Raw genomic sequence first — 72,089 nt, 5'->3', positions numbered from 1 at the left:
CTCTTGGTGAATTATTATCACTAGAATCAACATCGGAATCTGTGAATCATAAAGACGTTCATATAACTGTTAGTTTATATACGTTGTGAGACAATTTAAATACTTATATAATATAGTTGAAATATTCATAAAATATGTTCACTGATCTTGGTGTTTATGAACCCCCCACGGAAATGAATCCACTTGTTATATTGAATACAATACATGTGCACGATTTAAATCCACATATTCTTTCTTACAAAAAGTGAAAAATGTAATCCCCACATATTAATTTAACCAAACCAATGTTTTTACAAATATAATTTTCGTATAAAGACTTGCTTACTTTTTAAAGAAAATTTATACGAACAACTAAAAAAAACAAGTATAGTAATCGAAAGTTTAAACTTAACTTCACAAAGACCCAAGATCAGAGATGTTTGCCCTTGTAAAATCAAAACAAAAATGTTCCAGTACATTCTACATAAAAAAAACTCAAATTCTATACGAATTTTTAATTCCAAAACTTCTAAACACGTAAAAAGGTAGACAAATTTTAAACATTCATAAGAAGTTTCGTCAAATACATGCTAAGTTATCAAAGGGGGAAACATAGTTGATTTTTATCAATCTAGATCACCATGCAGATAAAACGAAGTTATTACACCATAGTACTGAATTTAAAATACGTATAACAACACTTCACCCCTCGACAAGAAAAAAAAAATTCTGTAAGAACAAACTGCACCTCCGCAACCTTTTATTTTTATTTTTCAATTTGTGTTAGAAAGAGGGGCTACTGAAGACAGTTGGTGAATGCGAAAGGGTCAAATTAACTTGTCAATCGAGAATCAAAATGTTAAAAAGCAAAATCTGGTGTAAAGAAAACTAGTGTACTCCAGAGTATGGCTTTCATCATTTTGAGATTTGTATTTTAAAAAGACTTTAAATTTATAAAGCAAATTTGTCAAAAGTTCTGGAATAACAGTTTAGTTGTGACATAACATGGAGGCACGGGAAAACCACAGACCTTTGACCATTGCACCATAATGATTTACTTGATTCTGTTCCACAGCATGGCCTTAGAGCGTCATAATAGCATGACAAAATTCACTTTTTGCAAGATTTATGTTCAACTTGGCTTCAGTGAATCGATCGAAAAAGCCCTATTTTATGAAAATGGTCATTCCATGTGTTGGAGTCAATATTGTGTTGTCATCGATGTACACATGTATGTGTTATAATCGCCAATATCAGAAGTCACCATATTTACAAGCCGCTGAAATGTTGCTGGAGAATTCTTTATCGCATAATCTTGTACTGTTTGAAGCCATCAGCTTTTACAAAGGCCGATGTCTCCTTTGCTCGGTTTGTAAGGGGAGTTTGCTAGAATCCACTGAAAAGATCTTTTTTGCCACGTATTTCGCTTTCCCCAATTTGTCTATGCAATCCTTAGTTCTCGGTATGGGGAATGAGTCGTTTTGGTCACATACTTCCCTTAACGATAGAACGTGCACATTCGGAATGAACCTTTTGTTTATGGCCCAATGGAAAACTGTCTTTAGTTAGAGTTGTTTGTAACTATGTATATGGTAATTGTACGTTTATGTCTTTAGTTGAGTGTCATCTGGGCCATTGCCTTGTGCCTCTAAAAAGTGTTCATACTGAAACATTTGTCTATTGGGATTGTTATTTATGCCTAAAGCTGCAGAAACAAGCTCAGTTGCAAAAAGTTTAATCATAAACCCGGTTTAATGGCACTGGGTAAACGCCAAACACAGAAAATAAAATCAAAAACAAGAAACTCCACAAGCAGCACAGTGCATACATACCATATATATATAAAACTAGGTATCTTTATCAAGAATTGTTATGTCCCTGTGGTTTGCATTGTATTTTTTACAAACACATGCAAAAGTATCAAAGGGGAAATTCTTATTCTTATTCTAATGAATCTAGGTCACCATGCAAATACAACTAAGTTGTCAGACATTAAAATACTAAATTTAAAATATAAACACCTGTAGCAAAATGGTTCTTATATACTGATTTTTATCAAATAAGTAGCCCGGATAGGTTTTACCCGGTTGGGAAAACCTTGATATGCGAAAGAAACGTACATGCGTATTTCTTGTTCTGTTCGTATCATTTCATTAATCGGCAAATTAGCTATAGTCAGATGTAAACGAGCCGGGATAAACCTATATTTTTGTTGAGATAATTTTATTGTGAGTCATAGATAACGGACGATATTCAGTTTGTTCTTTAGATGATCTTTGTCATATATTGAAAAATGATCAAATTCAGCACTTGAATCGCTTAATTCGTAAACTTGAAACCATGGAGGTCACCGCCACTCATGGGTAAGAATGCTTTTATAATTCGAACACCGTGTTCATGTCGATAAGTTTCAATTGCTTGAAATAGTCCCGAGTTTTCACAGCATGTTTTTATATGTTTCAAAAGCACAAACTAAAGTATTTTACCTATTGTAAACCAGCAGAGTGATAGAACGTTTTCAACATACCGTTAACAACACAGTCACAAATGTCTCAACTTTAAGGCACTGATATTCGACTAATAAATATCTGTGTTAAAATGTATTAACTATTAAATCATAATACATTTTCAGGTGCTTTAAATTATAATATTCATCTTAAATAACGTTAGATGTTTAAACAGAACAAGGTACTTCAGGAAACTCAAACTAACACACACCTTAACTTTCAATTTTCGAGAGCCATTAAAAACCTTTTTGATTACCTGACTTTGCATTTATACGCCCGACTAATTGATCCATAAAGTCTTATAATTGTACATACATTAATGTCCAAATGCTTTGTCATTCGTGTCCGATCATTCGTGTCATTTACCATAGTCCTGTATTACGTTTCTATTAAACCATTGATGGAGTAATGAAATGAACGCAGCTGTTTAAATAATGTAACGACATGGATTAATACGAGGGTTGTCCGGAAAGTTTTGAGACTGTGTCTATATTTCAAAATGTTTTTAATATAAATCAACAAACAATAAACAGCTGTGTATATAGACTATTCACGAGTTTCCTTTTGAAAAATAAAAATAAATAATCTCAAATTAAGGAAGGAAATGGTTGTCAAGACAACCCATCTAACGCTTCACGGAGCACTTTGAAATTGACGTTTTCTGAAAATTGTTCACAATTCATATATACTACTCCGTCTGAATAATAGACGTCAAAATGTCACGTAAAAACATATAACGACAGTATGACGTCAGCTGCATCACTAAGCAAATTATTGACGCAATCTAACAGTAGACATGGTTGTAACGATGAGCGGAAGTAGAGAGGTATTTCGAAGATGTCGGGAAAAAAAACAACGTTAACGTCACACACGGAGCAGCGCGCTATGATCAAACACTGTGTTCGCGGCGGAATAACTCCTACAAATACCTATACGTTTCTAACACGGGATAAATCAAAGCCAACATGTTCAAGGGCTTTGGTATTTCGTTGTTATGGACGTTTCAGTGACGAGCATGGAAATGTGTGCGATTAGAAGCGGAGCGGCAGACCGTCAGTCGTGAGTGAAATTGACGTAAATTCTGTGCAGGACATGTTACAAGAAGACTGGCGGAGGACAGTGAGGGAAATTGACGAATCCGTTCAGCTAAAAAGAACACTTGTTCATAATATCATAAAAGAGTGGTACGGACAGATATTCTAGCAATGAGTTGATTTTCACCGTAAGTGTGTACGTGCAGAAGGAGCGTATTTTGAAAAACTGTAAATGACGTGATACAATGAGACAACGAAGTGCTCCGTGGCTTGTAACCTGTACTTTTTGTAATGTTTGTTGTATACGTTCACTTCGTAGTATATTGTTGAAACTTTCAGGATTTGTTTATACGAGATACAATTGACAGCTGATAAAATTTTAATTGCATCCTATGAGTGGTAAGTTTTTTATGAATGCAGTCTCAAAACTTTCCGGACAACCCTCGTACCACAGACATTGGTTTGCCCTGAACGGTATACATCCCATCACCCTTTTATTTCTGCAGCGACACCGTTTTAAGGCTAATATCGCAATGATTAAATGGTTAGGATTAACGGTAATTTCAAATGAGATTGGCGTTCAAAAGGCTTGTCAATGGTTCCTTCATTTCTTTCTTTAGTGAGACGTCCTTCCTGCTGACATCCTCTTAAAAACTAAGACCTAAGTAATAAAAATCTTCGTATGTTGCTGGCTCAATGAAGTAGACTGAAATGCGGAAGTGTTTCTTTGCAATATGTTACATATTTAAAGGAGATTACTTTTGGCAAATTATTTAGAGGCTTTTAAACGGAGTTAGTGTGCCTTCTGTCCATAATGGTTCACCTGGGTGGTGATGACCCAAGAGACATTACGAATCACGTGTGCCATAATGGGCAGAGGCTAATGCGTTTTAGACACAAAAGGGGTAATTAAATCATCTTTTTAAGAGTTTTTTTTTCTTGAGTTAGTTTAGAACTCTGCAACCAAATGAAAATATCGTGTGTTTTTTTAAAAGTAACGTTTTATTTTTGTATTAATTGGTAGAACATTTTATGTATCCCATTATTTATCTTCCTTGCTTCTGTGGGTAATGATGAGATTTTGAAACTATTACTCTTCCATATAATAATAATATGTTTTATTGTCTTAGTAAACTGTCTGGTCTGTTCCAATCCCATCAAACATGGTGTATGTCGGTACTGTATAAATTAACATCTCTACGATCTCATGTTTACATGGTGTTTAGTTGTTAACAACAAGTAAAACATTTCATCTTCATCAATGTAATATTTTGTTAAATTAGAATAACACAGGAATTCTGAATGAGCACTTTTTTCTTTCGAATTCAGAATGAGACAACTGTGAAGTGTAGATGCTACAGAAGCTATTAAATATTGAAATACATGTATTTAAATACTGTACAAAACCAACAATTTCCCCCTCCAGTCTGCCATTACACTAGTCAGAAACAGCTAAAACACCTAAAACTTCTGTTTTTTAAAGCAGGTACTCTCCTCTGTATACGCAATGGAAATATGTATTGGAAAAAAACCGCGTAATTGTGCGGCATTAGCATTAGAGAGTAACGGACAGTTAGGCTAGAAACATTCTGTCCTAATTCCAGATAATGTGCATGAATATGCTTATAATCAACTTCCGACTAAAATATTATTTTAATTCAGTTTGTTCATTTAAGATACAGATCTGAAATCTACAAATCTGCGTTCTATCGATAAAATGAACAAAGAATAAGTTAACACTGTCTTATAAAATATTATGCTTTCATCAATCACTATAAGATAATTTTTCAAATGATTAACCTTATCTGATAAGACACTGATCTTTTTTCTAATGTTGTTGAATGTTAAGTGCACAAGTCAAATGTTCATCCCATATCTTGTGTCGGTGGTTGTGAAACAGCAGAAATAAGTGTGATGATCAATGCTCTATAGAATATATCGGAATTTATTAAGTGATATATTACTTCAAAGGAAGACATAAATGGAAGAAGGTTTTCTTGATTTATCAAACCGTAAAGCCGCTTTATAGTATTAATTAAGTATAAAGAGCATCACTGAAAACAATGGAAACTGCGTACTAAAAACTATTGGAGAGAGTTAACTTCTTTGAGCTTATCTTATTGGTATCGAGTCGATTATAATCGATCATCGGAACATCACTAGTATCGACCGATTTCGTTCTGGAAGTTATCTAAATATTAATACAATTTGATAAATTAAGGTTGTAACACTAACAATACTACAAAGGCTATTTCCCCTGATGGTGTAGTTTGAATATCGGCATTTATTGTTTTATGGCTCATTGAAGTATAATTCTGGTAGAAGCACGATGTATGCCGCTGTCAGTTTTCCCAAGCTTGTTCACATTTAACAAACAGGATGAATAAAACAGAAAATACGTGTCACCATTAAGGGCTATTTTTTTTAGAATATGATTTACAGATGTCTGTTATAAAATGCAGTCATTTGAGAAATAGAAACCATTCATCTTTTAGATATTATGAAGTTCCAGGCGAGAGTTAGCCTTGAAAAAATAGCATTGCTCTTCAAATGTTTTCTTAAAACAAAATAGCTGAACGCATATTTTTTTGAGAAACACACTCTACTGTTTCAAACATTCAAAAGTGTCCTTGAAAGAAAAAGCAGACATAGTTTTATCTGTGTATGTACATGAGCATAAATGAAGAGATCATATCCGCTTTCGGGCGTCACAAAAGGTCAAACCAGCCTTAAATTTCTCAATTTCATAAACGAAGATTTGTTGTTATTTAGGCCAGTATGCCTAAACGTTGTAGTCAATAAGCAACAAATTATAATTCCGCTACGAATTGTTCTCTCCTAGACACCATCGCGTGATGCAAGCAGTAACACAGGTTAAGGTGTGCAGTCTGGTCAATAGGGATGTCGTTTCCTATTTTTTTCTGCACGCAATGGCTGTCTAAAATGAGATGAAAATATCTCATTTTCTTAAACGTCCTTCAATAAAAAAGCCCGATATGATATTGTGTTTTCGAATGAAACATTCATTCATAAATTCAGCTCTTGTAGAAGGTTACTATTGTGTTGCATGTAGAATATGTGTGTATCTAAAATTTAGACTACGATATGGTGTAGGAGATTATAAGTATCTTCCATGGCCGAGAGTGTAAGATAGGTTCATTCCGACTCGAGCGTAGGGTGTTTTGCGGAAACGAGGTTTACCGAGTTTCCGCAAAACACCCTTCGCGAGGGTCGGGATGAACCTATTTTACACGAGCGGCTATGGTAGATGCTTTTTCTCCCACCTCAGTTAAACAAAATTAAGTAAAAATGTATTTTTTGCTGGAACTCCTTTGTGCTTAGTGAAAATAATTGCGTATGGATATGCGATAGCACGTGGTTGTCATGGATATTCGCGCAGTGATTCAGAATATGTTAATAGTCAAATCGGTCTTTTTAAATAGTTCTAAAGAGAATGAAGCATTATTTCTTGAATGGTGCGTGAAAACTGTTTAATGGTAACATATGAAGTGAGAAATAATTAATTAGCGTTCTAAATATTACCATAAGACAAGATTTCCTTGATGCTACAGTCTTCAACAAGGGAGGTAATTACAATGTGGTAACCATTAAAAAGGAGTTCCATACGGGCATTTTAGCTTCGCTCGTGGGCAAGATAAGAATATCTAGCATGGTTAAATTATTGGATCTACTTATCTGAGGTGGGAGAAAATGTTTGCTGGAAGTAGTAAGAAGTCAAAAAGCACCGTATTCAATATGATTAGCACTTGTTTCATAATCATCAGACAGGATACATTAATTGATCGCTAGTTCTATTCTGTACGTTTTTAAATATCGCGAAACGTTCAATTAAAATACTTAACATTCATTCCATATGGTTCTCGATGAAGTATCTACATCATAGCATGGCATATGTGAATGATTTTCTGTGATTTATGTCTGAAACAAGATATGGATTCGCTATTTTTCTCCTCTGGAAATGAGTGATTAACAAGTGGCCGCTTCGAAAATAAACTTAATTTCACAAACAAGTTTGAAATATGCACGTTTATTGAGCAGTTAGTTTATAAGAATATTTTACAACATCTGTACCAGGAAATGGAAAACAAGCGAACGATCATCATTTTTATAGGTGACAGTGAACAACTGGAGTTTGACTGTGAGTCCCAATTTGTTTGTTTGTTGTTGTTTTTCTGATGTCATTTTTACATATGTTTTGTAATAGAAATATTTGCTTTCTTTGTTATACCATTTTTCATAAAAAAGTGCAAACTTTTTGAGTAAAGTTTCAACTTGTTGCAATACCTTTGCACTGTTGTTTGCAATCAATCGTTAATGCCTCTATTTCAAGATCATTTATTCATCCTTGTTTGAACACATAATTGATAGTTTCATGTAAAAGTATACACGCAAAATAATGAAACATACCTAAAAAGTTCACGAATATGGTAGTTCTACAGTTTACTTGGAAAATGTCCATCGTCATGGTAATCACATCGTCCTTGTTAACTTGCCTGAATACAGCAACATATTGTCTGCTTGTGACCGTTCCAAGGCGGTACCTAACAATCCTTGATAAACACACCTAGTTTGTATATAGTATATATGCACTGTGTTGTTTGTGGAATTTTGTGCCGTTGTTCCATGTTTCTTGTTAGCTACGTTTCTATGCACTCAATCGTTAGTAACTGGTCAATGACTTGAGCGGATTTTAAAATTTGCTGAGTAAGGCAGAATGTTTTTATTAAGCATGCAGGTTCTCAAGAAGACATGGGCCCGTAACGTCTATTGGGGCAATGTTTGTCTTACCTTTCGCATTCATGTTCTTTTACAGAGTAGCAAAACACAAGGTGTGACTCGTTCTGTCCGTCAATATCAAAACGTAGTGCCGACCGTTATAAACGTTATAATTTGTTCGTAGATCTATAAAATTTAACGTTCGCCAAGGACTTCAATTGGACCATAACCAATCCATTATCTTTGTTAATCAATGACAATGAAATATTCCGTGTTATGCAAAATGAGTAATAATATCGAAGTAAATCTCTATCATATGAAGCTAAGTAACATGAGGCATACCATCCTCCACATTTCAATATATTAACATTTCTCAGCAAGTTAGTTCTACGCAATATCGGAAGCGATTATTGTTTGCAAGTAATGGAGTATAGAGAATGTATCTATCAAAAGCTTATTACTCTTGAGATGGGTTTGTCCAATGACATTTATTGCCTGCAGTTTTGCAGAATTCTGAATATTTGTGTAGGCTTGTAACCAAGCGAATACCGGTACGTTGCGTGACAATGTTATATATTCAATCCGCGAGAGCCTAGACGGTTTTAGGTTTCCAAACTAAAATGACCCATCCATTTCAATAGACATTCAAATAAATGGATATTTTAGCAGCTTTTAGTGTCGCTTCTTTCGTATGGAGGTATTGTCTTCATAAAAACTCTCTGTTCGTACCTTGTTTATCTTGCCTTTGTTGTGAAATACTGAAATAATGCGTTGCGATCATCTATGTGAATTCGTTTCGAATATTTTGTTTTTTGTTGACTGATCCGATTATCATTGCTGAATTGATAGAAGATAGAAGACACTGAATAGCAGGACTAGTTGACGAATACTCGTTCAAAATGCAACAGGAGCAGAAATTTGTTTTGGGAGACTGTTGTACTATGATGCTGTTGTATTTGGAAATGTTGTTTAGCTTATTAAACTTTGGTTTGCCGAGTTAATTTACATTTTACTGACTGTTCCAAGGCCGTACCTAACAATCCTTGATGAAAAGCCCTAGTTTTTTTATTTAGTATATATGTAGTGTGCTGTTTGTGGAGTTTTGTGTTGTTGGTCTGGAGTGTGATTGTTTGTTGTTGTGTTCGTTTTCGTTCGCGTTGACCCTGTGTCATTAAACGGGGTTTATGTTTAAATTTTCGATTACTGTACTTGTTTCTGTAGTTTTTCATTTAAATATTGTATCTGTTTTAAATATGATATGGTGTTTTTTGGTGTTACATATCTGAATGTTATGTTCGTCTAGCAATGTAAACCCGCTTAGAACTTTAGCGACTTTTCCCACTTTTCTTACAGTGAAACGTGAAAAAACAGTGTTGAAAGGCATTTTACAGTTGGCTAGTCAGTTGAGCGCCACCTGGTTGAGCTCGTTATAGGCGTAATACGGCGGATCATTATCAGAAGTGTTAGTGACTATTCGCTCCACCATGCCCTATCTCCGTTCTTGTTTGCAGACATAAACCGTTCAAACATGAGCAATAGAGATAATTTACTATTCAGACTGCAAACGGGTACTCATATATAAATACAAATGAACCGAGAAATACTACATCTGCTTTTGCATAACTTTAAGCCGAGTATGCCAAACAAGTCAGAATAAGTGATTTTATATTTTGCTATAAAAGAGAACGACACCTTATATTCATGTTTGTCAACTAAACATTTCAAATTATTTTAGCATGTGTTGTTTGTATAATCTAGATAGTGAGCCACATTGAGCACGAATTACGAATTACTTCAGGAAATGCCTTCAAGCATCAATTATGGTATATAAACGTATAATTAATTAATAAAATAAAATAGCAGTTATACAGTGGAACATTTAAACACGAGCTCTTTCCTCATACATATCTGAGCACAGGACTCATTTTGCAACAGTTTTAACAGCGTCAGTGTATAAACGTAACGCGATTCGATACTATTTATAGGAAATGCAAATTACAAGAACATTTATTGAATTCAAATATTCATCATTTATTGGAACAGTGTGTGACATTGAATTAAACATGTTTTAGTGGTTTGTAAGTACAGCACCAGAATTAAGAACCATTATTGAACATATCAATATAAAAGAGTTATATGAAGAGTAAAAACAAAACTATAAAACCATTAACTTAAATGTTTACATAATTGTACCATCCCGGAAAAAATAAAAAATAATAAATAATTTCTGATTATAATACCTAAACAATACTCTTGAAAACAGATGTTAAAGATTGCTACATTCACTGGTTAAGATGATGACTGCAGAATGCTAAAGGACATTTATTATTATCATTTTAAATTCCAAATCACTGGTTGTACGTTTATGCAATCAAGAAAGGTGCATTGACGTGAAAAGGGACGGAGCAAGTGAAAGCTTTGTAAAAACGAATGCATGCAAACATTGTTTCCTTGCCGTTTCGTGCATGAAACTTGATATTGAACGTATTACTAAACATGTATATGATCACATTTTCATTGAAGACACAAAACAGAACCTACATTTGAATCAGTCAGGCAATATATCTGAAAACATTGTAATATTGATAATAACTGACATGAATCATTCTCGTGTCCGTTTCCAGGGAATAATTCCGTACTCGTGTCCTCTTCAGAAGCCACGATTATTTGTCCCTGGTGAAGCTTAAACCAACGACCAGTTAGATGTTAGATGGAAAATTGAGGTATGTGTTTAAAGAGAAATGAACAAATATGTTAAAGTTTTATCGAAGAAGATATTACAAACAGGCTATTTTGCTTGAACGATTGCAAATTATGCTATTTCCGGTCTGATTATAGTTGAAATAAAGAAAAAAAAACTAAATTCATCTACCCTTTACACGATATAGCACCGCTTATTTAGCGTTCTTATTATAAATTAACAGACAGCATCCTTTCAAATGCTGAAAACATTTATTGGGGTAACCAAGCATCACAATTTAACATTACCAGCGATGGTTCAACAAAAAGCATGCTTCTTTGTGCGTCCGTTATCTCTAATTCTCTTTATTGAAGTTCGATTTTGTGGGCCATTAAAAGTTTGTAGTATAATAATAGAAGGTTGAATAAGTGTTAAATGATAAGAATTTAAGGTTCAAAATTTATATAATTATTAAACTTTGATTTTCCGGAAACTGGTCAAATCCGCAGTGAATACCTATATCGCTCATCTTTTCAGTAGTTAACCCAACTATTGCTAAAGGAAATTAAATGTGTGTGCTCTGTTTTGTTCCAATTTATTATTTCACTCTATATTGATTGTGGATACCTTTTATTATACATATTGTGGTTCATAATGACTTCACACGTTAACAAAAACTCGACAAACTGGTAAAAATATATATTTAATGATACTATAATTAATTTATTTATTTCATTTTTTTAATGATCAACATTATATTTTTCCAATAAAAAGGCAGTATTTATTAAGTTTTCGATACATTTATTTCGGTGAATAAATTTTACTCTTTATCGGTACAATGATGAATTCGTAATAAACCTATATAAAACAGTATGTTAAACCCTGGATTTGCTAAGGCGAGCAACGTCAGACTGTTGATTTTGAATGACTGCATCATACGTTTTAAGAGTTGGCACTGTTGCTCCGACGTGATCCATTGACTTGCGTTTTACTGACCGTGCCAGAGCGGTAAACTCATCATTTAGTGATTTTGATGAATGTCTAGTTTGCTTGGGATGTTTATACGTTTGTGTATGTCGTTCAGTGTCGTTGTCGCACTTATACACAACAAAACAACCATCTCGTTGTAACGTTTAAACACCGTGACATAGTAATCATAGTCATCATTATATTGGAATGCTGATCAGTGAATACAGACAAGTTCGTAACCACAATCATATTCATTGCCATCTTCAGCACTGTGATCAGTCTATATCACCAAAGATATGTAATATACCATAAGCATGCCTACCAGTTCCGAATTAGTTCCGAAATTTTACTTATGAAACGTCAAAATTTCGCGAACTAGTAGTCTTGACTTGTAAACATTTTCAACCTCAAAACCAAATTTAGGGCCGAAATGTTTTTTCCATTTTTATAAATTTGCATGTGTACTCATGTTTGTTACTGCTCATGGCTAGTGTTATTTCTAGTTCGTGAGATGGAACTCCTTTCTCATCGGCGGAATCCGGCGATTGTGAAAAGTCCAGTAACCTTTTCGCCAAAAATAGTTATTGTATACGTGCTAAGCAATGCTGGGTTTAGCAAATTAGCACACAACGTTTGAACTGCCACAAAATTATGAGAATACGTATTGACACTAAGATTTTACAGTGGAAACAGCAGTGAAAATTGGAACATGTGTTGAAATTGCAGGGTTAAGGAATGACATTCATGAAAAACATGTAAAGGCCAACTGATGTGCAATTTATTATAAGGTAGTTGAGGATGATTTCCATCTACTTTCATACATCACCGTTTTATTCAATGCCTCTATACATGTTTTTTTTGTTACAATTTGTTCTTATGTTTACATACCATACTAACATTCTAAGACTATTTGAAACGAACTTTGAAACACATCCGATGTGAATCTGGGATTGAATATACTGCATAGGGTTTTAACACGTACCAAATGCGTAGATGGCATTGTATTAATTTGTGTTTTTATCGTTTTAGCTACAATATTTATGCAAAAAGCTACAGAAACATGCTCAGTAGCAAAACGTTTAAACATAAACCCGGTTTAGTGGCAATGGGCAAACGCCAAAGACATAGAACACAAAATCACAAACAAGAAACATAGAACAGCACAAGCTCTAGCCTTTCCCATGTTAAATGTTTAGCCAAATTTACCATTACTATGCCAGTTTCATCCTATCATTACAGTGTTTTGGGCATATCTCGAATATAGTATAGTTACCAGTTTGATCGTTGAAGTACCTCATTAGTGTTGACTTCCGAAATAAAACAACAAACAGCAAACTATCGAATTGGTACTATTTAAATCCACGTATTACTCTTATTGGTAACACTGGTTGGCATAATATCTGTCTTACATTTCATTACAAGCTTAGTGGCTTTAGTAAATATTGAGTTATGACCCTTTCTTATATAATTTTATAAAAAGGGCGTTGTTTCTTCTTTCATACATTTGCCACCTTTGACGGGTATCAGTTTGATTCATATCTCTTATCGCTCCTTTCGGGTACAGAAGTGTTAAACTCTTTACTTATCCCCCAGACCCTTCTTCGGATCATACCTTGTGCATTTACTTATCTCTGAAAATATTTTCTTATCCATTGAAACATGTCCATCTGCTTCTTAAGAAAACATTACAGAGTACCATATCCAATCGTGATTTCCAGAACTGGCAGTTCTCTGTTTATTGTTAATTATTACATTGGTATGATGTTTTATGTCCATCTGGTGTTTAGCCACAGTTTGTTGCTTGTTTCTTATGGTCTGGGAAATTGAACAGTAACAATACCTTTATTTGTTTGCGTCCTTTTGTATTCAGGGTTGTGTCAGTATTTGCATCTGCCTTTGTCTATATTAATAACGTTTGAGTATTCGAAAGGTATGGAACCAGAACAAACAAAAACATGATTAGATATACACTCTGCACGATGATGACGTTTAAACGGTCACCGTCAGGCAATAAAGTGCTTACGTTATTATCGTTGAAAATGAGCGTAGAAGTTGAAACTTTAACACAAAGCTTGGATATCATTTTTTTTGTAATTAGCTTCAACATGTAAGTAACTGTTCAATATTGATTTATGTAATTTGGTAGCCAATATGAAACATTACGTCAAATATTCGTACCTTAACATATCCTCAGATTGTGTAAAATTATGTTGTTGTTTTATCCCCGAAAACTAATTAAACATTTCTTTTCTTAGTTTATTATCCTACGGTTATTGCAAACTGTAAATAAAGTGTGTTACGTAGGTGCCGATAATGTTTCTTTTGAATGTGGATGTAACTCCATATGGGATATTAAACATAATGGGATATCGGTTTTAAAATAAACAGAATCATACATATTTGCTTACATATAAACAGCATTATTTAAATTCGGATCATTCACAATATAACTTTCGATGGGTGGGTGTCAGATTAGACCTCAGACTTAAGTCTTCTTGGATCAAGCAAAAACAGGAATTTAATTATGTGACGAGCTATGTGATATTGTTGCATTTAATAGTCTTATGGTAAAGTGTATATCATATTACAGCATCGTTTTTGACTGACCCTTACATCATTGTTTAAACGCTAAAATATACCGAATAAAGGACACGTGGGCTCGTGATAAGGATGGCTGAAACCGAATGCAGTATTTCTTTGCAAAAACATTCCGATGTGTTCTTTTAAAAGCATATTCAGGATTTTCACCAATAAAATATGATCGGAAGGCCAAACATATTTCTGTTTTAGCTATGTGTTTAAATAAGTTTAGATTCAAATACTCGTCGCTCCACGTTAAATGTGTTGCGGAGTTAAGCCGAATTTATATTAAGTACTATTTTTTCCGATATTCTTTGAAATTTGGTTTGCAAAATGGTATTTCTTCAATATGAATATTTGTTTGTGCCAAAAAGCTCAAGGCTGTTCAATCAACAATGTACTTTGGCGTTTTTCTGATATACTTTTAAATTATAATACAAGGAAAGTTCTATAGGAAGCGGCGACGTCGACGAAGCTGCTATATCAGGATTTCTTGTAAACGAACAAGTAAAGAATACTACTATAAAGAGCATTCGTGTTTCTAAGTGCACAAATACTTTAATTTAAAAGGCAACATAACATTTTATACTGTTTGAAATATGGCTGAATCAAGAGCAATTATCAGAGAAATGCAAAATTAGCGGCCTACTGGGTAAAAGCGCATTAGCAATTTGATAAAACCTAGACGATGTGTAAGGGGAAATGGCACGTTCGAACCATACTGTTGTAAGAAGGGTGTCCTTGTTTAAGAAGAATGAGCGTTAAAAAGAAGCCCAGGCCTGACAGGCCGATTTTGCCAGCCATTGTTGAAAATATTGATATTGTCTAATCCGTATTGGAGCAAGTTAGAAGCTCGTCTTACAGTGGAAGAGAAGGGGGACATATCACGATGCATTTGTTAGCGGTGTATTTTAGGAAAAGAAAACGAGTGTGCAAGGTTGGCGGACGTTTGTTACCGCAATTGTGGACCCCAGAACAGAATCTGGCATGTCTTGAACAAACGTCTGCATTGCTCTCTTAATTCAAAGACAAGAACATTCTGCGGTTTTGAGAGAGATCTTCAGGGGTGATGAAGCATGGCATTATTTCTCAGACCGCAAGCAAAGAAGATAGCAGTAGTTTCAAAGTTTCAAACTGGTCATGTAGAATCTATTTTTGATATCGACAGGATTGTAGATAGAGCACAGTATTGTAACAGGCATATTTGATAGGGATCATGCTCTATCAATTTCATACCATCGCTCTAAAATGTATATTTCGCTTTTTATCAATAGCGAAATCTCCAATTTAACAACATACAGCCAGGCATTTACCTTGTGACTTCTGGTTTAATCCTGACTACGCACATGTCTTTTTAAGAAGCGCAGTGCCATTGAAAATGCTTTATACATACCAGTGTAAAACAGTTTAACAAATGAAGTATTTTACGGCATTTAGAAAAAAATAACTTCACGCATCAAAATGTGTTCTTTGTGGAAAACTATGCGCGTTTCTGCTAAGACACCAGCTATAAATGTACGAACCGGTGTTGCCACAACGCAACGGATTGAACTTTAAATGAACACAGAATATTTTATCTAGCGGTAACGATGCTACAACGTTGTCACAAGGTCATGTGTTTGCTGTGTTTGCTGCATTTAATAGTTGCATGGGTGGGGCAAACAACACGAACATAAATATTCGATTAAGATTACAAAAATAGAGTATAAACTCCTATATTTGTTTTCTACCTAATTTGAAACTGCTTCTATCAAAATGACCAAGTCCACGCTGTCGCGGCCTAAGGACAACGTTTTTTTTGCAGTTTAAGGAAACCGCGAAGTCTTTAACACAAAGTTAGTACAACGTTAACATCACGTTTTTACATCACTTGAAATATTATCATTTTTAATAATTGCAAATCATTATCAGATGATTGCCTTGTTTATTTAATCCATTATTCGTAAATTGGAAATTACTTACAAATAAATTTAGGCACTTACGGTGTCACAACGTTGCGACAGCACTATACAATAACCGTATAATGACACAACCTTCACATAACGTTGTATGTTTACTAGGATTCTACTCCAAGTGCGCTACGTCATCCAGGAAAGTGTTCATAATACATACGCCAAAGACATAGAACACAAATTCACAAACAAGAAACATAGAACAGCACAAAACTCTACAAACAGCACAGTGAATAAATACAAGTTTAAAATGTATATAACAAAGCAAGACGGGGAATAATTGTGCGAGTATCAGTGAAACTATAACTACATTTCATATACATGTAAATGTACTTGTGGTATTTCGCTATCTCTGTAATATGATAATGCATTTATTTATTTATTACCTCTATGATGAGAATTCGATCACTCTTTAAATAATTCAAATGTGTCTGTGAAAATTACAGATACATCGAAAAATGCAAACGTACCCTCGAGTGAATGTAGGAATTTTATTACAAAAGGTAAGAAAATCAGCATTGAATCTACAAAAAAATGACAAACGGGATAGACATTTTTTATGTCAGATTTCTTTTAAAAATATTATTCAAGCATATTCAAATACCAAATGGCGCAAATTTGCATTTCGCCACAGTTTTCCATTTTCTTGACGCCATCGCGTGATACTAGCAGGTTAACGTGTGAAGTCTGGTCAATAAAGTTGTTACTTCCTAAACAAAAAATACTTATCTTGGACATTCATCAATATCACAGCCTAATATGATGCAGATATTTTTTCGAAAGGAAATACATCATTTAGTAAGATCGTTTGTGCGCATTAACTGGATGCCCTAACATATTGAATAAGTAATGGTATAATTAAGAACAAGTGTTAATACGAATATTTATTTGATGGAACATTATCGTGTACGTGATATAGTTTGTCGGAAGGAAAAATAAAAAAAGCAAAATCTACTTCAGTTTTTCTCGATATGTTGGATTAACCAGTAGCCTCTCTTCTTTCAAAATACTGTGAATATTTAATGCATTATATGATTCGTAAAATAACTTGTTCACGAAACAATTTGTCAGTTTGTTAGTATTTCGCAAAAGTATTGCCCAATATTTTGTGTGTTAAAAAGAAAAAATATCTACAACAGAGCTGATTCCAAAAATGGCAAGCAAGCGCACGATTGCATTGCAATTGATGACAGTGAACATTCGGAGTTTGCATTTGACTGTGAGTCTTAACGATTTTTATCAGTTTTCTTGTAAATTGAAATAGTTGTTCTCTTTGTTTTTATGATTCTTATTCTTCATAAAAATTGAAATACGAACGTATATAACACACGTTTTGTAATTTTGCCATACCGTTAACGTCGTAAAGCAGCAATGTTTTAAAGATACATTATAAAGGTTGATGCCAAAACAATTGATTTTAATTATAATGCATTATCAAGTTTTACTCACTTGACTATAATTATTAAAACTAAAACACAAAAAACATATGCTTTGTTGATATATAAATAATTATTAGCGTTATTTTGGCGCTTTCCAAATTGGGGAGTCAGCAACCACATAACTTTTAATTCAATTTTTTTTTATCTGCGAACAAATCGTATGTTTTGTGTTGTTTTATCATTGAAGTCAAATATGTTGAACATGATTATGCACTAAAATGGTTTGTTTGCATCAACATATAGTGTGGGTCCTTCATTCCTGCATTTCAAACACGTGCATTTCTTAAAGTATTGACACATTAAGGATTATGTAACGTAAAATTATACATTTTTTATGTTTACATTTTCGCAACATTCTGAATATTTGTCTAGGTTTTAACCCAAGCAAAAGACGGTATATTGCCTGACAATTGTATGTATTCAATCCGCGGCAGCCCAGACGGTTTTGAGTTTCAAGACTTATAAAGACAAGCCATAATAACAGACATGCATTGAAACAAATTGATGTTTGAGCAGCTTTTACTGCTTCTTATTTCGATTCAAGCAGGCTTCTTCATAACTGCACTTCCTTCAGTAATTGATTTGTATGTTTGGACAAATATTCGTTCAAAATGCAACAAAAGCAGGTATTTTTTTTGAAAGATGGTTAACTATAATACTGTTATAGCAAGTTTGGAAACATTAACTTACCCGGGCCTGTCATTGAAACGTGATATGGTATGGCTATAATATATCTGAATGCTAAAACTCACATAATCTAAAAATTGGGACCAAAGCACTCGTTTCCATCAAAGCTTTCAGCGACGAGTATATATACTGCGCTTTACTTACAGTTACAAGGCCACGTGAGACAACAGTGTGGAAAGCCCGGGCAGGCAATTTTAGAGTGTGCCAGGGAAGAGGGCGCCACCATGTTGATACTGGGAACTCGTGGAATGGGATTAATGTGGCGGACCTTCATGGGAAGCGTCAGTGACTATTGCCTCCAACACGCCTCATTTCCCGTCCTTGTCTGCAGACATAAATCATTCATAAGTGACAAATAATGCTCATAATAAATAAATGTATGTACTACCTTCATATGGATAGTCCTATATGATAAAAATGCCGCGGTAAACCGGATTTAAAATAAAAACTACATTTGTGGCGGACCTTCATGGGAAGCGTCAGTGACTATTGCCTTCACCACGCCGCATTCCCCGTCCTTGCCTGCAGACATAAACCGCTCAAAAATGACAAATAATACATATTTATAACAAAAAATATATATATTTCCTATCCAAGCTAGATATGGAAACCTCTTTGTAACAAAAGTGCCGCGGTATACGAGATTTAATACCAATAATATATTTGCTTTTTACAACCTTCAGCTGAATGGGAATACCAAGCCATAAAATTGAAGAGAATCATACAGTGTACAATAAAGAGAACGACACGTACTTGTCTAGCGCGGCTAAAATGAGTTTTATTTCAAACTCTTTATAGTATGTTGTCTTAACTGTCTCTAATGAGAGCTACGTGAAGCACACACTACACTATGGTACAAATGCACTAAAACGCCATTCGGGATTAAATAAAAAAGAAACAACGGCATCCATGAAATTAATCTACGTATAAATTGTGGAACATAATAATAATGTGAATTTTGGAAACATAGAACGGCAGCTCTCTTATTTAGCATTTTTTCATCATTCACTGATTACTAGTTCGTTCTTCATGCCAATGGCGTGGAAAGGGACAAAATAATTTATAAGTTACGACTTTCTCTGTTCGGATGAATATAAATACTTTGTTTTTGTTGCAGATCTCCATTGTTTTCTTTTCAAATTTTTGTATACAAAAGCGACAAAAAAGTCAAACAATTTGATAACATATTAATCGTGATACTTCTCCTGGGATGTCCCCGTCTGTGGGTTCGATTTTGAGAATTGAACTAAACTAACTCGAATCACTCTCAATGGTTTCCTTTTCGGGGGCAAAGAAAAAATGAATCTGGTGCAGAACGATCTGATGGGTGAAAGCCGGGCACCTAATAAAGTGTATCTTATTAGAACTACTTAATACGTTGTGATATTACAATAAAATGTTTAAACTTGATATTCTTGAAACGTTCCAATCGTCGGTTATTATCAAACATTGAGATCCGTGAAACTGGGCATATCTTTGAATATCAATGAGGATAAAATATTGTATGCAAAATGAGTATTTACTTGTCGACGCAAATTACAATTATATCAAGGTAAGTAGTAGGACGATGCATACTTTCAGCCAACAATTCATTGCATTAACATGTTTCAGAACATTAGATCTACGCATTATCGGAAGTGATCATTTGCAATTATTTAATTGAGTATAGATAATGTATTTTACTGAAGCTTTTTCACACTTGGCATGTGTTTGTCCAATGACTTTAATTGCCTTTATCAGCAGGACAGTTTCGCAACATTCTGAACATTTATGTAGGTTTTAACCAACGCAAATAACGGTACATTGCCTGACAATTGTATATATTCAACCCGAAAGAGCCCAGTCGGTTTCAAGACTAAAAAGGCAAGCCATAACAATAGACAGGCATTCAAAGAAATGGATGTTTGAGCAGATTTTACTGCATAGGTGTTTGTAACTGTGAACATGTTGATTGAACGTTTGTGTCTTTAGTAAAGTGTTTTTGGGTCATTGCCTTGAGTCTCTTAAAAGGGTTTATTTTGGTATATTTGTCTACTGGGCTTGTCTCTGTAGTTTGAATTTTATTATTGACAAATGTATACAAAATTAACAAAGGGGAAATAAAGTTTATTCTAATGAATTTAGGTCACCATGCAGATACAACTAAGTTATCAAACGATACAATACGTGTTCGTAACATTTCGTTGATCGGCAAATATGCTACAATAAGATAACCTAGAACTATGGGAACTAACCGGGATACATCTGTATATTTTTGGAGATAATTTGATTTTGATTCATAGATACACTTCGAAAGAAGAGAGTAGTCCAGGGTTACATTCAGCACTTGAATCGCTTAATTCGATAACCTTAAACCGTTTAGATCACCGCCTCTCACTATTTGTAAATGATGATTTTACAGTTAGAACACCATGTACATGTCGAGAAGTTACCATTGATTGAAAAATATTTTAAATAGGAGGTTTTATATGTTCCAAAAGCACTTCAGTATTTCATTATTGTACAACAACAGAACGGTTACAACAAACTGTTAATACCAGAGTCGCATAGGTCTCCACAATATGGCTCTATTAGAATGTATTATCAAATCAAAATACTAATATTGTCAGATGCTTTTAATTATAACATTCATATTATATAATGTTTAAACAGAAAAAACCCATTAAATATCTTTCGGTAACCTGACTTTGCGTCTGAGCGCCTGACTCCTTGATATAAAAGACTCATAGTTGTACAAATTATGTCCAAAAGCTTTGTCATTTATGTCCTACAGCTTTGCATCTAGCAATGGCTCGGACGACTCGCATTCCGTTTTTATCAAACTATTGTTAAAGTAAAATACTGGTTTAATCTGCGAAACCTCAACTCAGCGGACTTCACATTGCATTGATTGAACCAAATTTTACGGCATGGTTAAAAAACTCACATATTGGCTAGCCCTTAACCGTAGTTATTCCGACACCCTTTTTTAACTACAGTGACACCTTTTTTAGGATAAAATCGTTCAACTGGTCAAAGTTTACGGTAATTTCATTGGACGTTGGCGTTTGAAAGATTTGAAAATTGTTTTCTTCATATTTTCCTACAGGGGGACGCAATTCCTGCTACCACCCTCTAACATTCTTAGACCAAAGTAATGAAATACATTTATATTTTGCAGGCCCAATACAGTTAGCAAGTGTATAGTTTAGTATGCTTCTGGTACACTCTACCGTACTATTTCATATCGATGAAAGAGTTATTTACTTTGTCTTGTGTAACGTTGATGTAATAATGAGCATAAAAAACGTCGTTTGCTATTATGCTATCATTTCATCGAAACCTCGATTTGTCATCTAAATGTGTATTTTTATATACGCGGAAAGAATATTTGGTCATGAAATATTTTCCTTTAACCGTTCACATAACGACAGGAGAAATCACTATGCAATCATTGTTATCATTCCAGTGTTCGGTTTATATTTTCGTTAGACAAATATATATCCTAAGCGGTTTTCACCCCATTGATGAACACATTGTCATTAATTGACAAACATATGCAGTGCCGTATTTCTGTCTAAAAGAAATATATCTGAAAATGAATAGAAACGGCGCGGTAAGGTCCTTTTTCCAGAAGGCATATCTGATTCGTTATGTCCCTTGGGTCATTACCAACCAGATGTACCAATATAGATAGAGGGCACCCCAACGCCGTTTATTAACCTCTTGGGCACAATTGGGAGATACATCATTGATGACCTACGACCAGTGTCAGTTGTTGAAGGTCCTGAGTTTAAGAACATGATAAAATCCCTGGATCCCCGTTTCTCAATTGCAGGGAGAACATACTTTTCTACAACACTTATTCCAAACATATACGACGAAACTGCATCAAAAGTGAAATCAAGTTTGTCAAGTGCCCAGACTGTAGCGCTTACTACAGATGGTTGGAGAGGTCGGGCTAATGAGTCAAATGCGACTATAACATTTATTCATATCACGCAGGAATTGAGGCTACAGAACTTTGTTCTCCAAACTCGGATGATGCCCGAAAGTCACACAGGTGTGAATATTGCCGAGGTAATAAGAGAAGCTATCGCACACCCACCTTTTGTGGCGGGAAGAGAACTGTCAAGTAAACCGCACATAGGCTGCTTCGCACATACGCTGACTTTAGCTGCACAAAGAGCGCTGAAAATCAATGCCGTGTCCGGAATATAAGGTCTTGTGCGGAAGATAGTAGGGTTTTTTCACCGTAGCACTTCAGCTACAGCATTACTCAAAACAAAACAGAAGCTTCTTGGGGTAAAAATGTAAAGCATATCTGCGATGTGCCTACTCGTTGGAACTCGGCAGCAGATATGCTAGAGCGCTATTTAGAGTTACAACCCGCTATCTACGCCACACTTACATCCAACGAAGTTAATCCTGCCAAACGGTCCGAGATCAATGTCTTGAGTGAAACTGACACTAAATCAGCTCAAGTGATTATGAAATGTCTCACCCCATTGAAAACAATGACTGATGTCATTTCTTATGAAAAGATGCCAATAGTCTCTGTCATCATTCCTTTAATACAACAAGTACAGAAGGTAATGGCTTATAATGAGGATGACGGCCAAACACTTCGGTCTATTAAGGAAGCAGTATTTGGGGATACAGAAAAAAGGTATGAATTCCAATGAATTTATAAAATATAATTCAATATAAACAAAGAAATATTTAACAATCAAGTGAAAACAAAACTTACATACATGAAACAATGCAACAGGTAATATGGTGTCAAAACTTAAAATCATTTATAAATGATTTATGAAATAAATTATAAATATCACAGACCACAATTTATCACAGGTTTTCTGCTTTGAATCATTTTAAAACAAATGATTATGATTATTATTATTTAGAAATTATATTCATACATTTCAAATTTTCAATATTGCACAGGTACACCAGTGAGGAGCTGTGGCATTTCCTAGAGGAGTGTACAGTATTGGACCCCAGGTTCAAAACCACATTGGCACCAGAGACACTCGGTGAGACTTATCATAGATTGTCCGTCCTGTTGAGCTCTGGCGGTGTAGATGTCAGGGTAAAAGTGGAAGGTGAGCAAGAAACTACCCCAGTACTACAACAGGAGACACCCCAGTTGCCCCATCTTCCTCCCCTACCGGATAAGGACCAGCCAACTGAGCATCAGATATCCCTGATCTAGGTATTTTTAAAATAATATACCGGTAGGCTGTATACATTTTAAATAAGCACTTTGAAATTCATTATTGTATCAAATCCAAGTTCTATATATACATAAATTTTGAGTAGTTATGAAGTTTATTAACAAAATATACTTTTCAACAGGCAACATGCATACATTTAGGGTCATAAATTTATAACATACATTGTATTTAATAATACAAAGAAAAGTACAGAGACAAGCCCAGAAGTCAAACGTTTATCATATTCCCCTTCAAAAGGGGCGTAGCCAGACTTATAACACGACGAACAAACAATCACAACCATATATAACATATACAAAATGGCATTATCAATATCAAAACGAAGTGTTTCCATATGATTGCAGAGGTAGATACAGATACGGATTCAACCGAGAAGAAGGTTGATCTTGCAGCGATCTTCGATGACGTTGTCAAGGCAGAGAAGGGCAGCAAATCTATTTATGAGAGGGTGGATGAGGAGATTGCCAAGTACAAAATGGTCCAACCAATAAAAATTAAAATGGATCCTCTTGTTTGGTGGAAGGAGCATTGCTTCTACTATTCTTTACTTGCCAATCTAGTTAAAGCTCGGCTTTGCATCCCAGCGACGTCAGTACCATCCGAAGGCGTGTTCCGCACAGCGGGAGATACAGTTACCGCCCAGAGATCTTGCCTAGCTTCAGATCTTGTAGACATGTTATTCTTTTGTAAGAAAAACTGTCAGAAATGTGACTAAGTAACGAAGGACTTGAGACAGTCTAATTACTATGTGTGGTCTTATGTTAATTGTTTACACATTTCTAGTCAAAAGTTAAAGACTGAAATGATATAAAAGTTTTGAACTCCGTGATGGTTTTATTGTTGTGTTTGGTTCATTTGTTTTTAGTTAGATATGTTCTAGTCAACATATGATATCATCATATCTATGAATTGTTTAAGCAGTTTGCTGTTTTGAATAAAAATGTTCCAATTCGAAAGAATATTATTAATACACAAAAATATCGCGGTAGGTATCCCGATACGCTGCTCTTGCATCGCGATATACCGCGATATTGTCTTGGCTTATCGTGGCAGCACTACTGGTGGGTCCTGAAATATTTACAGTGATTAACTATCGTCTCATAAGGCGGAAATAGCATGTGTTCTGTACTTGTCTTTCGAATTAAACATGGTGTCCTTCATGAGAATCAATGTTTACGGTATTTATTTAACTTTGTCGGTAAATCAAAACAGAACTGTTTTTGTGGTACATTTTATTTAGGAGTGCCTTTTTAATACTATCATTCTGCTGAAACAAATTCTACAAGTCCACTATCGATAAACTTGTAAGGTAATTTTATAGCTGATAAATTGCTTTAGGAAATTTCCACTAAACACTATTAAACCGAAGAATAAACTTTTAATTAAGGAGCCTCCATTCCTTATATAAAATGAATCCAAGGTTTTCATTCTTTCGAATTCGAACAAATTGGATTTCATGACTTTAGCCAAAAACAAAACTATGACAATTCTACCGACTGAAAATTGAATTGAAGTGTTGCAAAGTTCATTCTATAATTAACTTATTGATAATGGTTTACAAATCTTCTTATCAGGTTTTGTTGTAAGTTTTGTGTTCTATGTCGTTTGTGTTTACCCAGTGCCATTAAACTGGGTTAATGTTTAAAATTTTGCTACTGAGCTTGTTTCTGTAGTTTTTCACATAAGTATTGTAAACTTTATTCCATTATTCTAAGTTAGTTTCATAATACATTATTTTTGCTTGATTGTGAACGAAGCTGAAAAGCTATAGACTCATGCTCTTGTCTGTTTTCTAGGTTGAACGAGAAGGTAATATGTAGAAACCTGTTATCAGATGTCCATTTGAGAGGCCATAAGAAATTACCTGAGATCGAACCTGCAACCTCTGATTGAGAGGCGGATACCCATACCACTCTTACTCTTCTCAAACTTGAATTATATAATGAATACTGAATATTAAATAACCGTATGGTGCAGTCAGATTGTTTGTAAAATTGTCGAAATGTCTACTGCGAAAAAGTTCTTATTGCCAAGTATCTTAAATCTGAAAATATGAACATGCCCTTAACTGTTTATGATGTTGAAATAAACAAACATTTCATCAACTTGTAAAAAGAAATCAATTGGTAAAGTTTGGCTGTCAAATAATGTTCATTTTTTTTTGGTCAAATTTGGCCACGAAACTGTTCCATTTGATCCGTGTTAACAAAGAAATATTTTAAAGCAAAATGAATTTCCATAATTTTTTCTTACTTTATATATCAAATAATATTTAAATTGTTTACTAATATTTGCTTAAAGAATATCAATAAACAGTGTGTGTGTTTTATTTCCTGAACATGTTTCAAACATGCAGATGGAACAGACGCAATCAGCCCTCGGTATGTTTTGTAAATAGCATTTTAATGAATGTTCACGCCGCTGTATTTAGAATGAATTAAATATAAAAAATGTATGCCATTTCACGAATTTTGTTCACAAGTACATATATATAATATATTGGTGTTAAACATTTAATAATTTACAATTCGATATGATCTTACCCAGTCTACATGATTTTTTTTTAAATTTCAAAACGATTGTCTAAGTAACGAAATAATGTTATATAAGTTGTTCTAATTATATAACCGGATAATTGACAGAAAGAGAGACGACTTTGTCAGCGAATCCGTGTATTTTAAAAGAAAAGTGTTAAGCGTTGGTGCCTTATTCTTCCATAATCAATAACGGAATTAAACATTTAAGTTTCGGTTGTATAAAACTTCTTATCGGCTATGTTAGTATGTTAGTAATGGCAATTTTGAAATCCAGATTATTCAGGATATACATAACAAGCTGTGGTCGTCAGATCTTGCCTTAGTTAACATGAGCACTTGATGCAGATTTCTTGATGATGATCCCTATTATATATGTATGATGATGTAAGATGACAATTTTAAATGATTAATCCTTGACCATAAGACCCGTTTATGATGAATTCAAGAGGCTGGTTGTGCACACAAACTGGTTTAAACTCCAAGTAAATTTATATTTTACAGACCGTTTAAAGGCGGTACCTAACAATCCTTGATGAGCATACCTATTTTTAATATAGTAAATATGCAATGTACTGTTTGTGGAGTTCTGTGCTGTTGTTCAATGTTTCTTGTTTGTGATTTTTTTTTTGTATTTTATGTTTTTGGTGTTAACTCTGTGCCATTAAACAAGGTTTATGTTTAATTCACATAAGTATTTAAAAAGGAGTTAAAAGGGCCAATGTATTTGCTGCTATGATGTAAGATAATTTTTTTAGATGATTGATACTTGTCCATAAGACGACCCGTTATGAATTTAAAGAAAGAGTTAAAATGAATATATTTTTTATTTTCTAACTGATTTAATATTTGTCAAAAATGTATGGGCTACGGACTTTTTAAAAATACTTTATTCAATCATGCGCATGCTTCTAACAAAGCGCCATATTGTTTTACGAACAGCGCTGATTATATGTTTCCTTGCGGCGATGAGTGTCTCGGTAAGTGTTTATTGGCATTTATCAATGTGCTGTTGATCTGGAGGATGGTTATAATTTAGGCTTCTTGTATTTGCCTTGTGGATTTGATTGTATCTTAAAACTTGACGGATTGAAACATTGCGTACAGAAATGTTTAACTGCTTTTGTAAAACTCAATAATGCTGACATATATTGTTTTCGAAACGTTGCGCTACTGCGGCATTGCTCGTTTCTGTAGCTTTTCGCATAAATATTATGACAGTGTGCATAAAAGGTATGATTAAAACATAATTAAAATCCATTCCATGTTATGCTATGCTGCTTTCCAATAGGCTCATAGGTTAACCCATATGTGGTCATCTTCTGAAACGCTTTTCCTCAGACAATCAGAGTCTACGTTTGGCCAAGTTCCGATAACTTTGCAGCGATGAAAATGTATCTATGGGAGTTTAAAATTGTTTCGGAGATTTATTACACTTATCATTGACATCACATTTCACCTTGAAAATGTGTCTTATCCGTGCATACATTGTTTGACTATGACAACCGAATGTCTTCCAAAACAACCATTGAAAGCAGTTTTGTTATATCATGCTCTTAGATTTGTCATTTTTAAACTAAGCAGCATGATTTTGACTCTATGCCTTTCCAAGTCTATGTTACTTGTCGCAAAGTGGATTTACTTGTAATGTCAGCACAACGAAAGAATGCATTTAAACTTCTAAACAATGATTATGCGGCTTCTCATACTTGGGTCAAAAATATTAAAAAGTTTTTTAACTAAAATATTTATATGTAAGAATTGCTCATGATGTAAATCAATCATCAGCAAAGATTATATGCATGAATTCGTCTCCGAAAGCCGAACATAATAAAACTCCACTAGATCCGCAGCGTCACTTGTCAAAAGATCTACCATAACCTTAGAAAAAGTGATTTGCACACGCTTATTAAAGAAACGGGATGACAGTTAAAAAGTGTGCAATAACTCCGGTACTTTCCACTATGTTTCAGCTACAGAGTCCAGCCTAATCGAGGATCATTTGATCCGTGGCTCTTCTATGGAGTGCCTGACTAAGACACGTTAGGTTACAGTTTTCCCATACAAATAAGTAATCAATTTTACTAGTGATACATTTTCGCTTTCAAAGTTTGATTTGAGAATGCAATTGACATGATTTAATTTAACATGATTGAGTTATGTACGGCTACTCTGAAAATATGAAGGTTCTTCTAAGGAACTACAATTTAGTGCAATTATTACATGTGCTGATTGATTGTAAAATTTAAACAGAAACCTAAATTAAGTAATTGTTAATATACAAATTACGAATATTATTAACATATGTTTGAATTTTAATTTAATAATTTATATTCCGTCATATACATGTATATGTTTTCTCTTATTTGTAAAAACGTAATTTGAATGAATTCTGGGCTGGTGGCTTAAATTTACTATGAACGATATGAAATGTTATTACAGGAAATTATTCACAGGTTCTAAGCAGATTCCTTATTTGGAAGAGCCTAGTATTATCAATCGGCCACGGGCCTTTCGATTTGAAACAATACTTAGTTCTAATCTCATTTTGGTAACATTCATCATACCTTCCAGAATCCTTTTTGTTAGGAATATGTAGCCTTTGTCATCAGCAAATTAGACGGCGGACATGTATTAACAACTCTTTGTAATTGAGATTGTTTTTCTCATTTTGCCTGCAGTAAATTAGGAAATAACATCTTGATTGAACGGTATTTAGACGTTGACTTGAATAGCTGCTTTTGACACGCGACAGTGTCTAAGAGAAAATTGACTGATTGCTTGTATAAATAATAACGGCGAACATAACATATTTTTTTTCTTCTCATAGAGGTTTACCATTGTGAGCCCAGCTTAACTTTAATGTTAATCCAAATAAACAACGGCGATGATGTATTTGGCAACTCGTTGTGTTAAGATACTCTTGGTTCTCATGTGAGCCATTACGCATGTATACGTGTTGCGAGCTCATGACTCTGGTTTAAATAATTGTCGAGTTATACCCGTCCTTTGACTGAATTAGAAAAAAAACATACGAGAGGTGGCGTTCGTTCTGCGGTGTTGTTAGTCTCCCTGGATTTTCAAAAATAAAAAACCAATAACCATTATTTACTCTACTATATTGAACGATAGTGATAAATTTCAGGGCAATTTAGGATAAGTCGTTTATCTATGCATCCAAATTGAATTAGCCATCCAAATTAAATTAGTATTAATTAAATGGAGTATGGATTTTCTCAGGTTCCTTCCCATTGTTCCTAGTTATCTGATTAAAGCTTATTAGCAAGGCTGCTTTGCACAATGGATTCAACGATACGAAGACACTCGCGAAACAAGGTTTGAGTCCAGAATGAAACATTTCATTAAGAATTCGAAACGAAGCGATGTCTGTAACAGTAATACTGCATGACTGAAAAACATTTCCAATACACGTGATCGCTAGGATTCTTAATGCGACGGGTCTCTGATTTTTTATAGCCTAAATAGATATGTTATACTATTTTACAATATATCTGTTTTGACTGGATTCAATCGCCATACTGTTCTGTTACCACATCAAAAAGAGACCGGAAATCGGCAACTTCCCAGTACAGTTAACAAAGCGCTTTGCTCCACCCAAGTATCTACCTTATACGGGCCTTAAATTAAAATATCGCAACATATTGATATATTCTCCAAAATTGCATAGAGGCTTTGAGAGTAGTTGAGTGCACGTAATGAACTTTAATTCAATTTCGTTACATCAATAATGCTAATTTTTTCAGCATCAATACATACAATTCTAAAGCTTTGACCCTTTGATTTATCTAGCAATGTTCCAATCAAAAGTTTGAATTACTTTATATATATCAAATCATTTATTTTCACCGTAAAACAGATTGAACGATATAAAAAGAAATTTAAACACCGCCAATGATACCCATGAACGAATTATTAGTTCTAATAAAATCCAAAAAGGTCATTCTTGGTAAAACGTTTGATTATACATTTGTATGTGATCGTTCTGTCTTTTGTGAAATCAAATAAATGAAAACAATAAAATCTAATCGATCATTACTTGTTCTATCATTTGTCTTTTTTAATATTTGCAGTTCTATGCCTGCAGATAAGGACGGGGCACGGGGCGTGGTGAAGGCAGTAGTCGCTCACGCTTCCAAGGAATGTTCGGCGCACCTTACCCCGCCCCCGCGTGCCAATCATCAACAATGTTGCGTTTTCTTCAATGGCCCCCTCTATGATCGCTTCTCCTGGTTTTCCACTTAGCTGCTTGATATGACCGTTCAACTGCGATTAGATAAAAAATAACCTGAATATCAATATAACGTTCCACCAGGTTAAAATATCACTTTCAGGTGGTTGGGTGAATAATCCATTTTATAGATTTTTTTGTTGGAGTAGTTCATGCCTTTAAATAATTTAAAACACAACACTATGTTTACAACTGCAATTGTTAGTGGCATCCGTTTATTGCACATATGTTTCTAATTGCAACAAAAATATTTATGCATCTGTTATTAGTCTTCAAGACTTATCCCGCAAGAAAACGTTAACAGTAAAGCTTGTCTCTTGCCTACCTTTACTGCAACCAATATATGCATACTTTACTTACATGTTTTTCCTTCATTTTGAGCGCATATTTATCCACCAGTTCGCATATTTGTTCCTCTGTGTCACGCAGCATTTCCGATATAATGTTAGGGTCCGTCAACAGTGATGCTGAAATACATGACTTTAATTTCTAAAGGGGATTATCAAAGTGGTGTAAGACTTTTGCGATATTTGTCTATGAAATATCTCAACCAAATTGTCTTTCTATATAAAATTTAAAGCTTTGTGTTCGCTTGCAGACTTTGCACAGCATATCAGGCGGCTTACAAAGTATATACATTTGCGTCAATTGCGACTAAGGCACGTCTTTAAATAAAAATTCTAATTCTAAAAAGCGGTTTATTTATCTATTTAAACACCATGCAAAATCTGAATAATCAAGTCAAGTTTTGTGCTAACTTAGTCACGAAATGCTTTTTATTGTGACACAAATTTCCAATTATATGAATCGAGACACATAAACCTCCCACTTGAGAAACATCACGCAAAATAAGTTGAGAGACAGGTTGGCCCATGGAGAAAGCCAGAGTCAACGGAGATGGTGATAATATTCGAACAAGTCGTGAATTCCTTACATCTCAAAACTTGAATAAGTATGTTAGTAGTCTTGAGATCTTATGAATGTGTCACTTTAACATAGCCAGAAGCAAACAAGTATGGTTAATTTGTGTAATGTATTTAACTTAATTTAAAAAAGATATCGTGCAAGGGAATGAATAATTAACCTTATAAACTCACCTGGTCCAACTGTTCATAAGAGCAGCATGTTTTCAAAAAAGATTATAAAAATATATTGTTTATTAGCAAGAAACAAGTTTACGTGCATCAGAACATGAAAAGAGCACTTTTGGTATCGAAAATGCGTTAGGTCTTCATTTTGCAGGTTTTTGAGATTGAGTTGTTTGTGTTATCGGAATGACCGAACATGACTAGTATCCACAACAGGATCTAACTAGATGATCTTGATTTGTTTCAAGAGGTGATTGATAAAAGCTTTAATTTATAGAAGCGGGCATTATAATCTGATTTGTTTAGATATAGAATTGTTGTACTCAGAACATTCATTTGTTATTAATTAATCAATGTAGATACAAATCGGTTATAAGATATTTACAATTTACGCAAAGATTGCTCTGAATGACATTTGATAAGTAAATGTGTATGAACATTTCGTAAACGACCACACTTCTCGTCTTCATGATGAAATAAAATGTTTCAATTTCAGTGTCTTGTTTTGTTGGTGCTATAAGTAAAATGAATGAAAGAAATATTATTATCAGACCAATTATTATGTTCGAATATAAAGGTAAATAGTATATTTAAGCCGCTGTTCTCGATAATAAAAGCATTTCCAGTAATAAAACAGCACATTAACGTAAGGTCCATCATTACCTTTCCCCACAACAAAAAATGATATATACTTATAATGCAATATTGTTTATATTTTTACTAATAATTTAAAAAAAAATCAGATTGTTTCTTTGGAACAATACTTCTACCATCCTTGGAAAAAGTTTTTAACGCCCAAACTGAAACTAATCTTATTCAAGTGTTTCAATGGTTTTGAATTATATGTTCCTCTTTTTAGTTTTCATTGCATATTCTTCGCAGTACGATTAGCCATGACTTACACGTGGATATGATGTTGGTATATTCTGGCACGTGGACAAGTACTGTGCGGTCCCCATGGCGATGTATATTGTCTACATAAACTACAAGAAGGACACAAAAGATGAACGTCACTCATTAATTAAGTGTTGTCTGGCATAGTATTTACAATATTTAGTTGTTGTTGTTTTTTTGCAATATAAACGTCTTTAGTGGCGTATGATTCGTTTATCTAATAGAAGAATGGAAATGAAATATGCTATCAAACAGTAAATGTGTTATTATACTACGTAGAACTTACAGTCAAATGCGTATTCCGAGTGATCACTATCGTCAATTCCAATAACAACTGTTCGCGTCGCTGCCATACTTCCTTTAAACTTTGCCTTTTCCCTTTAATAAGTGAAATAACACGATCTAAGCATTGTCTTGATAGTGGTTGCTCTATCCGTTTTCCTTCAACCTTATTGTCGGAGTATCGGTTTACTGGCTAACGACTGCCCAGTAATGACTTCTTGCCATTGACAAACGTTTTGCTAATGGAGCGCATTAGCCTTACAGACAAATAATGACATCTATGGAAAATACAACATGTATCATGATCATAAAAGAATTGTTCCAATCGCTTTACATGTGGCAGCAAAATGTTTGGTTTCAGATCAATATCAATTTCAGACACAGTTCTAATTCAGAGTTTAAAAGTTTAATTTTCATAACACCGAGAAGGCCATGCCATGTTTACAAATATCATATTTCATATTTAAAGGTGACAGCCAAACAAAAACAATATGAACTGTCAGTACATAGAATACACACCAAAAATAAAGCATAACACTTAAGTAATATCAAGCAATAAAGCATAAGTTTGACATGTGTGCTTACTAGACTGTATAAGTGATACTTGTAGTTGATTTTATTTATATTTGTTTTAATTCAATACAAATATTAATAAAAATCTTTTTCAATATGATTATTACCAGAAACAAATAATATTCCGATATGTCATGCTGGTAAAAATGACGTAACGAAAACATGTATTTAAGCATATTTATCATTTTTCATTTATTAACTTATTTAAACAAACGGGTAATTACCTCTTAAAACGTAGTTGTTTTGATTCAGGAAAGACACATACTACTGAAAATGTTACTATCGCTAGATAATTTTATTTTTGATAAATAAATTACTTACCAAATATTGAGTATTTTTATTTGGCCATCGTTACGAAAATAAATTCAAAGACAGCCTAAGTGAAATATAACAAAATCTTAAAAAAAATAAATTATTAATATTTTTAACCTTAAAAAGTCTAGTTTGCCATGCAATCGAAAGAATAAGTTATCAAATTATATATATTTTTCTAAATATCATTTATAAATCTATTTTAACCTGCATGACTAATTTTTAACGAGCACCATTGTTTTAGGAAGGAGTAAAACGCACACACTGATCGTCAATTAATTTTATTAAACCATCTTTGAATAATTAGTTTAAAGCGTTTGATTAAACCATCAAATAATAATTATCTAAGTATTATGGTAACACAATTATTAGCAACAGTTATATAGGTAAAAACGAATACATCATATTGTTGATATTATTACACACGTGGCATAATTATGTCTTACTTAAGATCACTCACAAAACTTATACACAAATGCAAAAAATAAACATAAAGATCATATTAAGCAGCATACGTGCATGTAAAATATCTCAAAAAGGCATTATATAGAAAGAGACTAAGCTTTCTGAACATATCTTCCTTGTAAGTTGTAATTAACTTGATAAATTCTATGATTAAAAGGTTTAGGGTTTTGTTTCGCCAATCCCATGTCATTAAATCACGGTTGAGCATGGGAAAGACTTTTGTTTCATTACCTACATCCTGGAAAAATCATGCATCATAATTTATGTCATGTATTAAGAAATCCGACCACAAAAAGCCCGGTATATGACAGATTAACTTGAATATAAAATAAGATGTCTGATTACCCCAAACAATTTGTGTATCATTTATGAGTTTTTCTCGCTTTATACTAGAAGGTGAAATAAATGACAGAAAGAACACACACAAACTAACTACAGTTTACATATTTTCTTTCATCTTTACTGAAAACGGACGATAATGACATATGTGGCAATCTTTCAAGGTCAATAAACCAGCAGATATTGTATATAATTGTTGGTTAACGTTCAAATGATACAAGAATAAATATGGTAAACCATGCATCCAAAAGTAGCATTTTTGTGAGTCGTTTTTATGAATGAAGTGTTTCCTTTTGTAGTGTTCGCGTGAATCGGAACTCTTGAGCAAGCAGATATTAACGTGACCAAAGCGTGTCAACACATTGTTTATGTTTGCAAGCACTTGGCAATTGGGCTGTATTTATATACGAATATATTACATGAACTACCGGTAAAACAATAGGAAATACAGGAACCAGAATCAAACATTTTTATTATAACCATGCAGGAGGCATAGGCATTCCGCGCCATTTGTAACATATTAAGTTATTTGTTTGACATTATTTTTAAAAGTTAAAAGAATCGTTTTTCGTGCTCATTATATTTTATTTTATCGATGTGTCTGGGGCATATATGACTTAGACCTAAGCTTTGTTATTAATATTCTTTCTGTGCAAATTGAGTAAAACATTAGCTTTGAATAATTATGTTTATTCTAAAATGATTAATAAGTAACATTCGTTGCTAATAGACGGAAGGTTTCATTTACGGTGAAACTGATTAAATTTTCCTTGAACCACTAGTTTCAAGCAAACCACTTCAAAGCTTTTTTTTGTAAATGTTTGTCTACTAGGAATTTATCTGCCATTTTTATTATTGTGAAATGGACGTCATAATGCACGTGCTCGCATTTGTCGGGCAATTATGCGATAATCACCCTCACATACCGTATAATCTCATGTATCGAAACGATACTCGTTTTTGCGGGGACGGATTTCTATAATTAAATGTTACTATATAAAGTTACATGTGTATAACTGCAAAAAAAACACAAGGATGTAAACTTCTATCCTTCATCTCAAAATTTACAACTCTGTCTTTTTGGAATGCAATAAAGTAAAACCAAACACATCAGCATTTAACAATGAACATTTAATACCTAAACCTCAGAACAGAGTCATTATAGTATCATCCAGCCAGTATTGATTCGCTCATTTTGTAATTTGGAAATCAAAGGAAACGGTACAGAAATACCTCTGAAACCATCAGAAAATGAACGTTATAAGTTCTGTTGTTTCCCACAATTCAAAAGTACTTTTGTAAAGCTGTAATTAAATACGTTTTGTTGTTGTATTTGTTTATGGTTTCTCTTTATTTGATGCGTTATGTGGTCGTAACGAGGATAAATATAGTTTTCAGTTGAAAATTTAGACAATTGTCGACGTTACTACGCACTATTGCTAAAGACGCAAATGGAGGAAGACAGATATTTTAGAGTACGCTCCCATATATATCATATACAAACAGGATACAGAAATCGCTGTGTGCTTTTGATAATCCTTTGGGGTACTTGGTTGACTTATTCAAGGAGACATATTTATTTTACAATGACGGTGAAATAAGTAAAAACAGCATTATATCATTCGCTTTTGTTGACGTCAACGATATAAGGAGAGATTGTGGCCTTGTGTTGTGAGGGAACCCCGAGTGTCAGGAGGGAACCCATTTTTCCAGCTAGGTGACCATAAACCAAACCCACATTCAAATTAAAACAAATAAAATCGATGAAAATACAAGCAATGCCTTCAAATTCCTATATTCTATTTGTCATACTTAGTACACTTGACTCGATTTTTAGAACGTTATGGTGCCACTGCATATGGCTAGGTAATGCACTGTAAGGAAAAGAAGTGATCAAAACAACGTATTTAACTGAATAAAAGGGATCTGTTTTGCTAAGTATTGTCGATATTGTAATTGAATTAAAGATATTTCTTTATAGACAATGTTGAGCCGTTTATTGCAAGCGAGACAAGAAGTTTTTTCTTTGAAAAAACCCTTGGACTTTGAACAGAAGGATTTAATGCACACTTTCTTCGCTTTTCTAGACTTTCAGTGGCAGCTGCACTATGTTATGCAAAAACCGAAACCATAGATAAAAGGCTTCAGTTATCATAAATAAATACCTGTTCGACAAAGAGTAAGTTATTTTAGGATACTCAGGAATCGGTGAAAATAAAACTTTTGAAAGTAAGAACATGAAAGGCATTTCACATGATGCGAGTTTTTTCTTACGGTGCAAATGTATTTAACGTATTTATGTTTCAATGTACACACAATTATATTGGAAAACGTTTTATTCCATGGAATTAACAACCGTACATCAGATATCATTAATTGGCCCATAAGCATTATATGATAATGAAGTGTTGTAAGTTGGCCATTCCACATTAATCTTTTTCTCTTTTTGCATAGTTCGTAAAGTGCAAAACAACTTTGATTAGGATTAAATTGTGAAAAATTAAAGGTTACAAGTTTAATTATGGACAAACACGAGTTCTCATGTATGGCTTATTTTAGTATTCTCTCTTACTAGAGCATGTCTTGTCCAATATATGTGTGCGTTTGACTACTTTTCGAAATGAACCTATCTATGTCATCCATGTATCTTTAGGCTGAACATGTTTAAGGGTAGATAACATGTATGACATTACAATTTAACCTGTTTATTCTCTGCAGAAAATGGGCAACACTTTCAATGTGACAATTATAAAATATAACGCAAATACATTTTTAGACATGCTTCTCAGTACTTAGGTTATGGAAATGTATACATGTATAGAGCAACATATTGAACTTTCACTTAACTTGGTTAACTTGACTTTATGTTCATAAAGCATGGTCGTTTCAAATATTGCGTTATGTCAAAAACATATAACGACTGCAGTAAAAACAAATCTCATCAAAATGGTATAAATACAGAACTTGGATCCGCATAATTTCTTATTAGGTTGCGCATGTACGGAGGGCCCTAACAATCCACTGTTTTACTTGAAAGAGAATGCACGTGTTAAGTGATCTACAGTATTCCTTGATGTACTTTGCTTTCATAAGGAAGTATCGGAGCTCTTATGTGTACTTTGATAGAGGTTGATGAACTGCGATTTACAGTTATCCTATATATAGGTCGCTTGCGTAAAGAGAGTACCTGCTATCCACATTATTGCTTAACATAGGTTGTTGACACAGAAGAACATATGCATAGTTAGAATATATTCATATAGATTTTTTATCCTACGCATGGTTGAATAACTATTCTGAAGATTGTCGAATTCCACTTGAAATACATTGGAGTCAACATGTTTCTTATTTGAAGATGTGCTATTAACATTTAAATTAGGCCTAACACAATCTATTATAATTTATTAACTACGTTGTGCTAACGACATGAAATAGTATGTATCCCCTTACAGTATTCCTTTCATTGCAGCACTACTGCAATGTCGTAGCTACATGAAGGCCTTGTGGGTCCGGGCCTTCAACTCTTGAAAAATGACAAAATTTAAATGGCTCACAAATACAATGAGACAGGTAGCTACTCAAACACATTTTAAAACTCAAAAGTTTTTTTTTATTCACGTGAAAATAAATCGCATATTTTGTTTACCGTAGAACAAAAAATTTCATTTAAATTTAGTATAACGTAAACTTTACGCACTAAACGCTTTATCTTTATTGCTAGGAAGTGAAACCAGTAAGTGTTTGCGAAAAACCCGCGTTTGTTTTGAAAAATTAGAGAACAAGATATCGCCCTAGTTTGTCATGACCCCGGGGAAATAGGAGTCTTCGATGACAGGTCGAAAAGAAAGCTTATGGAATCCTTATTGACTGGTGAAGGGCATTCGTTCCCAGGAACGTAAAAAAATATATTGAATATATTCAAAACAATGGCACACATGTCCCTTAACTTGATCCTAATGTCATTAAAGCATAAAATAACGTGTTTCTAAAAATTATTGTCAATGTATAACTTTAGATAGCGTTCTTAAGATTGCTGCTCTGACACTGACATATTTTAGTTTGTTCAATTGTGGCCAGTGGTTTCTTTGGTGTGGTAAGTGGCATTTCATATGCACACCAAGATAATGGTGAATCGCAGTCGACACATCTGAAAGCACATTATTGCTGTTTGATTGTATTAGGCAAACATATCATTGCCATTAGGGGGCATACTGAAGAAAGATGCAATTTTATGGGAATTCTTCAGTGCCATCGGTGATGCTGTGATAACTTGAACAACACTATGGCAACGGCCAAGTATACTTCACCAGATATCATAAAAGTGAAAAAATGACCATCTGTTCCAAGCAGCTTTTAAATCTGATTTTGGATATGTGTAGGAAAGCCGGAGTTTATGCAATGATGTCAGAAAGGTGTCAGGACTGGTCGTCAAAGCTGTTGTTGTGCATACGCTATGTAAACTAACAAGGCGGTCGGCATACACTCCGGAAATAGTGTGTTGGGTATATTACATTCAAGTCTATCAATGTCTAAGCCATTGCTGACGAGATCATTCTAGGAATGTGATCTAGATCTGAAAGCACGCGGTCAGTGTTACGATGGTGCCAATAATATTATTGTATTATTAATCAACTTTTACGTATTTGACGAGATACAGAGACAATTGCGGTATCAATACCAGACAACTGAAGACAATATATGCCAGAACTCGTTCAAAATCAACTAAACTCGGCCAATATCAACAAAACTCGGCTAATATGAGTTTCCTCCGTTTTGATTGGCTACAAATCTCGCCTAATATAGGATTTGAGAAATGGGCCATTTTCATTGGCTGTCGAAACTCGCCTAATATGAGAAATATGCTAGAAATAGATTTTAAAGGCAGCCATTTTGTTTTCCGCTTTCCGACTGTTTTGAAAATTTTGTGCTTCGTATAAACCTGTTTGGAATACTTGAACCTATTGAATGATTGAAACACTTTGTACGGTTTGATTTTACAGTTGTATTTAATCCGTTGGTGGATTTTAAGACGATTATGATTTTGTACACCGACACATTGGACGACGAAGGTGAAAAATTTGACGTTTTGGCAAACGATTTACGAAATTAAGACAAAAACACATCCTTCCTTACAATGTACAGTACTATATTCATAAGTATGTGCAATGTCATTTAAAGGATGCATGTCAAAATCAGGAAAGTCAAGTCTAGAAAAGCAGACACCATGAATGAATAAGGGTTAAATACGGCTTCAATGTGAACTAAAGGTAAGTTATAAGAATGTTTTTAACCAAACTGGTAGTAGTTGATTAATAAAATACTTATTAATTAGGTGATTTAATATTGGCCCATTTATTTGTCATCGGTCAGCTGGATTTGCAAAATAACTAGGCCAATATGAAATCACCTAACTAATAACATTATAATATGGCTGAATAAGTCAATGGCACACACACTCACTCGTATTAAACAAAGGTTTCAGCTCACTCATAGTGTACATTGCAAGTCACACAGTTTGAATTTATCGGTAGAACACAGCTCAAAATTACACTGTGCGCACAATGATGTCAACTGTACAAGACATTGCATTTGCTTTAAAGGTACGTACTCATTTTTACATATAGTTAACTCTACATTTAGGCCGTAATCAGCCCAATTTTACATAACTGCGGCCCGTAAATGTTCGTTTGCTGCATAGAGTTCTCACAGCTACCTTCCCGTATATACTATGTAGGCTATTGATTGAGAAAATATAATACTAAACAAGTTTGACGACCAAATGTCCCAATACGGCACGACTAAGTACAGTGTGGACGGACATCAGAAGTTGACAACAATTTGCGAGACTTGATGGACTGCAAGGTTGGACGCACTGAGCACTTTCAAGAACGCGTTCCCGGTGGTGGTCCAAAAATTGGCAAAAGTAAAAGTAGAAGTATGGCCACATAAACACATGATCATTGGGATAACATAACACATATACAAACACAACTATTAAGAAGTACAGTCAAAAGCACGATACAAAGAACGCATTTAAAAAAATCAACAGCACAATAATTTGACGGTCAAAATATGAATCATTTGTCCTTTATTATTACAGTATAATTAGAAACAGTATATGTTCCAGAATAGATTTTCTTAATTTGATTGCAAATTCGATAAAGTATTAAGTTATTTACTAATTGATTTGCTTAGTTATACCGATCTTAACATATTGATATAAGGCTGGAAGGTGTTGCAGTAAACTAGTGACGGAAAAACTTCTAAAACAGGGTTTCAGACATCATAAATGAAAGAAAACTTTCTCTTAATTTGTTAATGGTCATTATAATATTGTATCAAAGTACATAAGTATTCTTAAATCGCTGATTACTAATAGTATTGCTTATCCCGATTGATGTTTTAAAGAAAATTCGTAAAGTTAAAATGTTTTTAGCAGCTAGTTGGGCAGAGCGACTCAATGAATTGCTTGGATTTTATTTAAACCGTGTATATAATGACAATTCTTTAAAGTGTACTTGCCTTTTTTTGTGTTTGAAGATGAATTGCTCGAACAAAATATAAGGTTGATTGGCGTCCTTACATAACTAAACTTTCAGTGCTATGATTTTATGAGAGTCGTGTAGATTAAAGTTATCTTTAAAACCCTTTTGCCAATCTGGTGTACAGTCCCTTCGAAACAAATCAGTTAAACATAAGTATGCATTAAAATGAAAACAAATAATAGGTTTTTGCATCAACCTATTTTGTGCGCCTTTAAAGCTTCACTCTAACAGATATACCATTTTTACAACTTTTTTTTATTTTTTGTCTTGGAAAGTGGAATCATTCAGTGAATATCTGCAAACAAAAGCAGATCGTAGATTTTCATATTTCCGTTCGAAAATTAATGTTTTATGGCTTAAACCGTAACTAACAGTTTCAGAGAAATGCATAAAACATACATTTTTGAACTTAAATATAAAATTATGCGATCTAAGTTTTTGTCAGCCGTCTTATATAACTGGTTTCCATGGATTGTCGCAAAAATTGGCTTTTTCCAAGAAAAAAATTAAAGAAGATGTCGAAACGTTCAATCTGTGAGAGTTTAGCTTTAATGCCTGCATTTCAAACATGTTAATGTCTCAAATTATAGACACATTATGGGGTTATGAAACATAAAATTATACACACAAAATATGGTGATCACATCGTCCTTGTGCACGTGCCTGAATATAGCAGCATACTGTCTGCTTGTGAGTACTGCTATATTACAAACGTATCTTGATCGTAGTCGACGTAGTAAATTGAATGTGATGACGCTAGATTAAATATAAAGCTGTTTCCGCCGTTTTCATATTTTACTACAAAAACGTATATTTGTCATACCTTTAAATACTATTTATCTGAGTATATTTATTTTCTTTGGTGCATATGGACAGTCGGGCCAGGTAAGGAATTCACGTTTTATTATTTTGAATGAAAATGTTATGATAGCCTGTAACGCTTTTTAATACCGACACAGAAAATTAATTTGAATGACCATGCGGATTGTCGTGGAATAAATTATTCATTTGCTATTACTTCATTATGATAGAATACCATCATCATTTAAATACAAACAACATCTGGTTGTGATTTTGTTTTTAATAATTAAGATTGCAAATGAAACAAACTTTTGGACTGAATGTGCTTCGTAGCCAGTGTTTCAGGCGATTAGTTTGAAAACATGACAAACGTTTTGAACTGTCAAACTAGTAGTTGCATTCAAACCAGCAACTCCCCCCATCCCAACTTCTAACCAATTAATCGTGTTCTAGAGGGACATTTAACGACGATCCCGTGAAACATGTCCATGTCATTGCTCAACACCACTGGTTCATGTTTATTGTCATGTTTATGTGTTCGTTCAATGCTAACGGTAGCTCACATGAGCTTACTGTTTCGTTTTGTTTCCCTGTTGCTTCGCAACGCATTTACTGCATGCGGGCAACGTGAGGTGCAAATACTTAAAGTAAGCCTTAACTCAGGGCAGAGGTAACCTTAACCAGGGTTACAATATGCCTAGGCTTAAATGGACAAAAAACTAACATTATTTATAAAAAAAAATAGCGTTGCAGTAGTTTTCAAAATATTCGTCGATTTATTTTCACAATAGTTAAAGCAATAGTTATCATAATTATTGGTTGAACCACAAACATAAAGGTTATGCAAATTTAAGTCGGTACAATATTGTTCGTCTGATTGTGTTATATACTTTTGTTCTGGAAATTTTATCGTAGCGGAAGATCACGGATAATTTAACGAATAGGGTTTACAAATTTAAAAAAAACTTCTCTTTATCCTGAAAGCGGATTTCTATTTTCTTCTTTTCCATTGTGAACACTATTTAATTTTACTGACCATTCCGGGGCGGTACCTAACAATCCTTGATTAACATACCTAGTTTTTTATATATATAGTATGTATGCACTGTGTTGCTTGTGGAGTTCTGTGCTGTTCTTCGATGTTTCTTGTTTGTGATTTTGTGTTATATGTCTTTGGCATTTGCCCGGTGCCGTTGGGCCGGGTTTATGTTTAAACTTTTTGCTACTGAGCTTGTTTCTGTAGCTTTTCGCATAAATATTATCGTTCCTTTCGCATTAAGTTTTTTTTAGATTAGCAAAACATAAGGCTTGGTACCTTTTGTCAGAATTAAACATTAATCAGACCATTATGTAACAAAAAGCATTGCCTAAAATATTCACGATAAAGAAAGGAGGAGCGTGCAAGGTTTTCTCGGTAATTAAGATGTTAAACAATATATAATGTTCTTTATGACTAAGATAGGAACGTGTTTTCTGCAGAAACAATGTATAATGACGTGTGATATGTTGTTGTTAAACTGTCAGTCTTAACGTTAAGGCGCATTACTTGTTTGATGCCGTGTGGCAATTATGAACCTTGTATATGTTTAATACGTTATCATTTATTTGTATATCTTTAAGGGCATCAAGCTACACATATAAGACTATCTTTAAATAACAATAAAGATAAATTATTTCGTTGTATGCAAAATTAGTAGTAGCTTGTCGACGTAAATCACAATCATCAAAAGCTAAGTAGCAAGACTATGCATACTTTCATCCAGCATTTCTTGTATTAACAATTTTCAGAACATTAGATCTATGCATAATCGGAAGTGTTTATCATTTGCAATTAACTGATAATAGAAAACGTATATAGCGAGAGCTTATCACTCTGAAAATTCTGAATATTTGTGTAGGCTAAAAGCAACGCAAATGACGGTACATTGCCTGACAATTGTATCCATCCAATCCGCGAGAATCCAGACAGTTTTAGGTTTCCAGACTAAAAAGACCAATCCATTACAATAGACAGGCATTCAAACAAATGAATGTTTTAACAGCTTGTGTTCTGTTACTTGCATGTTTATCGAACTCAGGAAGCCTTCCTCTTTTGATCAAGCTAACTTCATAACCTCATTTCCTTCGTTAATTGATTTGCATGTTTGCCTATTTCGCTGTTGACGTACGATACTAACTTTAATACATTGCCAGGGTTTTTGAACTTGTAAACCGATTCTTTAGATCTTTACTTCTGTTTGTTTCAGCTTCTCTATTGACTGATCCAAACATCATTGCTGAAATGATAAAAGATAACGAAGAACGGACAAGCGAACTCGTCGACAAATACTCGTTTAAAATGCAACAAAAGCAGGTATTTTTAAAGAAGGTTTACTATAATACTGATATAGGAACATATACTAGCCCGTTGTAACATGATATGGTATTTTAATGCTTTGCTATATATGAATGTAGAACAATAAATTGTAAACAATTTGAGCATTCATTTCTCTTAAAACTTTCAATGACGAGTATTTATACTACTCTTTTCTTACAGTTACACGGCCACGTGAGACAACAGTGTGGAAAGCCCGGGGAGGCGATTTTAGAGTGTGCCAGGGAAGAGGGCGCCACCATGTTGATACTTGGAACTCGCGGAATGGGATTAATGCGGCGGACCTTCATGGGAAGCGTCAGTGATTATTGCCTCCACCACGCCTCATTTCCCGTCCTTGTCTGCAGACATAAACCGTTCAAATGACAAATAATGCTCATATCTATATAAAAGTATATACTATCCAAGCTTCATATGACTAATTCTATACAACATAAGTGCTGCGGTAAACGAATTTAACATGAATACTATATTTGCTTTTGTAAAACCATCAGCTGAACGAGTAAATCAAGCAAAAATGTTGAAGTGGAATCATACAGTGCATAATTTGAGAGCGACACGTGCTTTGCATTAGTGGCAAGGTGCTCTGACCGTTCAATGGTAGCGTCGGCGGAATAATGAGTTTTATTACAAACTATCTATAATGCATAGTCTTTCATGTCATCTAAGTGAACTACGTGAAGCACAAACTACCTTGCAAATGCTCTATACCACAATTTTGATACAAATGAAAAAACGGCATCCCTGGTATAATTACGTAGAACTTGCAAAACACAATTAACGGATGTACCTTGGAAAACTGGAACGGCAGCTCTCCTATGTTTATTTATTAATCATTTACTGAGCTCGTTTTTAATGCAAAGACGTGAAGTGAAAAGGGACAAAACAGTTATTAGTTACAACTTTGTCTGCTCGGAAGAATGTAAATACTGCATCTTTGTTGCTTCGTGTGTTTTGACAATCAAAATATATATTTCCATTGGGTTCTTTTCACATTTGTGTATAAAAAAGCGACAACACAGTCAGGCAATCTGATTACATAGTATACGTTTCTACTCTCCTGCGAATTCCCCGTCTATGGCTTCGATTTTGAGAATTGTAATAAATTGACATGAAACACCCTCGAAATTGTTTTCTGGGTGGAATTGTTTCCTTTTTGTAGCGAATATAATGTGCATCGTGTGCGGAATGACCTAATGGGTAAAAGCCGGGCACCTTTAATAAATAATTAAGTACCAATATACAGTGTTCTGCCAAGGATTGAAAAAAGATGTGGCCGAATGGCCCAGCAGTCATGAAAATTAGGGGCCATTTTAAAAGTGAAGGGCAATGACCTTTGCAAGGGGAAAAATGAAAACTTGCAAATGAAAGTGTTTTATTTACCCATTATATACATGGTGTAACATCCACATGACATCAGTATTCTCAAATATTGGAAAGAACCACAAATGAGACACAATGTTGTATGTTAATAAACTGTTTCACATGTCAATGTGTTGTTATGCTTTATAACCCTCCCCACCCAGGAACATTTTCCTCTGTTTTGCATTCCTCTAACGCATCACTTGGGCATTAAAACCCCTTTCACAGTCTGCTGTGTGAACCGTTGCAGACAGAGCTAGTTCAGCAAGGGTCAGTAGGTTTGGGAATGTATCTTTATGTTTCTTCAGAAGAAACCACAATAATTTACAATTTATTAAAAAAAAATACACTACGCCTCGCGATTGGATAGTCACACGTATATGAACGAATGAAAATCGTTGTTTTATCAAATGAACGCTGTGCTGTAAAACTTCTGAAAAAGAAATCGATTAAGTGAAAACGGCTCTTCGAAAAACGGGCGCGCCAATCGGCCCATCTAAAGGTATTTTGTTGCGCTATCCCGATTTTTTTCGCAAGGGCGCGTCCTTGGCAGAACACTGAATATACGTTGTACCATTATAATTAAATGTTGAAGTTGCTTAACCAAACATCTATTGTAAACATAATGTTGAAATGTTTGTGCTCTTGTTTATTCGTTTTACCTCGTGTGTTATCAGAAGTCAGAATCCCAATATACTTATAGGCAATCTTATCAACTGTATTAAGAGCCATCTATAATACATACTTTTAATGGTAGTACTTGCTATTGTACCTTCTGTTGTTTTTAAAATTGTGCCACTCATATTTGCATCTCAAAAAATGATGCAATTTAAACTCATCTGTTTTATTCTCTTAGTTCTTTTAGTGCTTGAAACTTTATTTTGTCCAATCGGAAGGAAGTTCTTAAGGCCCATTTATTTTAGTTAATGCATACTTGTAAGCTTTAAGCTTTTAAATTGATGCATAGTTGAAGACTGAATACTTATATAATATAGTTTAAATATTCATAAAATATGTTCACTTATCTTGGTGTTTTTGAACCTCCATGGTAATTAATCCACTTGTAATATTGAACACAATATATGTGCACTTATTAAATCCAAGTATTCTTTCTTACAAAAAGTGTAAAATGTAATCCCCACATATTAATTTAACCAAATCAATGATTTTACAAATATAATTATTGTATAAAGACTTGCTTTCTTTTAAAAAAAATATTTATACGAACAACTAGAGAAACAAGTACAGTAGTCGAAAATTTAAACTTAATTTCCCAAAGAACCCATATCAGAGAAGTTTGCCCTTGTAAAATCAAAACAAAAATGTTTCAGTACATTCTACAAAAAAAACTTAAATTTTATACGAATCCTTTTAATTCCAAAACTTCTAAACACGGAAAATGTAGACAAATTTTAAACATTCAAAAGAAGTTTCGTCAAATACATGCAAAAATATCATAAGGGGAAAACATAATTTATTTTTATCAATCTAGATCACCATGCAGATAAAATGAAGTTATTAAACCATAAAGTACTGAATTTAAAATACGTATAACACTTCACCCCTCGACAGAAAAGAAAGTTCTTTATAATAAAAAATGTTTCTGCAAGAACAAACTCCACCTCATCAACCTTTTGTTTTTATTTTTCAATTTGTATTAGAAAGAGGGGCTACTGAAGACAGTTGGTGAATGCGAAAGGATCAAATTAACTTGTCAATCGAGAATCAAAATGTTAAAGAGCAAAATCTGGAGTCAAGAAAACTTGTGTACTCGAGAGTATGGCTTCATCATTTTGAGATTTGTATGGAACATGGAGGCACGGGAAAAATAGAGAGCTCTGACCATTGCACCACTAGGATTTACTTGACTCCGTTCCACATTATGACCTTAAAACGTAACACTAGCATGACAATTCACTTTTTGCAAGATTAATGTTCATCTTGTATTCAGCGAAACGATCGGAGAAGCCCTAATTTTCTGAACTTGGTCATTCTATGTGTCGGAGTCAATTTTGTAATCATCGATGTATGTGTTACACCCACCAATATCAGAAATCAGAATATTCACAAACGTTGTTGGATAATTCTTTATCTCAAATGGCATAATCTTGTTCTGGTTGAAGCCATCAGCTTTTACAAAGCCTGATATCTCCTTAGCTCGGTTTGTAAGTGGAGTTTGCCAGCATCTGCTGATAAAGATCTTTTCTACATATTTCGCTTTCCCAAATTTGTCTATGCAATCATTAGTTCTCGGTATGGGGAATGAGTCCGTTTTGGTCACATACTTCCCTTAACGATAGTATTTGTACATTTGGAGTCTACCTTAAGTTTTAAGCCCAATGCAAAACTGTCTTAAGTTTGAGGTGTTTGTAACTGTGTATTTGGTGATTGTACTTTTATGTCTTTAGTTGAGTGTCGTCGGGGCCATTGCCTTGTGCCTCTACTTAGGGTTCATATATTGGAGATATTATAATATGTTGTGTGATGTTTGTGGAGTTTTGTGCTGTTGTTCCATGCTACTGGTTTGTATTTGTGTGTGTGTGTTCTATGTCGTTGGTGATGACCCAGTGTCATTCAATGGGGTTAATGTTTAAACTTTCGACTACCTTACTTGTTCGTGTAGTTTTTCATATAAATATTGTACATTGTCTTTTAGATATAATATGGCTTTTATTGGTATGACATATCTAAATGTTATGCTCGTCTAGCCATTGCCCCGCTTAAAACTACTTATTTCCACTTTTCTAACAGTTACACAGCCACTCAGACAGTGTGGAAATGCATTTTGAGAGTGTGCTAGATATGAGAGCGCCACCATGCTGATAATTGGAGCTCGTTGAATGGGCGTAATGCAGCGGACTTTATCGGAAGTGTCAGTGACTATTGTCTCCACCATGCTATTCTCTCCGTCCTTGACTGAAGACATAAACTGTTCAAACATGAGAAATAGAAATAATATACTATCCAGAATGCAAATGGATACTCGTATATAAAAACAAATGTAACGCGCAAAACTGCATTTGCGTTTGCATAACTTTGTGTTGATGATGATATATTATGCTATAAAAAAGATTTACTTCCGGAATTACATTCATGCATCAGTTATAGTACATGTATAAACTTATAATTAATGAATAAGAATAATATAGCAGTTATACATTGGAACAGGAGCCTTCTCCTTTTACTTATCTGCACACAGGAACAATTCTGCATCCGTTTTAGAGCGTCAGTGTATAATTGTAACGCACTTCGATTACTATTGATAGAAAATGAAAATTACAATAACACTTATTAAATTCAAATATTCATCATTCATTGGAATTCACAACTGTTGCTGAGGTAGTTTCATAAAACAGTGAGTGACATTGAATCTTGAACTTTTTTTAGCGTTTGCAAGTACAACATTAAAATTAAGAACCATTATTGAACATCTCAATATAAAAGAGTTATATGAAGAGCAAAAGCAAATAATAAAACTCAGAACTTTGATATTTACATAATTGTACTTCTAAGGAAAAATTAGAAATAATATAACATTTCGGATTATAAAGACTAAACAATACTCTTGAAAAGAGATGTTGAAGATTGTGTTGCATAACTACATTTACTGGTTCAGTAATATGATAACTGTAGTGTGCTAAAGGACATTTATTATGAGCACAAATATCATTTTAAATTCCAAATCACTGTGGTTGTATATGACATCAAGAAAGGTGCATTGACGTTAAAAGGGACTGCGCAATTTTAAAACTTGGTAAAAGCAAATGCAAGAACATTGTTTCCTTGAAGTCGTGAAGAATATGGTCACATTCTCATTTAAGACACAAAACAGAAACTACGTTCGAATCAGGCAATCTAACTGAAAATATCATGGAATAATTCGTGTCCTTTTCAGAAGTCAAGATTATGTGAAAATTTACCAAACGACCAGTTAGATGTAAGATAGAAACTTGAGATATCCTACGGAGCACAATGTGAAGTTTAGATGTCTGATGTGACCCTTTACTACTGTGGTATCTTTTGGATGCGTTTAAAGAGAACAGAACAAATATGTTAATATCTTATCGACGGCACCTTGTTAATGGACCGGTTTGAAAGCGAGCGACAGGATGAAATGTTGGAGCATATTTGAAGAAGGTTGGAACTGTTAAATGATCATAATAAATGGTTCTAATAATATATAATTATTAAACTTTGTCAGAAACTGATAATATCCGCAGTGAATACCTATATCGCTCATAATTTCAAGGTAGTTAACCCAACTATTGTTAAAAGGAATGTGTGTGCACTTTGTTGTTTTAATTTACTCTTCGTTTTATTTACCCATGTTCCAAGAAAAATCAGAAGATTCGCAATGTCTTTATTAACAACCTAAACGACTTTCTACAGCCTACTAGTAATAATATATTGATTTTGGATACTTTTTATAATACATGTTGTGGTTTATAATGACTTTCCATATGGAACTAGTGAACGACAAGTGTCATCTTTTCAGACATGAGTGTATTTTCCCAAAGCTGTCATTATCTCATGTCATCGTCTCAGGCATTACCAACAGTGTAGCAAATCGGTTACAACATTGCAAACGCATAGGTCTCTACTATAAGGCAATGATACTGTTATAACAACCTTATTATCACGATTTGGCAAATGATTAAAGATGCACTCTTACTCCCAGATAAGATTCACGACAGTTAATAATATTGTTTTAATATTCCCAAAAGGATGAATAATTGTCGAAAACAATGGTTCCTATGAACGAAACAGAGTTTAATTTGAAAGAAATGAGCATAAAACCCAGTATTTCTACCTTATGAGACTATAGTAGACCACAGTAAATCTTTTATCATTCACTAATCATTTAATATTTTTAGCATTTTCTTAAATAAACGGTTACACTATTGTTATCAGTAATTAATAATTACCATAAATACATTATTGAGCAAGTAGTTAAAGGTTTAGCAGTCAAAGTTAGTGTTTGTTATATATGTGTATGTATTGATTTTGAATGTGAATGTCACTATAAACATATGAATAATGCATGTGTGTGTTGAAATGTATTGACTATATAAAAAACAATAACATAATTATACTTTCAAGTTTATTTTATATTAAACTTCAATTGAAATACTATTCAAGTTTTAAACTATGAATTTCATTTCAACAAATTTTGTAGCTAGTTTTATCGTTTTGGAAGCTCATTTATATATATGGTAAATCTACTTCCTACATAAAAGGGTAAAGCATTGACATTTTTTGTTGCATTAAATTTCGTAAAATTTGATGAATTCTACCATTTCCAACTCTAGCAAAACTGCTGCGGATCTACTGAAAATAAGCTAGAATCAATTGAAATTAATATTTAGCCAGTTTATCATCATAACTATTTACCTTTCGCGTGATGGAAGTTATTTATTGATAGTACAGAGTGTAAATATATCATGTTCTCTTCTGTTATTCCTACAATTAATAAAGGTCTAAAAGGAGAAAAACAAAACGTTTTATTTCTTGAACCGTAGTAGGCATGGAAACAGATTTCCCAAAGACAGTGATTCTACCTTAAATGGAATGGAACAGTTTTATGTAAAAGGTAATGAATCTCAGATAGTAGCAAAATTTACAGTATGTACAGCACTTATTTCATTCATCATACAAAATTAGTCGATCGCCAACCTTCTACTGTATGCTTATGAACGACGGAAAGGATTGAATAGTCAGTCATTCATTAACATTTAAGACGCGGAACGGAAACATTCTACTAGATAAGACTGGGACTTATTTCGAAAGTATTTTTCTGTTATATCTGTCAGCATCAACATGTGTGTATATTGTTTTCAGATCGTTGTATCCAAAAATTGTGTTTAATATTAGTTGCACAGAGCTGTGAATGTAAAACTCATTCTAGCGCTTCGTAAGATAAACTGTTTACCATTGAATTAAACATTTTTGTAAGCCATTTATTAAAATTGATTTAATCATTCCAGGATTCATCTATTGTAAAAATATTTGCATTTCCGACTTCCGTGCAGAGAGTATGAGCTTTGTAAGTTAGTTTAATTGTGTGTATTTTTTCAGGTAAGCTTTCAAGTTAATTTTGTAACTTAATTGTATTCAAACGTTTAAAGCATTCACAAACTTCAGACAATGTATCTGCGCTCAGTACACATTGTCTCAAAGTAGATTGATATTAAACGGATCGCAGAAAATGTATCTTACTTAACACGTTTTAAGTATTGTTTCTGTAGTTTTTCGCATAAATATTTATACCCTTAAATGTATTTTTGGGGCGTCAGTGGTATAACAGGACAGTTTTATACGTTTGGCTAAATATCGCGGTGATAGTGTACGTTCCATGACACATAATTAATCTGCAGTACGCGTGTATCGCAATCGTTTTTGTCCTCAAAACTAATAAGATGCATCAATTGCAAAACGACAGGCGTTTAAAGAAACAGAGTAATGGAAATTTTATGAGCATTTGTTTCCTGGAGGAATAGGGTTCAAATTATCATTTAAGTTTGCGTAATTTTGTTTTATGATGTTGTTTTTGTTGTTTTGTTCTATTTATTAACTCAAAGGCAAAACTTTTTGCAAAAACATGCGAATAGTAAAATGAATGATTGAAAATCGCCTCATTTTTCAAACCAACTGAGGACTCAAAATACTGTAGAGTTTTCGATTTAATTTTTTTTGATATCTCGAAGAACATAACCCTTCATAATTTTGTTATTGCTATTTTATTACTTTTTCTTTTTGTTTTTACTCTTGGTTTGTACAATGATGCATTCGTATTAAACCTATATGAAGACATGATTTTTAAACGTTGGATTTGTTAAGGCTAGCTACGAAAACTTGTTAAATTTGAATGACTGCATCATACCTTTTAAGAGTTGGCTTGTTGCTCGGACGTGATTCATTGACTTCCGTTTCACTGACCGTGCCAGAGCGGTATCCCATCATTTAGTGATTTTGATGCAGGTCTTGTTTGTTTGTGATATGTGTACGTCTGTGTCTCTCGTTCAGTGTCGCTGTCACACTTATACATATCATAACTATCTCTTTATAACGTTTAAACACTGTGACATAATAATCATAATATTGGAATGCTGATCACGAAATTCACACTTTTACGTAACCACACTCATTTTCAGTGTCACCTTCAGAAATGTAATCAGTCTATATCACCAAAGCTATGTAATATACCATAAGCATGCCTATCAGATATTACAGGGGATGCCGTCATTCTGATTCCTGCCGTGAAATTCTAAATTTAACAAAGTGCCTAATACAATCCAAATGCGTTTGCGATAAGGTCTGTATTACATTTGTTTTTATAGATAGACAAACTGCACTATAACAATAACTGTGTTTAAGAGCCGAAGCTGCTTTAGGCTTGACATCCCAATTGCTATGGAACGTCCAATGGGAAACGAAAAATTTCGAGTATCTCCGAATGTTTACTTATGAAATGTCAAAATATCGCGAACTAGTATCATCTACTTTTAAACATTTTCAACCTCAATACTAAACTCCAAGTTAGCGCCGAAATGTTTTTGTCAATTTTTATAAATTTGCATTTGAACTCATGTTAGCTACTGCTCATGGCTGGTGTTTTTTCGTGCGTGCTATGGAACTCCTTTCTCAGCGGCGGAATCCGGCGGTTGTGAAAAGTCCAGTAACCTTTGACTTTTACGTTCGCTTCAATATAACTGTCATGCATACTTGCTAAGCAATGATGGGTTTAGCAAAGTATCACACATCGCTTGAACTGCCACAAAATTATGAAAATACGAATTGGCACCAAAACTTTACAATGGAAAGAACAGGGACAAGCTGAACATGTGTTGAATTTGCGGGGTTAAGCAATGACATTCTTGGAAAACATGTCAAGGCCAACTTGTGCAATTTAATATAAGGTAGTTGAGGATGATTTTCATCTAATTTCATACATCACCGTGTTATTCAATGCCTCAATACATTTTTGTGTCACAATTTGTTCTTATGTTTACAAATCATGCTGGCCTTCTAAGACTATTTGAAACGAACTTTGAAACACAGCTAATGTGAATCTGGAATTGATTATACTGCATATGGTTTTAACACGTACCAAATGCGTAGATTTCATTGTATTCTTTTAATTCATTTTGTATTATGAACGTTTCAGATAAAAGCTCTTAGCCTTTTCTATGTTAAATGTTTTGCCAAATTCACCATAACTATGCCAGTTTCATCCTATCATTACAGTGGTTTGGACATATCTCGAATAGAGTTAATTGAATTATTACAATGATATGATGTTTATGGTCCATATGGTGTTTGGCCACAGTGTGTTGTTCATTTCTTTTTCTAATTAGATATACACTCTGCATTAGGGTCTGCGATTGGCGTCTAAACGGTCACCGTCAGCCAATAAAGTGTTACAATATAATCGTTAAGATTGAGCGCAGAAGTTAAATATATCACACTTAGCTTGTTTTGGTATTAAGCTTTAACATGTAAGCAACTGATCAATATTGATTTGTGTAATTTGGTAGCCAATATGAAACATTACGTCAAATAGTATGTGTAAATTGTGTCGTTGTTTTATCCACAAAAAAAAACTTATTAAAAAATTACCTTTCTCAGTTCAATATCCTACGGTTATTGAGTACTAGTAGTTTAAATATGTTGTGTTACGTAGTTCCCGATAATGTTTCTTTGCAATGTGGATGTAACTCCATATGGACGAAAATTAAACACGATAGGACATCGGTTTTGCAAAACGCGTTATCTTGTTTGCTTACATATTAACAGTATTTATTTAAAATCGGATCATTCACAATATTTTTGTCGATGGTTGGGTGTCAGATTTTCCCACATGAAAGGTAAACCATATCTTTATGCGGAGTAGAGCCAATTTTATATTTAGTACTATTTTTTCCAATTTCTTTGAAATTCGGTTTGCAAAATAGTGTTTCTAGGAAATGAATATTTGTTTGTGTCAAAATGTTCAAGGCTGTTCCATCAAGAATGTTTTTTTAAGCTTTTTGCATAAATACTTATAATAGAAAGTGGCAACATAGCTGAAAATTCATGATTTCCTCGTAAACGTACATGTAAAGGATACTACTATAAAGAGCAAAGTCTCTTAATGTCTCTCAATTTTGCACGGTTTCCAAGTGCACAAGTAGTTTAATGCGATTTAAAAGGCAACATAACATTTAATTCTGCTTGAAATATGGCTGAATCAAGGGAAATTATCAGAGAAATGCAAGATTAGCGGCCTACTGGGTAAAAGCGCATTAGCAATTTGATACAACATAGACAATGCGTGAGGGGAAATGGCACGTTCGTACAATACTGTTGGGTGTCCTTGTTTAAGGAAAGAATAACGAGCGTTTGAAAGAAGCTCCGGCTTGGCAGGCCAATGTCGAAGATATTGATGGTGTCTCATCCATACTCGAGCTAATTAGAAGCCCGTCTTACAGTGGAACATATCATGATGCATTTGTTAGCGGTGTAATTGAGGAAAAGACGAATGTGCAAGGTTGGCGGCCGTTGAATACCGCACTTGTTGACCACAGAACAGAAACTGGCATGTATTGAACAAACGTCTGCATTGCTCTCAAAATTCAATGACGAGGACGCTCGGCGGTGTTGAGAGATTTTCAGTGGTGGTGAAGAATGTCTCTATTTTTCAGACCACAAGCAAAGATGATAGTGGGAGTTTTAAATTGGTTATGTACAATCTATTTTTGATAACGACAGGTAGCTTAAGTACCTGAGCACAATATTGTAACAGGCATATTTTATGGAACCATGCTCTCTCAATTAAATACCTTCGCGCTACACTGTATATACATTTTCTGCAACAGCAAAATCTCCAATTTAACACCATACAGCCAAAAAATCACCTGTTGACTTCTGGTTAAATCCTGACTAAGCAGATGTCTTGAGACGCGCACTGTCGTTTGAAATGCCTTATACATACCAGTGTAAAAACAGCATAACAAAAGAAGAGTTTTTACGGCAAAATAAGACTGAATTTCACGCATCAAAATGTGTTCTTTGTCGAAAGATATACACGTTTCTGCTAAAACACAAGATATAAATGTTCACACCGGTGTTGCCACAACCTTCTCATAGAAAGACAGCTTAGTGACTTAAATTAATGTTGTGGGAATATTTTGGCAGCATTCGTCACAAATCAACAAGACATTTTTATCATTTTAGTAAATTTATTTTTGGGTTTGCATACGAAAATTCTGTAGTTCTTTAACTAAATTTAGTTCAGGGGAATACCTTTTGAATTGTTTTTACAAGCATGCCAAAATCGACAAATATTATTAAAAACGAAGCATTATGTAAAAATCTGTCGAAAGATTTTACCACGGGACTTCATGATTGTTTGTCGTTATCGCTAGACTATTGTAGCATCGATATGTAATTGATGCTTTGTAACAACATCAACCAAAATCGTGATTATACACGATTGTGTACACACTGCATTAAATTGTGTTTTTGATATATTCTTATGTTTCACAGGTCGACACTTTTCCCTATCAGGCAGAAGGAAAATAAGTTGCGAAGTTAAACATTGAATGTTATAACGTAAAACAAAAGTTTTTATCCTCGGTATGCGGCTTCATTAATATGTATGATGGTTGGAATAGGTTAAACTTGAAATGAAAACTGAACATTTAACAAAGCTTCGTTCCTTTGGCACTTTGGTTATTCATTGATGATATATATGTGACAACGTTACTTTTGGCAGCCAATACAAAACCATAATACAACGTTGATACAACGTTTAGACAACCATGCATTTAAGTGTTGTAACAAAATTGTATGAGCTGTGTATTGATCGACAAACTAAAGGTGTCACAAGATTTAGAAAACGTCAACATCCATAAGGTTGTAACAATGGTATGGTATTCACAACGCTAAAGCAAAACCTATGGACAACTTAAGCGATGCCGTTAAAACAACGTTGTCACAGCATTGTCACAACGTCATGATTTTGTCGTTGTAGTAAAAAAAATAGTAAGGGTTTGGGAAATGATTACTATGGTTTTCAAAACTTTCACCCTTCTTGGTAATTAAGACGTGTTCTTACTGACTTAAAATAGTACCTGTTTTTTTTCAAAAACAATGTAATGAAGTGGACTAATGTATCTTTTGAAAGATAAACAGAAAATAACTATTAAAATAACGTTCTTTCAATAAAACTATGTTGGTGCTACTTACATTCAAAAAAATACACAAAGTATTATCAAACAAAAAATGTATACTACATGAAACATAGCAAATACGCAACTGTACGAAGCACTTTGTACGACGTCATGACGTCAAGACCTAAATATTGTCAATATATTTTCAAAATATTCACCGTTATGTGCTATACATGTCTCATGTCGGTGTGTCCAAGTTTCTATTCTTAAATTGGAAAATACTTTCAAATATATTAAGGCACTTACGGTTTCACAACGTTGCGACAAGATTCACCAAAAACCGTATAATGGCTCAACCTTCACATACCGTTGTATGTTTGCTAGGATATTACTCCACGTTTACAAGTTTAAAAAGTATACAACAAAGCAAGATGGGGAATGATTGTGCGAGGATCAGTGAAACTGACTACAATTCACAAACGACATTTTAACTAAATTACATTTAAATTTAAATGTACGAGTACATGTGGTATTCCGTTATCTCTGTAATATGATAATGCATCATTTCTCTGGTGACAATTCTATTTCTCGTAACATTATTCAAATGCGTGTGGGAGAAAATACAGAGACATCGATAAATGTGAACGTACCAACGAATGAATGAAGGTTATTTATTAGAAAAGGTAAGAACATCAGCATTGAATCTGCAAATAAAAAACTGGCGAACGGGGTAGTAAATTTTTATGTCAGATTTCCTAAAAGTGATTATTCAAGCTTTTTTAATTAAAAAAAGGCTCAAATTTGCATTTCGCTACGATTTCCCCTTTTCTTGACGCTATCGCGTGATACAAGCAGGTTATCGTGTGAAGTCTGGTCAATAAAGTTGTTACTTCCTAAACAAAAACACTAGTGTTCTTGGACATTCATCAATATCATGGCCTGATGTGATGCAGACAATATTTTTTTCAAAAGGAAATACTTCATTTAGTAAGATCGCATTAAGTGGATGCCCTAGCATATTGAATAAGTCGTGGTATAATTAAGAACAGGTGTTAATAAGAATATTTATTTGATGGAACATTATGGTGTAGCTGGTATAGTTTGTCGGAAGAAAAAAGGAATAAAACAAACTACGATATGAATGGCACGTGGTTTATATTCATCATACAGTATATATTAATTGATCGTTAGCCTCATTCTGTTCGTGTTTGAATGTGAAGAAAGGTTCAGTGGCCAATCTTTAACATGCCAGACGCTTCATGGAAATTGTTCTCGGTGAAATATTAACATGGAATCTGTGAATGAATTTCTGCGATATCTGTCAGAAACAACATATGAATATGTCGGTTTTTCTCGAAATGTTGGATTAACCAGTAGCCTCTTGAAAGTCAGTTTGATTTCTTTCAAAATGCTGTGAATATTTAATGCATTATATGATTCGTAGAATAACTAGTATACAAAACAATTTGGCAGTTTGTAAGCATTGTTATATTTCGCAAGAAACTTTTTGCACCATAGTTCGTGCTATAAAGGAAAATTTATCTGCAACAGGGCTGATTTCAGAAATAGAAAGCAAGCGAACGATTGTCATTGCTAAGACAGTGTACAATCGGTGTTTGCATTTGACTGTGAGTCTTAACTCTCTTTGTAATCTTTATGAAAATTGAAATATTTGTTCTCTTTGTTTTAATGATTCTTATTCTTCTTCATAATAATTGAAATGCGAACGTATATAACACATGTTTTCTTACTTTTGTCATACCGTTAACGTCGTTCAGCAGCAATGTTTTAAAGATGCATGATAAAGGTTGATGCCAATACAATTGTTTTTGATTATAATGCATTATCATGTTTTACTCACTTGACTATAATTCTCCAAACAAAAAACAACAACATATAATTTGTGTATAGACACATAATTATTAGTGATATTTTGGCGCTTTGTTACATTGAAAGTTTGCAACCACGTAGCTATTTATTCAAAAAAATTTTTTTATCTGTAAACAAATCGAACGTTTTGTGTTTTTTATCATTAAAGTCCAATGAGTAAACACATGATTATGCACTAAACTAAGTGTAGTTATAAAGAAGCCTGCTTGAAGAGAGGAATATTTTGATAAACATGCAAGTAACGTTACTCATTTGATCGAAATAAGAAGCATTAAAAGCTCCTCATACATCCATTCGTTCAAAATGCAACAAAAGCAGATAATTGTTTTGAAAGATGGTTTACTATAATACTGTTTTAGCAAGTTTGAAAACATAAACTTGCCCGGGCCTGCCGTTGAAATGTGATATGGTATGGCTATAATATATCTGATTGTAAAACTCACATAATCCAAAAGCTGGGAACGAAGCATTCATTTCCCTTCAAGCATTCAGCGACGAGTGTATATACTGCGCTTTACTTACAGTTACAAGGCCACGTAAGACAACAGTGTGGAACACCCGGGGAGGCAATTTTAGAGTGTGCCAGGGAAGAGGGCGCCACCATGTTGATACTGGGAACTCGTGGAATGGGATTAATGCGGCGGACCTTCATGGGAAGCGGTAGTGATTATTGCCTCCACCACGCCCCATTTCCCGTCCTTGTCTGCAGACATAAACCGTTCAAAAATGACAAATAATACATATTCATTACAAAAAAATAATATATGTATTATCCAAGCTTTTATACTTTTATATAACAGAAATTCCGCGGTAAACGAGATTTAATATAAATACTACATGTGCTTTTGTACAATCTTCAGCTGAATGGGAATACCAAGCCATTGAAGAGAATCAAATAGTGTGCAATTAAGAGAACGACACGTACTTGTCATGCGCGGCAAAAATGAGTATTATTTCAAACTCTCTAGAGCATGTTGTCTTAAATATATTTAAAGTGAGCTACGTGAAGCTCATACTACACTACTGTAGAAATGCACTAATTATAACGCAATTCGGGATTAGATAAAAAAGAAACAACGGCATCCATGAAATTAATCTACGTAATTGCGGAACATAATAATAATACGAATTTGGAAATATGGAACGGCAGCTTTCTTATTTAGGCCAATGACGTGGAAGGGGACAAAATAATTTATAAGTTACGACTTTATCTGCTCGGATGAATATAAACACTTTGTTTTTGTTGCAGCGTGAGTCTCGCCAATTGCAATTCAGATCTCCTTTTTTCATATTTTTGTATACAAAAGCGACAAAACAATCAAACAATTTGATAACATATTATTCATGACACTTCTCCTGCGATGTCCCCGTCTGTGGGTTCGATTTTGAGAATTGTACTATACTTACTCGAATCACTCTCAATGGTTTCCTTTTCGGGGGGCAAAGAAACAAATGCATCTGGTGCAGAACGACCTGATGGGTGGAAGCCGGGCACCTTTAATAAAATGTTTCTTATGAGTACTAATATAAATTGTGATATAACAATAACATTTTAAAACATGTTACTTGGTATTACTGAAACGTTCCAATCGTCGGTTATTATCAAACATTGAGATCCCTGTACTGGGCATATCTTTGAATATCAATGCTGATAAAATATTGTATGCAAAATGAGTATTTCCTTGTCGACGCAAAATACAATCATATCAAGGTAAGAAGTAAGACGATGCATACTTTCAGCCAACATTTCATTGCATTAACAATTGTTTGAGCATTTGATCTACGCATTATCGGAAGTGATCATTTGCATTTATTTATTTATTGAGTATGGATAATGTATTTTACTGAAGCTTTTTCACTCTTGACATGTGTTTGTCCAATGCCTTATATTGAGTTTATCAGCATGACAGTTTTGCAACACTCTGAACATTTATGTAGGTTTTAACCCACGCAGATAACGGTACATTGCCTGACATTGTATATATTCAATCCGCGAGAGCCCAGACGGTTTCCAGACTTAAGAGACAAGCCATAACAATATACAGGCATTCAAACAAATGGATGTTTGAGCAGATTTTACTGCCTCTTTAAACATTGAGATCCCTGAAACTGGGCAAAGGTGGTTAATCCAACATCTACTGTAAAAAGAATTTTAAAATTCGTGCGCTCTTGATTATCTCTTTTACCTCGTCTTCAATGCATGTGTACATATACTGTCAGAAAATTCCCAATGTATTTACAGGCACGCTAATAGGATATATTAAAGGTCCATCAGAATACATATATTTTTTGCGGTACTTGATATTGTACCTAATGTCGTTTATATTGTTTTACCACGCATATCTTAATCTCAACGAACTGATGCAATCTAAAACTTATCCATGTTATTCTCTTTAATTGTTTCAGGTCTTGAAAAAATATTTTTTTCCAATCGGATGGAAGTACTCAAGGCCCATTTCACATTGGATAATGCATACTTGTAGGCTTTGGCCTTTATTAAAATTAATACAGTGATGAAGACAGAAAGATATTAACCGCAGACAACATTTTCGAATGTTATCATTAAAATTATGTGTTTGTTCGTGAATTGTTATCAATAGAATCAGCACCGGGCTTTGTGTATCATAAAGACGTTCAGGCAACATTTGCTTCATATTAATTGTGTGACATTTTAAATACCTGAAATATAGTCAAAACATTCATAGAACATATTCACTGATCCTTTTGGTTTTGAAATCTCCACAGAATTGAATCCACTTGTAATATTCAACACATTGTATGTACACGAATTATTTTCAACAACACTTTCAAAATAAGTCTTACAAATGTAAGCTTCACATGTAAATATAATTTAATCCATGCTTTTAGGAATATGGTTTTTGTATTAAGACTTGCGAACTTTAATCATCCCGAAAGACCCTCAATCAAACATGTTTGCCCTTGTATAGAAAACAGAAATATTCAATTCAGTATTTAAAAAACTCTTTATGAATATTTTTCAATTCCAAACCTTCTAAACATGGAATAAGTAAAATCAATCTTAATAATATTTGAAAGTTTTGGTTAGGGCACAACACATGAACAACTGCCTTTAGAGGTGTTTGTAACTGTGTACATGTTAATTGAACGTTTGTGTCTTTAGTAAAGTGTTTTTGGGTCATTGCCTTGTGCCGCTTAAACTGGTTTATATTGGAATATTCGTCTACTGCGTTTGTCTCTGCAGTTTGAATTATTGACAAATATATACAAAATTATCAAAAGTGAAATATAGATTATTCTAATAAATCTAGGCCACCATACAGATACAACTAAGTTATCAAACGATACAATACTTAACTTAAAACATGTAACAAAATGCATGTAATGTACTGTGTTTTTATTAAATTAGTAGTTCGGATTAGTTTTTCCCGGTTGGTAAACTTCAGTATGCAAACAAACGTACATGCGTGTTTCTTGCTAGGTTCGTATCATATCATTGATCGGCAAATATGCTATAATCAGATAACCTAGATCTATGGGAACGAACCGGGATAAATCTATATTTTTGTTGAGATAATTTGATTTTGATTCATAGATACCCTACGAAATTCAGTTTGTTCTTCAGATGATCTTTATCATATACTTAGAGCAATCTAGGGTTACATTCAGCACTTGAATCGCTTAATTCAATAACCTTAAACCGTTTAGATCACCGCCTCTCACTATTTGTAAATGATGCGTTTACAGTTTGAACACCGTGTACATGTCGAGAAGTTATCATTTATTGAAAAAGAGTTTTAACAGGATGTTTTATATGTTCTCAAAGCACTTCAGTATTTCACTATTGTACAACAAAAACAACAGAGCGGCTACAACAAACTGTTTACACCAGAGTTGCACAGGTCTCCACAATAAGGCACTATAAGAATGTATTGACTATCAAATCAAAATACTAATATTGTTAGGTGCTTTTAATTATGACATTTATATTACATAATGTTTAAACAGAAAAAGAAACCATTAAATTTCTTTCGGTAACCTGACTTTGTGTATATGCGCCTGACTCCTTTATATAACAGACTCATAGTTGAACATACAAATTATGTCCAAAAGCGTTGACATTAATGTCCCACAGCTTTGTCATCTAGCAATGACTCAGGCGACTCGCATTCCGTTTTTATCAAACCGGTGTTAAATCTGCACTCTCACAGATTTACCATTTTTACAACTTGTTTATTTTTTGTCTTGGAAGAAGCAAATTTTTGCGTAAATATCTGCAAACCAATGATATAAGCTTGCTGACAAAAGATCAGATCGCAGATTTCATATTTCAGTTCGAATATTTTATGGCTTAAACCCTTACAAACGGTTTAAACCGTTACGAACGGCTTAAGAAAAATGCATAAAACATCAATTTTTGAACTTAAATATAAAAATCTGCGATCTAATTTTTGTCAGCAGTCTTACGATTAAGTCGTATATAACTGTTTGCCATGGATTTTAGCAAAAATTGCCTCGTTGCAAGACTAAAAATAAAAAAGTTGTCAAAACGTTCAATCTGTGAGAGTGCAGCTTTAAAATAAAATACTGGTTTAATCTGCCAAACCTCAACGCAGCAGACTTCACATTGGATTGATTGAACCAAATTTTTTGACATGGTTAAAAAACTCACATGTTGGCTTGGCCTTCACCGTAGTTATGTTTTAACTGCAGTGACACTTTTTTTAGGCTAATATCGTTTAACTGGTCACGGTAATTACATTGGAGGTTGGCGTTTGAAAGATTTGAAAATTGTTTGCGTCATATTTTCCTACAGGGGACGCAGTTCCTGCTACCACCCTCTAAACACTTTTGAGCAAAGTAATGAAAGACGCTTATATTTTGCCGGCTCAATAAAGTTAACTAGTGTACAGTTTAATTTGCTTCTAGTACATTTACTATCGGACAATAATCGGGAGTTCAGTAAGGAATACATAATTTATACATAGTATCACGAGCATTTAAAAGGTTTAACCTGGATTCAGTACGTGTGATGCTATAGACATGCTTTTTGCAACAGAAAGTAAATTTCTATAATAACCCCTTTCTGCATTTTAACAACTAAACGAAAAAAAAAAACATTTCAACACAACACGTACTTACTAATTGCACATTAATTGCAGAATGATGCACACTGTATCAAGTTATCTTAGCATTTTATCCATGTAAAAGCATTTTAAATATTTGTTTACCTGTAAATTTAACATTTCATTATAACATCTTAATTTAATTAAACTTTCAACAAAGAAGTAAATTAGTTCATTACAAACGAAACCAAAAACAGTTTCAAAAACAGAATGTATCGATCCGGGATCCCCGGTATTTGCAGGTAAGACTGGGGCACAACACCATAGAGACAGATTAAGATCGGACCCACTACATCTACCTTGTTTAAAAGAACTCAACGAGAATTTACCTGAACAAATATTTACATTTACTCGACTTTAACCACAAAACAAAAAAATACGTAGTTACCGGAAGTAACATTAGCGACATCGATTTTGGACAACCACTATCGATTGTCGCCGACATAGCATTGTCAGCGACGATTTATCGAGAATCTATGGACTCATGTGGTTAGTATTGTTTGAATTACTTAGTGATACATATATTGCTATCATTTGACTGAAATTTCACAGTCAGTTGGAGATATAATTTTAGTATATAGTTTTGTACCAAGAAAAAGAAGTGTTTTATAGATATTGATAGTGTTACCTCACATTGTATACGATGTATTATAATGTTGTTTTAAGAGTGTTTCATACCTCAGTATGTTTGTCTGCAGTATATATTACATCTGAACCATGCTATGTTTACAGCGGTCCTGGCAAACTCAGATGTACACGAGGGTACCTGTATGGGAAGCAGAATGCCTGACTTGGAACCCGATTTAGTGCCAAAATCTATAGACTCAAGTGGTTAGTATTGTTTGAATGACTAAGTGATACAGATATTGCTATCATTTGACTGAAATTTCACAGTCAGTTGGAGATATAATTGTGTACCAAGACAATGGATAAGTATTTAAAGGTATTGATAGTGTTACCTCACATTGTACGTAATGTATTATAATGTGTGTTTTAAGAGTGTTTCATACCTCAGTATTTTTGTAGCCAATGGTCTGATATGGTACAGCACTGTCATGTTTTACTAAAAGGAAAGGAACAAATTAACACTGAGTGGCCATTTCCAAATCAGTGCAAGTTGCCCTATAAATTTCGAACAAATATAAAAGTGAATGGAATGTCCTATTAAAGATATATTGTTTTAATAAATATATAATCTGACTAGTCTTCCAATAGCGATTGATAAGAGCATAACATTTCAAATGACAGTGTTTTACCTATTCATTGTTCTTTGTGTTAATATAATGCACAATTGTCGATATTAAATCAGTATCTCAAATGAATGTTATGTTTTTCAAAACTGTATGTTGGCATGTTTATGCAGATTTTCTGTAATAAAGGACAATTATACCTTAACTGTTCATTGGCCTTTAATGTTAATTCAACATTCACGGTTTCTTTTGTAAATATGTTTTAATTGCGTGTATAGTTCCTCCTTTATAAAATAGAAGCTTTAGGTTTTTGCAGCTAATCCTGCATAGTGTATTGGCATAGTTAAGGGGAAATGTGCAGGCCCAGTGAATCATTAATATAATTCAATAGTCAGTTGTCTCATTCTAAATTCAAACAAAAAAAGTGCTCAATCGTAATTTCGGTGGTATCCTAATTTTACAAAATAGAACTTTCCTGAAGCTATAACAGCATCCTTAATATGCACGAATAATTGATCTTAAATCGCAATAGTAGTCACAATTAAGATACTCAATTGCATGCATGACCTGTTGTACTAGTCGTTAACAAAATGAAGCATTACCTTCAGAAACCACGATAGTAACATAAGGTTGTCGAGATGTTAACCTTTTATAAAGTATATACATAAATCTTAAAACATAAAGCCCTGTTTAATATGAACGGAACAGACCAGATAGTTTGTACAAATAAAAATATACAATAAAACATCATCTGATATGCAAGATTTATAGATTTAAAATTGCATCATAACCCGCGGAAGCAACAAAGACAATTTATTGGATATTTTAACTGTTCTACCTGTTGTTATAAGAATGAAATGATACTTTTGAAATACACGAAGTTAACTTGAGGTTGCAGAGTTCTTAAATTACTCCTGAAAAAGCAACTATTATAGTTACGTATCTAAAGGAGATTACTTTTGGCAGACTATTTAGAGGTTAATAAACGGCGTTGGGGTGCCCTCTATATATAATGGTCCACATCTGGTTGTTAATGAATCAAGGGACATACCGGATCAGATATGCCTTTTGGACAAAGGACCTTACGGCGCCGTTTTTATTCATTTTCAGATATAATTCTTATAGACAGAAACACAGCACTGAATATATTTGTCAATTAATTAAAATGTGTTCATCAATGGGTCAAAACCGCTTAGGATATGTATTTGTCTAACGAAAATATAAACCGAACGCCGGGAATGATAACAATGATTGCATAATGATTTCCCCTGTCGTTATGTCAACGAGTAAACGAAAATATGTCATGACCGAATTTTCTTACCGCGTCAATAAAAAGACACATTCAGATGACAAATCGAGGTTTCGATGGAATGAAAGCATAATAACAAACGACGTTTTTATGCTTTTGCTTGATCCGATTCGATTCGATTATCGATAGCAAATGGAGTCCGATTTTCAGACACTACTACAATGTGAGGGAACACTAATTCAATACCTATAAAAACACTTTTTCACCTTTTTGGTACAAAATGATATCTCCAACAGACTGTAAAATTTCAGTCAAATGATAGCAATATCTTGAGTACATCTGGGTTGGCCAGGACCGCTGTTAACATAGCATGGTTCAGATGCAATATATACTACAGGTAGAAACATTCTTTAAACACAATCATTTACTTGTGGACTGAAAATAATTTAGATATTTTTCCTAATTTGAAACTTTCACTTTTCCCTACAGCCATATCAAAAGTGGACACAATTTCTATGACATAATATCTGAAATAATGGTATTTTGCTTACTTTTGCAAAAACGATTAACGTTGTCCTGAAACCAGTGTTGTTTTAACTAGCTTGACTTAGAATAACTCAGCTTTCATACATTTTTCAGACTGAACACAAATTCAAATTCAAGTGTCATAATAATTCTAACTATATTATCGAAATAAATTATGCTAACAGGCGACATGTCTAGCCAATCGAAAGAGTCTTTGACACAGACATTATGCTCTTCCATGCAATTTCACCAAGACCTTGACCTTGAGGTACAGACCTGGGTCTTATGCCCAACATGCCACCTCATCATGGTGAACATTCATGGCAAAGTTCATGAAGTCAAGATACAGCCTGCATTGATTTTATTACATTTTTTTACTGATGAGTCCAAGGACTTGTTAGACTCAAATTTGCAAGTCCCAAAATTGAAAGTGTGAGTCTCAAATTTTAAGACATACCTATAGATAATTTTTCGCAAAAAACCTTAAAAATTCTTTATTCAACCATGAGCTGTTGGATACAGTTGACTTTTAAAATCCCTGCAAATCTTAACTGAATGAACAATAACAAACAACATCAAATTCTGAGACAGTAAAATTGAGATATTGTTTAAAAGATTCAACCATGTTTACAAATTATTTATGTACCATGATCTGCCAAACAATGAACAAGTAATTGGATAAATTCAAGTCATTTTAATGAAAACAAGCAAATTTTACACCACAAACTGGAACAGTTTAAAAACACATTTTCTTCAAGATGTTAGACCAACCCGTATCGATATGCCGGGCTTGTGTATCGATATGTATCGACAACCGCATATAGCAATACCAGTAAGTGAGTTTCTCTCTAATGCACAGCTTCCATTTTTTAATTCTTGCTTTTACCTATTGCTTGTAAAATGAATGATGGGAACCAGGTCATGGTACGTGGATGCTTGCTTCTGATCAAGAATTTGAATATGCATTGCATTACAACTGATGACATTATATTATCATGTTTAAAAAACATTCCAAATTCACCAAAATGCAGTTTAAATGGGATATCAATTTTATTTAATCTTGAACACATTTTCACTGATGGCTCATAAAAATATAACTTTTAAGTGCTCACTTGATGAAATAAAACTTTATTTTTTTTAAACAAACAATTATTATCATCTACTCTCATCAATTCAATTTCTGTAAAACAAACATAAATAACAAGAACAAGAACAACTGCAACATTTAAACATACTAGGTTCTTGGAACAGAACTGGCCTTTTGTCATTCTTCTACAAAAAAAGAAAAAAGTTGTGTTTGGTGTCTATACCTTCATATTTATTTAGTACTACAATTATATACTTTTAGTAGGGTAAGCAGTGTTGGCAGTGGTCAATTATGATATGTGCTTCTTCTTCCCCCCCCCCCCTTGACATGTAGAATGGATTTACCGTAAATTACTTTCTACATAAATCTAATTAAACTCTCGGCCTGAAATCAACCTCAGAATAAAAGTTTAGAAGCTTGTTACTGGTTATTAGAGGCACACATTTTTTACATCGAAATCTGGGTGAAAAAGTGCGTCTGATACCCAGTCATTTACGGTAGTACTGCAATAGCTTCTACACAAAAATAGCAAACAGTTGCCAAATCATGTTTTGATATCCTGAGATCCATGAATAAAAAGAAGCTTGATAGTAGGCAAAATGATTGTACCATATGATATATACTAGCCACAAGTTTTCAAGCTGACAGGATAAAGCATAAGAATTTGCTTGCAGTCTATAAAGTGATATTTAAGGTTTTATGTTGACTTAATCATAGTCAGTATAGAACAAAATATACACTCACAATAACATTGTCCACAAGACACAATACCCAAACAGCATACTTTGATTAAAGAACGCAAGGTCAAATATTTCTATGAGCAAATCCCAGGTCAAGAGTGTGGTCAATTAGTGTTGATAATACGAGTAACACACCTTCAACAAAGCTCCTAGGAGCAAATGCTAATGCTCATCTCCTTTTTAAACAGAATGCGTATAACTCGGTATGAATGACAAAATAGCAGTGATGCCCAATGTCATTCATATGTTTATCGTCTCTATGAACATATGTTTTAAAGTTTCATTAGATTGTCTTGAACAGTTTTTGATTAATGGCCATGGTCAAAGTATTTTTATGAAAAAAATAAGTTAAAAAGGGGGTCAACTCAATTATTGTTAATGTAAGAGTTATGTCCAATGCTATACATGTGCATATTGTCTGCTATCTACCATGTTCAACCACTGCCATACATGTGTCAACACTTTGACAACTTACGCTTACTTTTCTCCAGTATGCCTGCTTATCTCCGTAGTCAAATCTGAGCTCTGATCCTTTTGTTATGTCTCTAATAGTATACACAGCTAGAACATCTTTTCCTTCCATTTCTTCAAGTCTTACTTTGCAATTTGGTTTTTTGTGCTCATCATTTATGATTCGCCCAGCACCGTGTGCAGAAGTACCATCCACACTGGAAAGTAAAATTGATTAGCAGTTTCTAAACAATTTCATGAATTAAATTCATTTGAAAGAAAATTAATATTCCTTGTTCTAGTCTATATGCATTTTCCCAGTCAGTTAAGCCTGAACCATTTCCCTAAATGAAAAAGAGCTGTCGTTGTAAAACAGATCATTTCCGTTGGTGTTTTGGTTTAGAATACTTGTTTAAAGTTAAAATGTAAAACATCAAATGGTTACTGGGATATTGACTTTTAAGTAGTTGCACGCAAAACTTTAACCAGAATTTCTAAGTAAAATATAAAGGGCCATTATTTGCATTAAATGCAAGATAGAGTTTTCTCCCACCTCAGATAAGTAGATCCAATAATTTAACCATGCTAGAAATTCTTACCTTGCCCACGGGCGAAGATAAAATGCCCGTATGGAACTACTTTTTAATGGTCACCACATTGTAATTACCTCCCTTGTTGAAGACTGTCGTCTGTAGCATCATGGAAACCTTGTCTTGTGGCAATATTTAGAACGCTAATTAATCATTTCTCGCTTCAAATGTCACCATAAAACAGTTTTCTTGCACCTCTCAAGAAATAATGCTTCACTCTTCTTAGAAATAGTTGAAGACTGATCTGATTATTAACATAATCTAAATCTCTGCGCGCATATCCATGACAACCACGAATTATCGCATATCCATACGCAATTATTATCACTAAGCACAAAAGAGTTCCAGCAAAAAATATAATTTTTACTTAATTTTGTTTAACTGGGGTGGGAGAAAAAGCCAAAATTATCTACCATAGCCGCTCGTGTAAGATAGGTTCATTCCGACCCTCACACAGGGTGTTTTGAGGAAACTCGGTAAACCTCGTTTCCGTAAAACACCCTGCGCTCGGGTCGGAATGAACCTATCTTACACGGCCTTGGAAGATACTTATAATCTTACTTGCTTTTTCAATTATGTGATGGTTAGGAAGCCTTGTATAAAGTTTCAATGCAAGACAACAAGAAGTTGCTGAGATATAATGTAATTGGTACTGGCATGCAAAACCTTGACCATGGTGTGACGCTGACGCCGAAGCCAGGGCGAGGCTTAAAAAATAATTGCGTGGTACGGGTTACACGACCCTTCCTGGAAAATACTGCCCACCCTGTTTTTTGTGCGACTTGCGAAAAAAATATTTCCATGTTCTGCCCGGTACGGAACTGTACGGGCGTTATGCTCTGCACGTCGAAAATAAATTGAGTTGTGCGAATCGCTTCACCCAAAAAAAAGTTGTGTGATTTGCTACGCAACAAATAAATGGCGACCAATTCCGCCATCATAAACTTCGTAAAAAAATGTGTGGTCGCCAAAACATTCCAGAACGTCTGGAGTTTAAGCAATGTCTTTATATAACTGAAATACTGTAGAAAAAGGACAAAAACAAGGCAAACAAATCTGTACCAAACTAAAAACCTAAAAAAATTGGACCTACCCTACCTACTCTTGGGGGCCCTGTTACCCTAACCACATAATTATTTTTATGAGGCCCGAGTAATATAGCTCTCCTAATTCTTTAGAAAATAGAGCTACAATAGGTGCAACATAAGAACACCGCAATGATTTACTATTAAATGAGTCAATACATGATATTACTTAATACGTTATGTAGTAAAAGATATATAATAACAGAAACTAACATTGGTCTATATAGTATGCTTGCTGTCTATTACCAAAGGATAAACCTTTCTAAGCATAATGTCGTTACACATTTATATTCAACAATACTAATGTATTCACAATTATGTAACATTCAATGTTAGCATCTGTTATACAAATGTACAGCTAACATCAGATAAATGAAGTAATAGTATTTTGTTATTTAGAGAAAAAAAAAACACTTTCAAATAGAACGTTCAAGTTGTATTGCAGCAAAATCAACATATAACTTAGTTTAACTAATTATACATTTGATGAAAATATCTACCGTCTTGACTGATACATGTTTACATACCAGAATTGATGCGAAGCAAGTCACCAGAAAAGGGTCCTATAACTAATATTCCCTATATATTATCTTTTGTTAAAGGATTCCTGCAGTCAGTATCTATAAAGATATAACACTTAACGATTTACCACAATGTATTTTGGAATATAAAAGTTAAAACTTTCTTTTTAAAATGAGTGAAATATTCAAACCATGGACGTCCCTTTAACCACAAGCTGAGAAAAAAGCAAACAGTACCTTTCAAATTTATACAGTCTTTAACAGTCAATACTTATAACTTACAGGTATTGATACAGAAACAGGCATTGAATGGCTAGTGTCTAGATAGAAAATGGGTAAGAATTAAAAGCCAAATTTCTAAAAATAATGTCACTCCAAGCAAATCATTTACCAGAGTGTTTTCCCACTTTTTTTGTAAAAATACATTAAAGAACCGGGCCCTGTGCTTTTTTCAAGCCGGTGCAACCCTTCCTTTTCATCAATGAGTTCACCACGATAAAGACACACTAGGACGCCTTTCTCACTATCAACTTTGCTAAAAACACCAGAACCTGTAGAACCAAAAATATGTGAGATCTTTAAGATTCTTCAGCATGTTTTGGATCAAGCATAGAACCTATATATATCGTGAAAAATATCCACAAAATTCTTAACCTGGGACTGAAAAATCTAGAGATAACCTGATAAAATTTGGAAATCTGGCGGATTCAATGAAATACAATGTAAGCAGTCGGGAATGGGTCAGAATATCTGACCCGCAGTGTGCCCAGAAAAAGTCCCAATATGAAAAGAGCTTTTAAATCGGTGACAATGTTTAATAGATATAAATAAATAAACAATGAATATAACAAAGTCATTTTAGTTGATTGCGAAAACCGCAGATAACTCATGTTATCAGGTCTAAAACAG

At 33.9% G+C, this 72,089-nt stretch overlaps 3 protein-coding genes across 3 annotated transcripts; 2 read left to right on the top strand and 1 right to left on the bottom strand.

Annotated features, from left to right (window-relative positions):
- Positions 1–22,344: 22,344 nt before the first annotated feature.
- Positions 22,345–24,495, top strand: LOC128230869 (zinc finger BED domain-containing protein 4-like). Its single transcript, XM_052943301.1, has 4 exons — positions 22,345–22,678; positions 22,837–23,212; positions 23,491–23,648; positions 24,125–24,495. Exons 1-4 carry the CDS (start codon positions 22,345–22,347, stop codon positions 24,493–24,495), a joined length of 1,239 nt encoding a protein of 412 aa, XP_052799261.1.
- A 5,814-nt stretch (positions 24,496–30,309) lies between these two features.
- On the bottom strand, positions 30,310–32,898 carry LOC128230358 (universal stress protein in QAH/OAS sulfhydrylase 3'region-like). The gene is made up of 4 exons (XM_052942558.1): positions 32,832–32,898; positions 32,554–32,634; positions 30,924–31,030; positions 30,310–30,598 (listed from the first exon to the last, which is right to left on the bottom strand). Exons 1-4 carry the CDS (start codon positions 32,896–32,898, stop codon positions 30,380–30,382), a joined length of 474 nt encoding a protein of 157 aa, XP_052798518.1. The 3' UTR covers positions 30,310–30,379.
- Positions 32,899–41,666: 8,768 nt separating this feature from the next.
- LOC128230868 (universal stress protein Sll1388-like) lies at positions 41,667–44,602 on the top strand. The gene is made up of 3 exons (XM_052943299.1): positions 41,667–41,751; positions 44,109–44,215; positions 44,399–44,602. Exons 1-3 carry the CDS (start codon positions 41,667–41,669, stop codon positions 44,600–44,602), a joined length of 396 nt encoding a protein of 131 aa, XP_052799259.1.
- The last annotated feature ends 27,487 nt before the right edge of the window (positions 44,603–72,089 follow it).

The sequence above is a fragment of the Mya arenaria genome, chromosome 4, assembly GCF_026914265.1.
Source record: "Mya arenaria isolate MELC-2E11 chromosome 4, ASM2691426v1".
Lineage (NCBI taxonomy): Eukaryota > Metazoa > Mollusca > Bivalvia > Myida > Myidae > Mya > Mya arenaria.
This window is presented reverse-complemented; position numbering and strand designations above follow the sequence as displayed.

What these genes read in the sequence shown, in the direction of transcription:
- LOC128230869 (XM_052943301.1), top strand. Translation starts at nt 22,345, where the DNA reads ATGATAAAATCCCTGGATCCCCGTTTCTCAATTGCAGGGAGAACATAC. An exon ending in TTTGGGGATACAGAAAAAAG is followed by an intron (nt 23,213 to 23,490) that starts GTATGAATTCCA and finishes AATATTGCACAG; the next exon opens with GTACACCAGTGAGGAGCTGT. An exon ending in TGTCAGGGTAAAAGTGGAAG is followed by an intron (nt 23,649 to 24,124) that starts GTGAGCAAGAAA and finishes ATATGATTGCAG; the next exon opens with AGGTAGATACAGATACGGAT.
- LOC128230358 (XM_052942558.1), bottom strand. Translation starts at nt 32,898, where the DNA reads ATGGCAGCGACGCGAACAGTTGTTATTGGAATTGACGATAGTGATCAC. An exon ending in CTCGGAATACGCATTTGACT is followed by an intron (nt 32,635 to 32,831) that starts GTAAGTTCTACG and finishes TCCTTCTTGTAG; the next exon opens with TTTATGTAGACAATATACAT. An exon ending in TACCAACATCATATCCACGT is followed by an intron (nt 31,031 to 32,553) that starts GTAAGTCATGGC and finishes CATGTATTTCAG; the next exon opens with CATCACTGTTGACGGACCCT.
- LOC128230868 (XM_052943299.1), top strand. Translation starts at nt 41,667, where the DNA reads ATGAAACATAAAATTATACACACAAAATATGGTGATCACATCGTCCTT. An exon ending in TAGCAGCATACTGTCTGCTT is followed by an intron (nt 41,752 to 44,108) that starts GTGAGTACTGCT and finishes TGTTTGTTTCAG; the next exon opens with CTTCTCTATTGACTGATCCA. An exon ending in TTAAAATGCAACAAAAGCAG is followed by an intron (nt 44,216 to 44,398) that starts GTATTTTTAAAG and finishes CTTTTCTTACAG; the next exon opens with TTACACGGCCACGTGAGACA.